The 72,089-nt window shown below is 36.6% G+C and overlaps 1 protein-coding gene across 1 annotated transcript; it reads right to left on the bottom strand.

Annotated features, from left to right (window-relative positions):
- Window positions 1-34,505: 34,505 nt before the first annotated feature.
- Window positions 34,506-64,020, bottom strand: LOC149215460 (pectin acetylesterase 8-like). Its single transcript, XM_089389722.1, has 12 exons — window positions 63,894-64,020; window positions 63,735-63,817; window positions 63,282-63,411; window positions 63,116-63,195; window positions 62,935-63,030; window positions 39,527-39,651; window positions 39,192-39,252; window positions 38,987-39,043; window positions 38,705-38,782; window positions 38,498-38,603; window positions 35,017-35,162; window positions 34,506-34,697 (listed from the first exon to the last, which is right to left on the bottom strand). Exons 1-12 carry the CDS (start codon window positions 64,018-64,020, stop codon window positions 34,506-34,508), a joined length of 1,281 nt encoding a protein of 426 aa, XP_089245848.1.
- Window positions 64,021-72,089: the final 8,069 nt, after the last annotated feature.

Genomic DNA, 72,089 nt, shown 5'->3' with positions numbered 1-72,089 from the left:
CAAGGATGTGCCAATCTATAACAAGCTGGTTAAGGAGAAGTGTTTCAAACATCCAGGCAGACGGAAGAAAGATGCTTCAACTATCAATGTCATAGGACAACTGTCTGACCTTATGCTAGGACAAGTCATCTGCCCAAAGTACCTAGATCCTGGAAGTCCTGTAGTAGATGTTCACATCAATGGCACCATTATCCCCCACACCTTGATTGATCTGGGGGCAGCCATCAATGTGATGACCAGGGACACCATGCTTAAACTCAATCTTCAGGGTTCCTTGAGGAAGACCTCGACAGTACTGCAATTAGCAGATCGCTCCACTGTGACTCCCGAAGGGATCGTGGAGGATGTCTTGGTCTCTATTGACTCTTAGGAGTATCCTGCAGACTTCCTGGTTCTACAACCAAAGGCAAAGCTTACTGGATATCCCCTCATTTTGGGAAGGCCTTGGTTAGCCACTGCAGATGCCTATATCAGTTGTCGTGCCGGAAATATGACCATAAAAAATGGTCCTATGTCCAAGCAACTTGTCCTATACCCTCCTGCCCAACCCTCGTTAGAGCATGACTTACCACTCTGGTTGGAAGAAGGAGAAGAAGACGAGGTGTATTCAGCACCTCTGTGTACCATAGAAACCAATAGAAGAAATCCCCCAACCGAGGATGATTTGATCGAGAACTTGATCCAAAACCCACCTACCAGTGCACTACCCTTAGAAAAATTTTTGGAGGATGCCCAAGCTAGCACTTTAGTGGATCTTTGTACAACCAACCTTGTCACTCCCAGAGTTAAGAATGTGGAGTTCGGCCCTGAGAGAGCATTGAAAATCAGCTCCTCCCTATCTCCTTCTCAGGAAAAGGAGTTGTGCAACCTGTTGGCCAGCCACCTAGATGCTTTTGCTTGGAGCTATAAGGAGATGAAAGGAGTTCATCCTTCGGTCTGTACTCATCATATATACATCAAAGAGGACTGCAAACCGGTTAGGCAACCTTAGAGGAGAATGAATCCAGCCCTTAAGGACATTGTCAAGGAAGAATTGCAAAAATTGTTGGATGCCGGATTCATCTACCCCATCTCAGATAGTGAATGGGTGTCCCCTCTAGTGTTGGTTCCCAAGAAGAATGGGAAGTGGAGGATTTGTGTAGATTACCGTGAGCTGAACAAAGCTACCAAGAAAGACCATTTCCCTCTACCTTTCATAGATCAAGTGTTGGATGGACTGGCAGGAAAGAAGTTCTTCTCTTTCCTGGATGGGTTTAGCGGGTACAATCAAATCCAAATCAGCCCGGAAGACCAAGATAAGACCACCTTCACTTGTCCTTGGGGTACCTTTGCCTACCGAGTCCTTCCCTTTGGGCTATGCAATGCTCCTGCTACTTTTCAGAGAGCTGTCTTGAGCATCTTCTCGGAGTTGGTCCATGATGCAGTGGAAATATACATGGATGACTTTACTCCTTATGGGGCCAACTTCCAGGAAGCATTGTCCAATCTGGGGAAAGTCCTAACCAAATGCATTGAGATGAACCTGTCCCTCAGTCCCGAAAAATGTGAATTCCTGATGACTGAAGGGACCGTGCTAGGCCATACCATCTCTAGCCAAGGATTACAGGTGGATCCTAACAAAATTGCTCTAATCAAGAAGGTTCCACCTCCACAAAAGGTAAGGGATGTTAGGAGTTTTTTGGGATTAGCGGGATACTACAGGAGATTCATTAAGGACTTCAACAAGCTCGCCTCGCCATTGTTTGGCCTGTTGGCGAAGGATGTGGAGTTTAAGTGGACTGACGATTGTCAGAAGAGTTTGAATGAGTTAAAGGATAAGTTGGTGTCAGCACCAATCTTGAGAGGTCCAAACTGGGCCCTACCCTTCCACATCCACACTGATGCCTCGAACAAAGCCATAGGTGCAGCTTTAGGACAAGTTGAGGAAAAACTTCCATATGCCATTTACTTCGTTAGCAAGAACTTGTCCAAAGCAGAGCTGAACTACACTGTAACCGAGAAAGAGTTCTTAGCTATAGTCCATGCACTAAACAAGTTCCGTCATTACATTACCGGGTATCAAACATTTGTACATACTGACCATGCTGCTATTAGATATTTGATGAATAAACCAGATGTAAATGCTCGTATTATTAGATGGTTACTTTTATTGCAGAAGTTTGATTTAACCATTGTTGATAAACCAGGAAGAGAAAATGTTGTTGCTAATTTTTTATCTAGATTGGATTTGTCTGCAGATGAAGATAGGACGGTGGATGACCAGATGCCTGATGAGCATCTATTTGCTATTTCAGTACTCTCTCCATGGTTTGCTGATATAGCAAACTATCTTGTTTTAGCTCAGTTCCCTCCGCACCTATCTTCGAAAGAGAAGAGCAAAATCATCAGAAAAAGCACCTCATTCACTTGGATCGGGGGCAACCTGTTCAAGCTTGGCCCCGATCAGATCTTAAGGCGTTGTGTAAGGGAAGAGGAAGTCTTTGACATCCTCCTCACCTGTCATGATGGGCCTTGTGGAGGACATTTTGCAGCAAAGAGAACTGCCTTCAAGATCCCGCAGGCAGGCTACTATTGGCCCACACTTCATCAAGATGTCAGAAGATATGTCAGCCAATGTGACCAATGCCAGAGAATGGGGAAACAAACCCAAAGGGATGAGATGCCTCTCCAACCTCAAGTGACTCTTAAGCCATTTTAGAAGTGGGGCATGGACTTTGTGGGTCCAATCAATCCCTCTTCGAGGCAGAGGTCCTACATCATTATTTGTACTGACTACTTGACAAAGTGGCTAGAGACTAAAGCAATCAAAGCAGCAACAGAAGAGAAGGTGGTCGAGTTCTTAAGAGAGAACATCTTCTACAAGTTTGGCTACCCAAGAGAGCTGGTGACTGATCAGGGGAGCCAGTTCACATCCAACTTGATTGAAGATCTTCTAGCTCATCACAAGATCAAGCACAGGACTTCCACCCCCTATCACCCTCAAGCAAATGGGCAGGTGGAAGTCACCAATAGAGCACTAGAAGGGATCTTGACCAAAGTGGTGAGCAGAAGCAGAAAAGACTGGGCAGATCGCCTGGTTGAAGCCACATGGGCTTACAACACCACTTGGAAGACCACCACCGGCTTGACACCTTATGAGCTGGTCTATGGGAAGAAAGCTTTGTTGTCCATTGAGTTTGAGTATAACACTTTGAGGATGGCAGCTCAGCTGGACCTAGATCTCAGCCATGCACAGCAAGAAAGGTTATTGCAGCTGAATGGACTGGATGAGCACCGCATGCAAGCCCTTCTGCACTCAGAAGTGGTTCAACTTCAGAGAAAGGTGTGGCATGACCAACATCTCCATGACAAGCAATTCCAGCCGGGAGATTGGGCTTTGTTGTATGACTCCAGATTCAAAGATTTCAAGGGGAAGTTGAGAACCAGATGGCTAGGACCATATGTAGTGGAACAGTGCCATGACAATGGATCTGTCCTCATTCGAACCATTGATGAGGAAGCCATTCCCATGCTTGTCAATGGGCACCGATTGAAGATCTACAGAAGACCTCTCTCAAGACAAGAGTTTATCAGCACTATGGAGAAATCTGTTTTGGTCATAGAGAAGGGTTCTGCCTCCACTTTGGGCATACCCTGAAGAAAAAAGAAAAAAAAAAAGGAAAAAAAAAGAGAAAAAATAAAGATCCTTGGGTGAAAACCTCTCTGAGGCACCCAAGGCAGGCAGTAGGGGTGAAAACCTCACTGAGGCGCTCCTATTGTATTTCAAAAAAAAAAAAGAAGAAAGTTTAAAAAAGATCCTTGAGTGAAAACCTCTTTGAGGCACTCAGGGCAGGTAGCAAGGGTGAAAACCTCTTTGGGGCGCCCCTGCTATCTTTTCAAAAAAAAAAAAAGAAGAAAGAAAGAAAAGAACAATAAGCACAATAAAAGTTTTGCATGCAGATGTTCTATGGAGGAGAAGAAGCCTCTCCACCCCAAGCCAGGGACCTTCATCATGCTATCAAAGGATGTCATCAGCACCTCCTCCAAGGATAACAACATTTTTCAAGGTATGTGCAATTTTTATCATGATTAGGATCTTCTACAGGAAGATACAATTTTCTATAGGAACAGTCAGTCTTCCTACAGGAAGACGCGGATCTTCTACAGGAAAGTGCAAAATTTCTACAGGAAGCCCTGTGTTCTACAGGAAACTTCCTGTAGAAGGTTGTGACGGCCGAAATGTGTTTCAAATGAAGATCTAGCGAATGAGGAGGGGATTGAATGCATGCATGCCACTGATGGCACCCCTGAACATTGCTATTATCTTGCTACACCATCCTCGTCGCCATGCAACCAAGATCCCTACAGCAGCACAACAAAGCAATGAGTTCTCGTAAAAAAATATCTGTCAAAGGAAAAACCAAGCACCGAGAGCCATACCACATCCACGTTATGCATCAAAAGCGCTGGGATCGTGATCGAGAAGCCAGAACCGCCAGCGTGCAGTATGCACCCAAGGAGAAAGGACTGTGACAAGACCCCTCGCGGGGATCCTGTAACAGTTCAACCTGCTCGAGTGAAGCCCGTCCACAGCACCGCCATCTGAGATAACACACGGGCGCATGAACGCAAAATCATCCGCTCCATCGCCAGCATCCTGTAACCACGAGTCTACGGGACTGTGCAGCCACATGCAGCAGGTAGATCCATCGCTTGAAAACTGGAAATCATGTGCAGCCGCGCGCAGGTAAGTGTTCTAATCCTTCTCTCCAGCAAATCGCATGATTATTACTTTGATTTGTTTTGCATGGCATAAAGGTGAATGGTTGAGCAGCCGAAGGCCAGTGACTGGCAGCCATGATAAAAGCAGCACGTAGCACGCACGTGAAGATCCGTCCCGTCAACCGTGAAACGAAGCTTAACCGAAAAGGGCGGCGGCAGATCTGTGGGAATGAATGCGGCAGCAAGGGAATGTGCAGGCGGATGATGGGTGATGTCACCCAACGGTCCGGCGGGGACAGCTCACCCCCCGCGCCACGAGCTGCGCCGATTCAAAATCTAATCGGCTCGATTAAGCGTGTATGTCCATCAACCTCACTTCAAAACTCGAGTCGCTCCACTGATTACCTCTGCATGTTGATACGCCGAGCTCTCGGCTACTTGAACGCTGGTAAAACATCTCTCGACCGTTGGCCAACTATAGCTCCCCCCGAAGTCTGCGCACTGCTCCTACAGGAACAGTTTCTACAGGAACGCAGTCCTACATGAAGCAGTATCTACAGGAAACAATATCTACAGGGAAGCAGTCTCTACAGGAAGGTGAAGTCTTCACGTAAAAAAGGTGGCAGAAAAGAGGTAACCCTGAAACTCCTTCCGCAATTGGTTTTCAAAGGTGGTAAGGTCATTATTCACAGCCTGGTCGTAAAGATATTGGATTGTTGTGCCCATACTATCGCTCCTACAGGATAGAGGTATAATTAGATTGTGGTTTTGTCAATTCATTGCATGCTCTGTCTATAAGACCAAATTCCCTTTGTATTTACCACCTGTGGTCAAAACCACCGTGCTCATCATGCCTGGAGGGTTTATCAGACGAGAGCCCACTGACTCAACCGCATTGAGGAGAAATCAGGCAGTGGTGGAGCTCTTTACACAAGCACAGTGGATGTCTTTTTGTGATAAGTTGTAGGGGTACGATGAGGAAGTGGCCGAGGAATTCTTGCAGGCCCTGAGGCCAAAATCTAAGGTGCTGGCCACAGTCAATTTCAGAGGCCTGAACCTCAAGGTAACCCCGCACTCCATCAGTAGAATCACTGAGCTTCCTATGGGTCTCCCGTGGGACAAAGAAGAACGAAAACAGAGCCAGCAAGTGAAGAAGGAATTCTTCCCACCTGAGGAAGAATTCTCTGAAGATAAGAATGGAGTACGAAGGAATAGCTTGACACCACCTTGGAACGAGGTCAGCTTACAGATAATGAAATATATCACCTGTGAGGGTCGTCACAGCATCGTGTATGCATATCATTTTAGGCTGCTCACCGAATTAAGACACGGGATCAATCTTCCTGTAGAGCAGAAATTAAGCATTCCTTATTTCCTATTGCAATTTTTAATGGAATGTGCTACGAAGCTGAAGGGTGGCGTCCCAGATCAGGTGGCACACCATGGGCTGATCAAGTTGCTTGTAGAGGATGCACTGCACTCCTATAAAGTTCCCCTCTCCTGGGAGTCATTTAGAAATCTAACACGGGATGGGGACATCAAAATGCTGGTCGAAGATAGTGGCTCCTCCAGCAGTGAAGACAAAGAAGCAGGGGCCGAAGAAAAGAAGGAAACTAGCCCAAGTGCCCCGACTACCATGCAGGAGCAGCAGCAGGAGAAGCAGCACGAAGAAAAAGGTGCTGAAGAAAGAGCTGACTCCCCCATCCTGTCAGCGAGGGAATTGAGGTCAAAAAGCAGAAGGGACAAAGGTGGGGCAGGCCATGTCAGCCCAATTACCTCTCCAACACTCACAAGCAAACAAAAAGATAAAACCCCTCCAGCAGAGCAAGCGAAAGACAAGACACCCGTCACTACAGGAAAGGTGAAGCAGGCTTCTACAGGAAGCCCGAAAACAGCTTCTACAGGAAGCCCGACAACAGCTTCTACAGGAAGCCATGAAAAATCAAAATCAAAGAAGCAGAAGGTGGATGTTCTGGCCAGGGAGGCAGCGGCTGTATTAGCTGGCCTCAGTACGCCCCCTAAGCCAAAAGGAAAGAGGAAGAGGGACCCCCCTCTCTACTTCAAAGCACGGAGAAGTGTTCGAATAAAAACAGGGAAGCCACAGCAGTAGTCCAGCAGCCCAATTGTCATTACGGACACCCCTGCTTCTCCCAAAGAAAAATCCCCCTCAAAGGTCACAGTTACCTACGAAAAGGGAAGTCCGAAGAAGAGCACATGGCAAGACCGAGTGGACCTGTTGGACGAAAAAACGAGGCTACAGGAAGCAGAAAATGTCCTACAGGATACCTTGGCTTGACTACAGGAAACCAAACAAAGAGAAGAAGGAGGACCCTCATCACCAAGGGCGGATGAGGCAGAATTACCGGAAGGAACAGCAAGAGAACATATACCCGAACTTAGCCCTTCACCCAATCTGAATTCATATTATACCTTCTTGTAGGCGGGCAAGATCATCCCACAAAAATTTACTGTACCCCTATTCTTTGAATTGGAGAAGGAAAGAGTTCGCTCCCATACATGGATGCAAATTGCCAAATCAAAGGGGGTGGGGGACATAGGCCCTCTACAAGATCAGCTCAGGGAAGTCAGGAGCGAGTTCGCCATGGCCAGACATGTGGCTAGTTGCCAGCAGGCACTCCTACAGGAAGAAAACCGGAAGTTAAGGGTGCAGCTACAAGAACTCCAGGTAGGGGCAGAAAAATCCTCCAAGGGTATCACAAATGAGCAAGAAGGCAAGAAGGAGCTGACCACCAATCTTGAAGAACCAAAGACACTCCTACAGGAAGAAGAACAACAGATAAGAATTGAAGTGCAAGCCTTAAAGGAACAGCTGCAACAAAAGGACACACAATTGGCTTGCATGGCCAGTTGGGCCATGGAGGCCCTGCAGTGCACACATCCTGCAATGTCTTATGGGTTGTACTTAAAGGATCAGTGGCTACAGTTCCAGATAAACACACTAGCACAAAGAGGTATTGAGCAAATCCATAACCCGCAGCAATTTACTGAAATATGCAGTACTAGCTCAGCAGAGGACAAAGCCAAGCTAGCAGAATTCTACATCCACAATATGGTTTTGCCCAATGAAGTCTCTTGGGATCCCAATATCGCCTTGGGCGATCTACAGTTGATGGCGTTTGCTTCGTGGCTGAATCATGAGGATCAGAGAGCCAATGAAGAAAAATCGGTCATGAGCCGAGAAGTGGGTGAGCCACTGTACATTCGGGCAGAACCAGAGGATCCGGTCGCCCTCATCTCAGCCCGCCAGCAGCTATCCAATGATCCCGTAGCTGCCTTGAAATTCATGGACCAGCAAGCCCAAGCAATAGCGCACTTTGAAGACATGGACAGATTATTGGGAGAAACTGCTGCCCAGGCTTGTGCACGTAGGTGGTATGCCTTGGCACATAGTTTGAAGATCCGGGAATACCATACCCCGACCAAAATGAGGGAAGCATTGGCAAGAGTGGACCTTTACAAGAAATCCGTGCAAAGACTTCAGGCCAGATGGATTGGCCTTAAACTCAGCCCTCCATTGCTGCTAGGATTGGTTGAAGGGAGTACAGGAAAGGATGACCAGGCACAATGGGAAAAAGTGGAAAACACAGCAGGGTTTCATATCGACCAAGAAGACATCACCACAGAAGCTTGGGATGTAAGGGGAGCAGTGAAAGCCATGAAGGATGAGGATCCTGACTAAGTTGCTCAAGGATGAGCAAATGGTTCAGCTGGGGGGTGATGATGAGCCCCAATTTTGGTACAATTTGGGCTCATTTTGGCCTATTCTACTTGCTCAAACCATTCATTCTTTACTGTTTATGCATGCATTTCTTAGTTTATTCATGTTGTTTGTAGGAAGAAGGGTAGGCACTTTATCTACATGACTAATGCATTATGATTCCAGGTTTTGGCATTAAAAGGGAGCAAGAGACAACGAAAAAGGAGATAAGGAGACAATGAGGTGGCACTGCTGGTTTTTAGGAGAGGATGTCCACGGTCTTGGGACATTCCTCGTGATGCCCACCAAGAACTCCGAGCTCCAATCCATCTCCCCTCTAAGCTTAAGAAGCAGCCAGCTGTCCTACAGGAACAACAATTATAAACTGCTCTACAGGAACAGAAATTATGTCCATCCTACAGGATCAGCAGTTAAACTCTAGTTGGACAGCCGAGCTCCTAAAATCAAGGACACTTGTTGGATCATCGTTTTTGTATAAGTATGGAGGCCTTAGCCTTAGATAGGTTGTTGAAACTCTCGTATTGCTATTGTAGTTTTGGAGCACAGCTCAGTTTTTGTTCCTTTTGTAAGCCAATTTGGCATGGCATCAGATTATGAATAAAGAAGGTAGTTTGTGATCTAGTTCTGAGTTTCTTAAGGAGACTATAGCTCTCAGGTTAGGGCCCAACCTGAGAGCCATAGATCCCCTCTATTGTAGTGTTGTTTCCATTTCGTTTTCAGCACTTTGAGTTTTCATTTGCACATGCAATTCGAATTACAGGTTGTTAGGTTGGTCTTTTTCATGAGTTGGATAGCATTTGCTTATGGTGAGTTTTTTTACAGTTGTTTAGTGTAGCAGAGGATAGATATAGTCCATTGGAGCTCCAACAAAAAGGGTTGTTAAGGCTCACTGCCATCTCGCTTGAAGATTGGGGTGCAGCCCATAACTAGCCACCAAAAACACGCATTTCTTTACTTGATGATTGCTGCAACCACAGTCATGTTATGTTAGATGCTTCCTTGTCAGTCACACCTGCACTACATTCCTTTACCACAGCTTCATGCACATTCTCCTTCGCGTTTTGGATTGCAGTTCATTGAATTCACAAGCACAATTAGTTTAGGTTAATGCATTCTCGGTTTGGTAACAGTCACAAGCATTCGTTTCACTTGCACTGCCCTCTCTCGACCATTAATTCACTCTCCATCTTGATCACGCATGCACACACATCTTCGACCCCTACTCTGCTCTGTTATCTCTCAAAGTCTTTCACTTCTCACGTAGCTCCATCCTCTAGCCCTTGTTGTTGACCTAGTCCTTTACCTTCCAACCTACTCCCTACACTCACTTCCCATCCTATTCTTCCACTTCTACAGCCATCACCAGCCTCATTCCTACCTTACACATCTCCCCCTACCATTCCATTACTCCTCCATCACTCCAAACACTCACGGTAGGTCATCCTGTAGCCATTTGTAGACATCCTGTAGAAAACAGAGTATCCTGTAGGATCCTTTGCAGGCATCCTGTAGGAGGCCACTCTCTCAGTTGCTGAGCATCTGAATGCGAGGAACCTCTGTGGATGGATGCTAAGGACCCCTAGGGACCTCTCCTAGCCTCCCCAACCTGTCCCACGCTTTCCTTCATTCTCCATCCCATCTGCACAACCAAACCCTAGTTAGCCCAAGATCACAACCATTCCACACACTTAAAGGAAAAATACAAAAACATGTCTTTTATGATGCAAGCAGCTTAGCTCCATGCATTTTCACTTATTAGAGGTAATGACAGCATTGGTAGAAGTTTCCTTCATATTCTTTGCATTATAGGGGTTGGACTAGTTAAATTAGGGTTTCCTAGGTTTACATTCTTTGATTTGCTTTCAGTTCATTTTTGCCAAGTAGATTATTCTCCTTTGAGCTAGCTTTCGTCCATCATTGATAAAGCTTCTTCTGTGAGCCTATAGAAGTTGGCTGAGCCCTAGCGGACTTGAGCCAGCTGACCAAGTGATAGCTGCGACAAGAGCTAGTACTTGTGCATACAACACCATCGCTTCCAAGTTTGTACGAACTACCGGGTTGATAAAATGAGAGACAGGAAGCCCCAGGAGTTGTAGCATTATTGCTACAATACTGGAGCTCACCAGTACTCAAGGTGTAAAGAAGAAATAAATGTAAAATACACTCATACCGATGAGAACACACTTAACATAATATCAATGAATTTTATGGTTAAAGACTTGTGTAATTACATTAGCGTAAGTTTTAGCGTAGGTTCTAGATAGAGCCACATTCCGCCGAGGGGGTCTTATGCCTCCCATCCTACCCTACCTTTTCAGTTTCAAGAAATCTCTTTCTTCCGGAGCATTCTGCGCACTCCAATAATGAGCAGACTTCGGAGGGATCGAATCCCATTACCACACTCCAATAGCACGCAGACTTCAGAGGGATCGAATCCCATTACCTCAGTTCAAGGTAAGAATTCTTTGAATCAAAATTATCCTCCACCTCCTTGTCGGAGCTTGATTCTATTTCTCCTTCCCTGGGTTTTAATGCTCTGAGAATTTACAGGTGTGCTCTGTTTTTTTGATCATTTTGATATATCTCCCTGTATAGGTTTGGTGTATAAATCGGTGACCTTCTTTGCCAATCTGTTTTATATCCTAGGCATTTTGTTCAAGTAAATCCTGTATTTGGTATTTGGTGTGTCAGTCCCTACTGCTTCCTAGTATGCATAGGGTATCCAGGTTTTCTCCTTGTCTTTGTTACATCTTTCAAAGGCTCTTGGATGTACTATCTGTTTCTCTTTATATTGCCTCAATATAATACAATTATGCTTTTTCATTCTGAAAAAAAATAATGTTGTTGGAAGTTGTTCAAAGAAGAAATTTTAAAGAATTTATGCTTGTATTGTGAAAGTTTATTTCTTTTCATGATCGACGTGATTTTGTCCAGCTGATTGTGAATGTAATTTTACAAGCTCTAGGTTTTTTAGTGAGGGTTTATGGTTTTGGTGGTAATTTTGGAGAATAATGTTTATATCCTGTAGAGAATTATGAATGCCTTTGATTTGGCTTTAGCCGATGTTTGTTTTGTGCTCATTTTGTATTTTGCCAAAAAAGAAGCTTGATTGTTAACAACACCCACCTACCTAGGGTTCGAATTAGGGATCTTGGATGAGGATAAATCTAAATGATCAATGAACACCCGCATACCATGGGATTCGAATACACACCCTACGATTCTTTTTTTGAATTTTTCCCAAACTGGAAATTGATTGATAGACAATGACAGCCGCCTAGCGTGGGGTTTGAACCCACTACGCGAGATGATTGTTGTCTGTTAAACTTAGCGATGGTTGTTTAGTATTTTTCCAAAACAGGGGCTTGAGAATAATAAATCTCGATGGTTCTAACAAACAGGAGCTCAGAGAATAAGAAATCCAGAGACAAAAATATTTCATTTCAAAATATGCATTAAATGAACACAACACGCCAAACGCAGGGCTCGAACCCACGACTACAAGATTAGGAACCTTGGGCTTTAACTACTGAGCTAGATGGGTTACTCCTTTTGACTTCCCACTTAAATCAAACTCCAGAATTATTACCTTCAATGAATTTAGGTTAAATTCAACACAAGTAATTTACTATTAATAATTCCATGTTGTGGACATGCTCTTGAATTGCAATAACATCAACTTTCAGTTTGTTCTCGGTTTTGAGTGTCCACATTCTTTTTTTAATTTTCAAAGGATGGGGATGTTTTAATATATATATATATATATAGATATATATAGATATATATATTCAAAAAATATGATGGAAAGATTAACTACGTAGACCATGAAACAATAATTCGGTCACATTTTCGTTGCATTTTAGACCATGAAACAATAATTCAGTTGCATTTGGCTTTTACATTGAAATCAAGGAAATGGAGGCTCAGTGGTAGTGAAGGGAAATATGGAACTAGGAAGAAAGAGAAAATAGGGTTTATTTTATTTTTGCTCGAACCTCTTTTTGTTGTTGATCTCATTTGTTTATCGATAGGGATGATGTAGGTGCTCATGATAGCACTAGTTGAGACATGCCAATGGGGTTGTGGTTTAAGGATGATGACGTTCCCATGCTAGGCTACCCCGAGGATTCACTTCTCTTGGAGGTGCGAATTAGTTGTTAAGGCCAATATTATGATGCAAATTTTGGTTGATTTTGATGAAAGAGCACCCCTTGGTGTGGCAAGTCAGCCAAATGGAATTCATTTGTTGTCATGTAATTGAACTTTTGTTCGTGGTCAGTTGTTTAATTGACCTACGGGTCTTTTACCCCACCCAGTCCCTAACATTTTTGGGCCACTTGTAATGCTTTTTGACCTAAATACAGACTTCAAACAAAATAGTATACAATAGGCACCGCTAGTACGATTGTGGTTGTATACAGTAGTCACCGCTAGTGTGATTACCATAGTATGCAGGAACCACTAGATTTTATGCAATCTCAAATGCTCTTGAAATCTGAAACTGTTGATTTCATGCCTTAAAGAACCAGATTGATGCCACTAAATTTGGATCTGATTGTTAATTGTTGTTTCATTTCTTTCAAAACCTCTTCCAGTTATTATTAATCTCTTATTATTTGACCACTCTACCATTTACCTCTGAAAAAATCAAATTTACTTCTTGAATATCTACAATAGCCCCAAATTGGTGGATCCCTGCCTTAAAATACTTTGCCACCTCATTCAATCTGAAATCATCACATGCCATGTGGATAGAGTAGATAGAGCACAAAAATGCTTCATTGTCATCACCTATTAATGCAACAAAAGGAGACAAAAAATCACTCATTTGTTGGCAGTCTCCACTGTTCAAATCATATGGAACATAAGTCTCAAGGATGGTGAGTAATTTTTCATAATGATGCTTACGATATGTTTATAGGCGTTCATCATTAATAGTAACCGCAAACTTTTCGGGAATGAGATTATATTCCTCCGTGGATTCATTATCTAAGAAGGACTCACTTTCTCTATTCCTATCATTATTTTGTTCCAATTCTTCTGAGGAAATTCTCTGTAGTTCATTATGTAAACCATTATGATAGCAGTATGTGAAACATCATCGAGTTTTTCTAATAATCCCTTGCATTGGATACATGCTGCCTGAAATCTCCAACTTATAGTTTGAAAGCATGACTAGTAGTGACAGGCATAAAAAAAATCTGTTATCACCACTGTCAAGTGAAATTATAAATAGTAGAAGAGAACTTAATTTCTTTAGGTTCCATCCTCCAAAACCATAACACAAGAATGAACTTTACAATCTTGTTGACCTTAACTTTCTTACTTGTTAAACAATTACAATGTTTTTCCCATTTAATGGTAATGGTTTTTAAAAGAAAATGATCATGTTGTCTCACAATTATTTGATAGTAGGCTCTACCTGCAAAATGGAGAGTGTACTTAATAAAGTATGGACTATCTTCAGCCATAAACAATGACTAGGGTCTTTCAAAAAAATTTCTATAACCGACAACCTTTACATTTGTTTCTGTTGTACATTTATACATTGTGTACCGTCCTGTCCAAATGAATTGAAAAATACAAATTGAAACACCTAATACAAATTCCCTTGAAAATAAATCCTTTGGCTTTGAGATGGTCTTCGTTTGATTTTTTTTGTTTGCAGTTAAGATCCACCAGGATCACTAAACAATCCAATTCAGATGTCCATGAATGCAACAATTTATTCCTATAGCATAAGCAATGCTCTAGTGTCATAGTATTATTGTCAATAAAAAATTTTGATTGATATCAACAACGACTTTTGATGACATAGAAACTGGGACCTTATGGGTGCAATTTGTCAACAATTACCACTGATGTAGTTGCTAAAGAGCCAATGATTTTTGACACTTGGATATTTCCATAACCATCAGTTCACGGTTAGGTGTTTTTATAAAAGTAGAAAAAATTAAATCTGGGGATTTTTTGAAAAATATGCTTCAGAGAGCCATTTGAATCTTCCAAAACATGACACTTGTTGAAAAGATGAAAGAGGTTTTTGTAAATCAGCGTGTTCCCGAAAAATTTGTGTTTTATTTTTTCAAAATTCATCACCACCTTCTCTTAAATTGCTCCCAAAGTTAGTCTTTTATGGAAAAAAGTATTAAAAACCGTTTTGTCAATTTGGGCAGATTTGCCTTAAACATTTTTCGTGAAGCTAGGTGAATTGCAAGGTTCCAGAAGCATGTTGGGTCATCTAGGAACACAACCTAGGCTCCTAAGTTTCCATGTGAATGCCCAAAGTATCCAAACTAAAGGCACTACCAAATCAAAAGGTAATGCTCACTCTAGAAAAACTATCAAATCAGTGAGGGCTCAAGAAAAAACTTGTATGTCCTAACAGATCCTTCAATATCTGGTGCTCACATATGAAGTATTGTTTATGCACAACAGTGGTGAATTAAATCTAGATGTCCAATTGGATAGTTAATATGAATTAAATCTAGATGTCCAATTGGATAGTTAATATGAATTAAATCTAGATGGAATTCATGTTTGTGAGATAGCTAATATGAAGATATTGTAACTCTCTATTCCGAATAATGGAAGATTGCATATGCTATAGGTAGTATGACAACATTTGCCACTTTGCCTCATTTGGTAACATTGAAAAGAAGAGGAAGTTTGGTGTAGTAGCCATAGTAGAGTAATGAATGACACTTTAAACAGTTGAAAAAAAATACTTGTGTGCCAGACGTTGATGAGTCAAGTAAAATTTTTATTTCTTGTCTAGTTAATCCAGTCTAGTTAATGCTTTTCAATGTTTCACCTGGCTTCTAACAGGTTGAATTACAGGACCCAGATGAAAATATTAGGGCCAAGTTGGTAAGACAGGTTGCAGCAAAGACAAATGATTTAACAGGTGTTAGAACTACCACATCTATTGTACTTGCGCAAGGTTTAATAGCTTAAGGTGTAAAGGTAATTTATTTGTCCCTATTACTGGCTTAAGTATTTATTCATTTTTATTCTGTCTACAAGTTTGGTTCTTCTTGAATCCCCTTTACTAGGGAAAACATAACTCTTTTTTCTTTGGGCCACCTAGATGAGCATAGATCTGAAAGTGGTGAAGCGGGTATTTAAGGGGGCAGGTTTCCAGGACAATAACAACTAAGAAAGCCAACTATTTGAAGCCCCTGTCACTCAAACCCATCATATCCTTCTGCTAAAATAGTCTCCAGAAGCATTCAGGCATAAAGTACACACCCAAATGATGACTTGCAGCATATCTATTTTCATTCTACTGACATGGCATTTTTGGGATTTCAAAGTGTGTTATTTGTTTCTCACTAGCCCTCTATTACTCTTTGCATAATCTTATTTATAGACATGGGATTTGGGCTTATTTAAATTCATGGGTGTGAGGTGATTGTTGATATATCTGAGGTTTGATTTGTAGGTTAACTAGGTGGGTTGAGGGATAAAAGGAGATGGCAATGAGACGGTGGGTATTGGGCATCTAAGCTGGGTTGGATTCTTGGTTTTTAGACAATCATGGGAGAATCAAGTGCAGAAGCACCTACTATCACGCCCAAAATTGATATAGCCGTTGGTACCATTGTGTGGGTGAGAAGGAGAAATGGGTCCTGGTGGCCTGGAAGGATTCTAGGTGTAGAGGAGCTATCTGCAACTCACTTGATGTCTCCCAGATCAGGAACGCATGTTAAACTTCTTGGTAGGGATGATGCCAGCGTGTGAGTATCCTCTTCTTCACCCTAATCATCTTGCATTTTTCTTACCTTACAAAGAAGCTATCATTGTCGCATATCCATCTCTAATTCCAATTTTCAGAAGTGGAACTTTAGTTAGATTCCATGTATTTAAAATATAACTTTTGTCCAAAGGTGATGATTCTTACAAGGTTCTATCCTTGTTTTCAGCAATTCATTATTTTGTCTTGGTATAGCTTAAAAAGATTTTTAATGGATCAATATTCATCATGTTGCGTAGTTTCATAACATGTTTCTGATTACTGTCATCATGTGACATGGGAAATAATGCACATAAACCAAAATAAACAAAGAAATAGTTACACCCTCATCTGGGATGTATGACATTGATAAATAATTCTTTTCACAGTGTTGTGCTTCATTTAATAAAAAAACAGTACAAAATGGTACCTCATATTTTGGAAATATTTTTGTATGCAAATCTCACACTACGCTTCCTGTTGTACTCTTTATTTAAATAGTTTTCTGCAGCTCTCACCAACATGGGGAAGGCAATTATTAAAGTAATTTTTGTTGAGTGGTGTATTTTTTTCTTGTTGGAAATAATGTAAGCCAATTTCTTCCTTATCTTTGTATATTTGTGTGTTATTTTCCTTCACGACTAGCTCATGGCTGGCTGATGATTTTTTGGAGTATCCCTCTTAGTTTGCCTGGAATTATTTTCTAGTTGTTCCTACACTAGATTCAAATATATCCACGAAGTGTCTAATAAGATCTACAATTGAAAATCAAGAAGATGTTGGTCATTTTGGAATATTGACATTTTCATGTTGAATGATATGGAAACTATAATATGAAAGTACTTTGACTAGAACTTGGAATAGCATATTAGAAATGAAAAGTATACGAGAAGTTTCCTCTTCAGCCTAAGATGCTGACATATATTAATGAGAAAAATATATGTTGGCATAAAGGAGTTTCTACATGAGCTCTTAATCCATATTCATTTCCTTTTTGATGAGGATGCAGAATTTGCTGGCAATCCCTAGCTTTGTACATGATAATAAGTTGATGATCACAAAGATCTTGGGATCATGAGTAGCTCATTCATAACTGATATAATCAGCTGAGAGTACCCCGCTGAAAATAGTAGCAGCGATCAAGTCAATACATAGTAGAATATCCTGCTATCACGTGAAGGAAAGAATCTGAAATAGAATAGATGCACATTTCATGAATCTTGCCTATAAGTATCTTCTAACAGGGTTTTGCGAATTCAAAATTCTAGATGATTACTATTTCAGTTTAACAACTTCTTTGTCAGTTTGTCATGCTAAGATGTCTTTACATAAAGTATCAATCCTATGGATCTGACTTTGGGTCAATCCTAGTGCAGCTTTTCCTAGGATCCAGGTTTGTAACCACAGACAATGGTTCTATTTTACTGTAGATTTGATTACAATATTTTTTTTTATAATAATGTATTAAAAGAAAAGAGGGAGTGTTGTGGCTATATTCGTACAACCCAATACAACATTTTTGTATGCCACTCTTCATCCTATCCTTGGGTTAGGATTGGGATGATGGGTTGAACTAGCTTTCATTCTTGATTTCTTATGCTTAATAGTGCACAGGCTTTTGAACTCCTTAACAAATTGCTTGCAAATTAAAATACTCTGGAAAAACATAGTACATATATGCATTTTCCTATGAACCCAAGGTGTTTCCATATTTTGCTAGCAGGGATTGAGATCCCCTAGCTTTATTTTTGTCCGCTTCTTTTTCCCGCAACACCTTCTCCAACTTTTGTCCTCTTGTAAGTGGTGGAGACTCGGAGAGTTGGATGGGTCTGCTTCTAATGTTTTTGGCTGTCAGTAATTGATATAGGAAATATCTGCCTGGCTAATCCAAGCCTAGATGCAAAGAATATGAAGCGTTGAAGCCCATGTTTTGAAGACCCATAGAAAAATTGCATTTTAAGCTGATTTCTTAGTTTGTTTTTCCATGAAATCATGTGCGCGCAAAATGGCAGGCCTTGCAATGGTTGCACCCAATCAAAAAGCACAGCAAGGAAACAATAATAGGAAGGCGTTAGGAGACATTGGCAATGTGGGGGGAGCTTGGAACCTGAAATGCAATATCAACAAAGATGTGGTGATGGAGTATGTTGTTTTATGTTATTTATTATCCTTTAGATGTATAAATTGAATCAATCTGCTGTTCGGTTTTTGTTTCTTTCTATTTGGTGGCCTCTGCTTCTAATGTCATGTCCTACACTATTGGATTGACCATTGCTTGAGGAGGTCTAGAGTAAACTTGGTTGTCAATGCCAGCAAGGGAGCCAATCCCAGCACTAAGGTAAGTTTAATGAGAGTCAATTAAGAAAGCTGAATTATTGATTTTTTGTAAAGAACTGGGTCTACCATTTATAAAGGACAATCTCCTGGGGCAACCAGGAAAAACCTCTGTGTTTAGCCACCTGCTTTTTCGATCTTGCTGCCTAGTATTCTGTCTTTTCTGGGCATGTTTAATTTCTTGCTCTTTGTTTTCATTTCACGGGACTCATTATGTTCTCTATTTTCTATGAGCCCAAGCATGGAATATCACTCTTTAATTTTCCCATTTTGATTCCAGTAATTCCAAGCAGATGATATTGTTGTTAAGGTAGGAGCCAAAGCAGAGGCAAAGGCAGTCTAGGGAAACAAATAGAGGCAGATTGTCAGAAGGAAGGCTGAGAATGACATTGCTAGAAAGAAGATAATGTAGTTTCTATCAGTGATAGCGTAGACTAAAGTGCACAAGATGGGGGACTACAAGCATCTAGCCAACTCAAAGCAATGAAACCCATAGCACAATCACAGACTGCAGTGCTAACAGCTCGAAGTGAGGTCTGTCTTATTGATTAAGTTTATTAGCTTTCTGATACTTTTCTTGTTTTATGTACTGGCTCAAATCCAAATATATATCAGCCAAAGGTACCCACATCCACGCCAAATTACTAAGAGGTTTTATAACTGTAAGATTGATTTCTATTTATCTAGTATGTAGTTTGGATAAAAATGATTAATAATTTTGATGGGGATATTTCAGGACGCTCAAGAGGTTCTCCCTACCATTGATGATGGAGACCTCGGAAACCAATTAGCAGTTGCTGAATATGTTGGAGACATATACAAGTCCTATCAGAAGATTGAGGTATGTTTCTCTATCAACGACTGGAGATTTGTGTGAATGTGAAGGTAAATTTTTAATTTTCATTTAGTAATCATTGGCAGTCCCGTATGTCCAAAACATGAGCTGTGTACCTCTAGATTATATGAAAAGGCAGGATGAAATCAATGAGACAATGAGGGCAACCTTGATTGATTCGTTGATACAGGTACAAATTAGTTCCTATCCTAACTTCGTTTGTTGCCAATGTTGGATCTAGAAGAACTTTATGTGGGAAATTTCTTAGGCTTTACCTCGAAATATTAAATTTTGCAGGTGCATCACAAATGTGAATTAATGCCAGAAACATTGTATCTCACTGTAAACATTATGGATAGATACATTTCTATTTATATTGCTAGGAAGTGGGAATTACAATTAGTGGGTATCACTGCGATGTTTATAGCTTGCAAAATTTCAAGATGCCTGCACTCCTCACGTAGGATGACTTACTGACATCCATAAGCATGACTGTAAGGAAACCTTTTGCATATATCTAATTGATAGAATACTTGGTTGGCTGTTGAATATTGACATAAGAAGAACCAATTCATATTTGGTTATAGGTCAATGAATTGATCTGCATCTCAGGATACCAATACACATCCAAAATGATAGTAGTCATGGTAATTATCTCTAGCTGATATCTTTCTATTTCATTTAATTACAATAGATTTTAAAGATTCAGTGTGAGTGATACATTGATAATGATACTTGGCAGGACCATACAATATTAAATCGATTGGAATTCAATCTTACCGTTCCCACTCCATGTGTATTCCTTGTCAGGTTTCTCAAGGCAACTGGTCCTGACAGAGTGGTAAAGTGATGAAATCCACTATTTCTTTGTATTGTCAGAACAATCTTCTGATGTATTGATCAAATTGAATTTCAAAATGCTTCTGGAAAATTTAGATTTTGGTTTAAATGTCTTTTATTCATTGTATTTCCTAATAATCCTCTCCTTTACTATTAAAAATTAAATGTATTATCGCATGGTTCAGATAGAAAATCTATAATTTTACTTGGTTGAGCTGTGTTTGCTTCATTACAAAATTATCAAATACAGTCCATCAATCCTTGCTGCTGCTGCTGCCGCTGCCTACACTGTTCAATGCACTTTGAAGAAGGATCCATGTTGGAGTAAAACACTTGCTCTTCACACAGGCTACTCAAAAGAAGATCTCAAGTAAGTCTTCTAGTTCTCAAGACACCATGCTTTTAATGAGTTTAACCTTCCAAAGGATACTTACCGCTAAATATCTTAGGAATTTCCATGAATTATGAAATCTGTAGATTATATATCCAAAACCTAGTGGACCTGCTACAACACTAATTTACTGGCAACCTGTCTGAAATTGTATCTAATTCTACATATGGGAAAGATTGACAAATGTGCACATCAAGCTGTCTGGGGTTTGTGCACATTTAGTTAACCCTGTACGTTGTTAAGGAATAACATTTGATTTACTTGTTCCAGGGAATGTGCAAACTTCATGGTTGACTTTCACTTAAGTGCAGGAAGAAATTAGTTGAGATATGTTCATGAGAAGTATTCAGATCCATGTCATGGCTATGTTGCTTTTTTATGCCTTGCCAACTTACCCAATGATGACAGTTGCACCACTAGCAATGACACTATCATTTGTATTAGTGATAACATCGACTCAAGTGCACAAGAAGGGGAATTAGAAAGACCTAGGCAACTAAAAGCCAGGAAATGCACTGCACCATCATTGACTACAATGCTAACATCTCAAAGTGAGGTCTGCGTCACTCTCTTATACTTTTCTTGTTCTTGTTCAACAAATATATACAAACCAAAGACTGCAATGCTAACATCTCAAAGTGAGGTCTGTGTCACTCTCCTATATTTTTCTTGTTCTTGTTCAACAAATATACACAAACCAAAGAGTATCCATGTCCACTCCAAATTACTAGCAAGTTTTATAACCTTAAGATAGCGTTGTCTTTAGTCATGTTGTAATTTGGATGAAAATGATTAGTTATCTTGAGAGCCTCAAGTTAGTGTTGTGTTTATTTATGATGTAAGTCGGCTGAAAATGATTAATAATCTTCATGAATGTATTTCAGGATGCATTCAGGGATTCCCATCAGGTGCTTCCTAGCATTGATGATGGAAACATTGAAAACCAATTGGCAGTTGTTGAATACGTTGAAGATATATACAAATTCTACAGGACAATTGAGGTATGTTTCTCTGTCAATGATTGCAGTTTCTTGTTAGGGTGAAGGTAAAGTTTTATTTTCCTTAACTAAAATTTGGCATTAATGTATGCCCAGGACGTGAGTTGCGTACCTCCAGATTAAATGAGAAACCAGGTTAAAATCAATCAAAATATGAGGGCAGCCGTGATTGATTGGTTGGTGGAGGTACAACTTTGTTCCTATGCTAGTTCCAACTTCCATTTGCTGTCAAACTTAGATCTAAAAGAGATTTATATGGTTTATCTCTTAGGCCTGACATCAAAATCTTAAAATTTTCAGGTGCATCTAGAATTGGAATTAATGCCAGAGACGTTGTATCTCACTATGAACATCATTGATAGATACCTTTCTATTCAGAGTATTGCAAGGAAGAATTTGTCATTACTTGATATCGCTACAATGTTTATAGCTAGCAAATATTAAGAAGTCTATCCTCCATAGGTAGGATGACTTGCTAACATATCTAAGAAAGGATGTGTATATATCTAATTAAAAGAACACTTTGTTGGCTGTATAAAAGTACATACACCAGCAATATCTACTCGTACAAAAGATTACGCTTTATGTTGGAATCAGCACAAAAATTATATTATAATAGGTAACACAATATTGGTAAGATCTTGTTTATACTTGGCTATAGGTCAATGACTTCATCCACATCTTCCCAAATGAATGCATGTCAGAACAGATAGTGGCCATGGTAATTAGCTCTAACTGATAATTCTTTGTTATTGATTGCAACATAGTCTCCAAACATTCAGATTGACTGATCAATTGATAATAACTCTTCGCAGGAGTCTACGATATTAAACCAACTGAACTTCAAGCTTACATTTCCCACTCGGCCATATGTATTCCTCCTTAGGTTTCTAAAGGCAGCTGATTCCAAAAAAGTGGTAAAGTTTTGAATGACACCACTTTTTATATTGTTGAAAGCAGCCTGTGTGGCATTGATCAAATCTACTTTCGAAAATGCCTCATAAAATCTAGCATTCATGTTTTAAATTACTTTTCCTTATTGTATTCCTAATAATACCCTGTTGTATCGACAAGTCGTACTATCTATTATTCAAATGGAAAATCTAGCATTCTTCTTGGTTGAACTGTGTTTGCTTCAGTACATAATGAGCAAGTACAATCCATAAAATTTGTGTTAAGGGCTTTAAACACTTATCTGCTATGGAAGGCTTGTTTGTTGATGTGCTTTTTGAAATATTCAATGTATTTTTTAAGTTGTTTGTGCAAGCGTTTTCCATAACAATAGTGAAGGCTTGTTTGGATCTCAAAATATTGTGCATAGGTGATGCTTTTCCCTCCTCTAGTTAGTTCATTCTTGTTTATTGTGTGTTTTTACAAACATTTTGCAGTATGGTCCATTTTTTATTTTTTTTGATAATATATCCCATGTATTTGATACCTGTAGACCTTTAATCCATAAAAAACAGCCCAAAAATCTCAGAAATAGACACCTATAAATATAAACTAGTCATCAAATTTCAAGGAATATTTTTTCATGGGGCTGAAATCCTATTAAAATTTGGAACAAAATGCATATTTTCATATTTATGAGATGTATACTTTGTTTATTGAACTAGATTTGTATGCGTTCATATTGAAATCTTGTTACTATGTTTTAAATTGCGAGAAGCTTGATGGCTAAATGTTGTTTTCTTTATGATCCTTAGTTACCATTTGTGAAGTGTTTTAAGTAACTGGTTACGGCTAATCTTATGCTAGATCATTTATCGAAGGTTATAAATGTAGGATCTGATTACAGCCGGTGTGATAACTTGCCAGGTACCAAAGGGACTGTCACATGCTTTGCATCATACTTGGTGTGCACCTCAATTTTCAATTCCATTATGGCATTAGCTGGGAATATGAATGTAAGACTTAAATTCTAAATACTGGACAGCGAGACATTATGTTTACTTTATCAGCATTTTGTATCTCAAAATGTAGTTTGTCATCATTGTTTTATATATCTCACGATATAAGTTTTCATTATTTTGTTTTATACTTTGCAGTACTATGATGTTTGGAAGGAGTCCAATGGTGGCCTGTGTTATGATTTTTCAAATATGGAGAATTACTTAAACCAAGGTTCCGTTAAGGATGCCCTGGGGGTTGGCAGCCGAAAATTTGTGTCCTGTAGCCCCTTGGTTTATGAAGCTATGCTTACTGACTAGATGCAGAAGATGGAAGTTGGCATTCCAACACTCTTGGAGGATGGTGTTAAGTTGCTAGTTTATGCAGGAGAATATGATCTCACTTGCAATTGGTTAGGTAATGATACTATGTACATATAACATATTGTTTTTGTTTTGGACAATGAATTTATGATTTAGGTGTTAAGTCTGTTATTAACTTATTTGTTGCTTTGTTTTTCAGGCTTGTGAGTTTAATATTCAAAATTGAAAAGTTAATTGTTCAAATTATGTGTCTTTCAAGCAATTCAAGATGGGTGAATTCCATGGATTGGTCTGGAAGTGAGAATTTCAAGAAGGCACCTACAAAATCCCTCCTTGTAGACGATAAGGAAGCAAGTTTAATAACCAGTTATGGACCATTCAATTTTCTCAAGGTAAAAGGCACTCGATGATCATCTTTGATTTCATTGTACAAGTAGATAATTTCTTCCTTACGAAATCTTCTATTTTGCTGCACCAAGTTCATGATGCAGGTCATATGGTCCCAATGGATGTATTGTGTGGAAGATTCCTGCTTATTATCTTACAAATCTGTTCCAGGTGAGAACGATACGGGCCAGCAGACATTCAAAATGATTTTATTTATTTATTTTTAAATAATTTTTTATATCGTCTCTAGAGAGACAATAGTTTGAATTATGGACATTTATTTTTTTTTAAATAATTTTTTATATTGTCTCTAGAGAGACAATAGTTTGAATTATGGAATTGTCTCTAAAAAGACAAAAATTTAATTGTCTCTAAAGAGACACAAATGAAATTGTCTATAGAAAGACAAATCAAATTGTCTTTATAGAGACAATAATAATATGTGTTCTATATTTTCTTTATAGAGACAAATTTTTGAGACATTATATTTTGAGACACCCGCTTAGAGACAATATTTGATACAATGCTTAAGTTTCTTTTTGTCTTAAGTTAAGACAATTGACTCAAATATTGTCTTAAATATTGTCTTAAAACCCCCCCTACATGTAGTAGTGAAGAAATCTAGATTGATTAGCAAAATTTTAGATGTGAGATAAGATTAAATTAAATAAAAATATATAATATTTTGAATGTTTCATGTTTTTTTGATGTTTCGGAAGGAGTTAAATGAGTTATTATTTTTTTGGGTATATAGTGTTGATAATATAATATATGGTATTGGTCCATTATATTAGCTTAGCCATTGTAACTTGTAACAAATCTTATTTATAAGCTAGGGATCTTCTATTAAAGAAAAAAAATTGTGTGAGTGTGCTAGAAGTAAGTGGATGTATGCATTTTTATTTGGTGATTAAAGATAGTGTATTGCCATAAATTTTATTTTTACTTCTTTTTTAGTTTTCAATTTATTTCTTTTTGTTTTTTTCCCATTGTTGGTTTTGCACGTAAATCTATTGTATTGTGGTGTATTTTATACTTACTTTTTATTTATATTTAAGTTTATTTATGTCTTTTGTTGTTTTGTTGTTAACAATAGTATCAAATGTTCTTGTTTCTATTGGTGTAACCTACGTTTGTTAAGCAATATGAAGACCATTGTCATGACTTCATAAAGTGATGTTTAACTTACTCTTTTAGTAGACAAAGAATGCTCATATCTTTCTAACAACATGATTGATTGGTTACTTGACTCTCTGACATCTCACAACGTAACTCCATGCAAAAATAATTTTGCTCCCTGTGAGATCAGTGATTATGGTAGAGTACATTTGGGAAACAATCACTTATGTAATGTTATTGTAGTGGGATATGTCTAGATCAAGATCAAGGATGGACATAATATATTTCTAAAACAGGTTAGACATATTACAGAGTTGCGTATGAACTTAATCTTTATGGGACAATTAGATGATGAATATTTTCTCCAAGCATTGGTAAAATTGGTTGGAAAATCACTAAAGGGTCATTGGTTACGGGGTAGAGGATTCAAGATAGGAACATTGTACTCATTGAGAGAAATAATAGAAATATCAAATATGTTTGTTGTTGCAAAATAAGATAACTCAATGGATTTATCGCATAGGTGCCTAGATAACATGAGTGAAAAGGGCTTAAAAAATCTTGTTGGCAAAAATTTTCTCCGAGGTCTGAAATCCTATGAACTTGAACTTTGTGAACATTTATTATATGGTATGCAATGAAGAGTGTCATTTATGAGAGATGAACATGAAAGGCAAATACTTCTATTAGAATTGATACAATTTTATGTGTTTGGGATACTCAATATGAAGCCTTTAGGAGGAGCTTCATATATTGTCAAATGTGTAGATGATGCATCTAAGAAGGCTTGGGCTTACCCCATGAAAATAAAAAGGTGAGGTGTTTGAAATATTTCAAAAATTTCGCATTGTTACTGAAAGAGAGGCTAACAAATTGCTTAAGTCTTTTAGGATAAATTAGGTGGAGAGGATTTCTTCAATGCATTCAGGGATTTTTCTAATATGTTCTACACAGAACATGATAAGGTTAACCCTAATACTGCTTAATATAATAGTAATGTAGAAAGGATGAACCACACTATCATCAAGAAGTGGATGAGTATGTTGTCAAACTCTAGATTGGAAAAACATTTTTAGATAGAAGTAATGAGGACAACTTGTTCCTTCATGAATCTGTCACCTAATATAACCCTGGATGGTGGCATTCCTAAAGAATTTTGGAATGGTAAGAAGGTAAAGAATTATCATCTGAAAGTTTTTGGATCCGTGGAATTTATGCATATTTCCAACTAAGAAAGAACCAAGTTAGATGATAAATCAATGGAATGTGCTTTTATGGGATTATGCAGATGGTGAGTTTGATTGTCGTTTATGGGATCCAGTTAAACACAAAATTGTTATAAATAATTAAGTTATATTAAATGAGTCATAGATGTATAAAAGGACTACAAGTGATATGGAGGTCATGAAAATTGTTGACAGGATTGCAAAATAACAAGAAAATATCCCATGATTGCAAGAAATTGGCAAACAAATTCAAGAACCTCATGGACAAAAATAAGAAGAAACATTGCATCAACTATTACAAGAGATCCAACCAGGAAAAAACCACCACATTTGGTTCATCGGTCTATTAGGCCTCAGAAGCCCTCACAAAGGTATCCAACCTCAAATTATATTTATATTTTGTTTTTTTTTTTTTTTCTATATAATACTACCTAGGCACCCATGGGGGATTTGAACTAGTGACCTATCGGAAGGAGTGCCTTAACAATACAACCATTCACCATCAATCCAAAACCCCATGGGCATATTTATATTTTGTTAACTGGTGATGGTGGAATACATTGTTTTCAAGAAGCTTGTAATATGGAGAGTAGCAAAGAGTGGAAGAAAGAAATGGAATCCATGTTGGAAAACAAAACTCGGTTGTTAGTAATGCTTCCAAAAAAATAGAAATTTCATACATAAAAAATGGGTATATCTGATCAAACATGAAGGTGAAAGAAAGAAGGACAGATAAAAAGAAAGGTCAGTAGCGAATGGATTTGCCCAAAAATAAGGTGTTGGTGTTATCGAATTTTTTTACATGTTGTTAAGTTTTCATCCTTAAGCGTCATTCTTGGTCTTCGTGTTGCTCTAGATTTGGAATGTCAACACTTAGATGCAAAGACAACCTTTCTTCATGGAGAATTAAAGGAAGAGATTCATATGGAGAAAATGGAAGGATTCAAGGTAAGAGGTAAAGAGATCCTAGTTTGCAATTTGAAGAATAGCCTCCATGGGTTGAAATGGACACCTCCCCAATGGTACGACGAATTGGATACATTTATGTTGGAGTGTGGTTTTAAAGGACTAGGGGCTAATAACTATGTCTACATTAGGAGGTATGACCAAGAAAAGTATATTATACTATTTTGTATGTGGATATCATGTTAATTGTTGGGCATGATAAAAACATGATTAGTAGGCTAAAGAAGGATTTGGGAAGTCAATTTGCAATGAAGGATTTGGGTCCAGCACAAGTAATATTGGGCATGAGGATCGTGTGTGACAGAAAGAAGAAAATTTTGTGTCTATCACAAGAAAAATATATTGAAAAAGTATTAAATAGGCTCAACATGAAGGATGCAAAATAACCATACCACTTCAGACTTAGTGTTGATTTGAGCACTTGTGGTGACAGGAAGAAAGAGGAAATGAGTAAAATTCCTTATGCTTTAACAATTGGTAGTTTGATGTATGCCATGGTATGTGCCCATATAGATATTGCTCATGCAATGAGATTAGTAAGTAGATTCCTTGCAAATCTAGACAAATAACATTCCGAAGACGTAAAATGGATTTTAAGATATCATAAGGGTACTAGCCATTATTTTTATGAATTGGTAATAATAATAATGCTCCGCTTGAAGGTTATATAGATATAAATATGGGCGATGACGTGGACATCATAAAAATTACCATTGGCTATTTACATAATTTTGCAGGCGTCATAGTGTCTAAAGTGTCTAAACAATAGAAAGTAGTCACCCTCTCCACAACAGAGGCAAAATACATAGTTGATGTGGAATTCTGTAAAGAGATGTTGTGGATGCAACAATTCTTAAGGGAGTTGAGAATAAAACAAGAAAAATATGTGTTGTAGTATGATAGTCGGAGCCCTATTCATTTATTGAAAAAAACCCATCATATCATTTTAAGAAAAGAATATTGATATGAGATGACATTGGATTCATGAAGTCCTAGATGATGGAGTGCAGTTTCAGAAAATATACACTAAAGATAATCAACGTGATATGTTAAGAAAGATTTTACTAAGGGATAAGGAGGAGTTTTGCAAAACTTTGACTTGGGAATGTAAATTTGATGAAATGCATCTTGAGACAGGATTAGTAGCAAGGAAATAAAAACACTAGTAAAAATATCTCGCCAAGCTTTTGTTTGGTGTTAAGTGGGAGATTGTTAGATATGAGACCAAATCAAATCAAATTGAAGTATATACTAATTTAACTTCTTCACGCTTCTAGGATATCATAGAACAAGTAAAATGAACTACCATTATTTGGGCACATGGTGTTGATAATCTATGGTATTGGCCCATGGTATTAGCTCATGGTATTGTAACAAAACCTATTTATAGGTTAGGAATCATCTAAGGTAAAATGGGTGTGTGCACATCATAAGTGAGTGGAGGTATGTATTTTCATTTACATTAAATAAATCTCTAATCCTTTCCTTGTGGTTTTTCCCATTGCTAGCCCATGGATTTTCCCATTTCTAGGTTTTCCATGTGAATCTGGTGTATTGTGGTAAATTTTATGTTTACTCTTTATTTATTTTTAAATTTGTTTCTCTCATTTATTGTTTTGTTATTAATAAAAAAATATTTTTCATTACTATTCAAGAGATTTTCCTCGGTTGTTTGATTGTAGTTGATGGACAAAGCCTAAGAATAGAAGAAGTCACCGAGACAATAATAGGCCATCTTTGTGGGCAACTCATTGTCATAACTAGAAAAAAAAGTCACCGAGACAATAATAGGCCATCTTTGTGGACAACTCATTGTCATAACTAGAAAAAATGGTTACCTAGGGTGAGGAAAGGAGACTTGCGACCTAGAAGATAATAGGCCATCTTCATGCACAACTCTTGTCATAACTAGAAAAAATGGTTAACTAGGGTGAGAAGAGGAGACTCGTTTGGTCATTTTTTTTTATTAGACATACAATTGGACATTTTTTCAAACCTTAACTCTCCTTAGCGATGAAAATTCAACTCAACCAAACCTATTAAGTAAAGGCCCCTTAGAAAACGATGTCAAGACTATTTTTACTTGGTCAATGTTAAAGAGCTAATTCTATTTTTACTTGGACACTGTTAAAGAGCTAACTCTAGCTTCCTCTATTCATCCTGAACCAATGGCTCTCAACGGGATTGATGGTAGACTCATAACTCCTTAGCGATGCAAATTCAACTCAAACCTGATGCCAAACCTATTAAGAAAAGGCTCCTTAGAAAACAATGTCAAGACTATTTTTACTTGGTCAATGTTAAAGAGCTAACTTTATTTTTACTTGGTCAATGTTAAAGAGTTAACTCTTACTTCCTCTATTCATCCTGAACCAATGGCTCTCAACTGGCTCAATGGTAGACTCATAAGTTTCAGTGTGTTGATTTGTCAACCACTATTATACCTTCCTTTTAGCTCATTCTGTCTGTTTTTCTTTTCTTTGACACAGTGAATCCATTAAGTCATTCAAATGATGATATAAAATAGTGGATGTTTAAATTGTAAAAACTGAAACTTAAAAAAAAATGACTCGTGGTAAAGGTGAGAAAGAAAAATAATTTATATAAAGTCGTAGATACTTGATCCATCGATTCAATTGAACCTACCTATTCACAACCAACTATTTGCAACCATTAATCTAAATATCTACACATCCCATTTGTAATACATATTTTCTTTTACCCGTTAAACTGCAACCCTCAATACCAACAAAAGAATGAAACATATAATTAACAAAACAAAGTAATTTTTATTAATAATAATACCGCATCAGATCCTGCTCAATAAATATAAGGCGGCACATTACATCGTGCTGAATGGATATAAGAAAACAGAACACCTCCCGCTGATTTCTTAAATACCAAAACAATTAAAATTTTAATTAATATTAGATTCTCACGTACCACTTTGATGCGATGATGTAGAACTGCATTAATCTCGTGTTGGTTATGGATAAATATAAGATACGGCATCATGTCGTGCATAACATGATTTCATAATGGAGTGCAGGCTACCCATTATCCAAGTGACCAATGGGTCAGAGGTGGAAAGGAGTAAAATTGAAGAGCACTCAGTAATAACATCAAACCGAATCCTACATTAATTGACAATTTAGTTTTATACTCTCCCGTAAAGTACATATTATCTTTAACTATTGTTTTTATTAAATATCTAGATGAGAAATATGTGTTGTCAATCTGGTCTTTATCAGCGAGAAAGAACCTTTTTAATATTTTCCCCTTCTCATGGAGACCACCACGGTAACGCTTTTCCTTATCTCTGCATTCTACGGAATTAATCGTTGCCACGCCTTTGTTTCATCTCCACTCATTCTTCGAAGTCTTCGAAAATAGCTAGACGCTTTTCCTTATCTCTGCATTCTACGGAATTAATCGTTGCCACGCCTTTGTTTCATCTCCACTCATTCTTGAGATTTGATGTATAAATATGTATGCACCCCATAACTAACATACACCTCACACGGATTTTGCGATTTGAAAGAGGTAGACGGACAATATGGCTCTTCTCTTTATTTCATTAATGCTTCTCTGCATCGCTGCCTCTCTGCCTGCACCCACGTCTATGACGAACCCATATTCTCATCCTCATCCTCATCCTCCTCCTGATTCTGAACGCATGGTGGAGGAAGATGAATTCATGGTAGAATCATCAATGTCAATGGATGCCCACGAGCAAAGGGACGTTGCTGCCCTCTTGTCATTCAAAAGCAATGAGAGGCTGCTGAGAGATGATGAGAGACTACCTTCCAATCCTCCTTCGTATCCATATGATGAGAGACTACCTTCCAATGCTCCTTCGAATATCCCTTCTTCTTCATTAATATGGAGATGTGCATGAAGGTCAATTCCGACGACTCTGTTTGTGTGTGGCCTGCAGCGAATGCCATACCATGAGGAGCAGATATTGTGGGAGTTGTGGGCCGTCCAGTTGGAGAGCTTTCCGAAGGGATCAGATGTGATGCAGCTTTTGAATGACAAGAGGGCAGCAACGTCCCTTTGCTCGTGGGCATCCATTGACATTGATGATTCTACCATGAATTCATCTTCCTCCACCATGCGTTCAGAATCAGGAGGAGGATGAGGATGAGAATATGGGTTCGTCATAGACGTGGGTGCAGGCAGAGAGGCAGCGATGCAGAGAAGCATTAATGAAATAAAGAGAAGAGCCATATTGTCCGTCTACCTCTTTCAAATCGCAAAATCCGTGTGAGGTGTATGTTAGTTATGGGGTGCATACATATTTATACATCAAATCTCAAGAATGAGTGGAGATGAAACAAAGGCGTGGCAACGATTAATTCCGTAGAATGCAGAGATAAGGAAAAGCGTCTAGCTATTTTCGAAGACTTCGAAGAATGAGTGGAGATGAAACAAAGGCGTGGCAGCTATTAATTCCGTAGAATCCAGAGATACGGAAAAGCGTTAACGTGGTGGTCTCCATGAGAAGGGGAAAATATTAAAAAGGTTCTTTCTCGCTGATAAAGACCAGATTGACAACACAACACATATTTCTCATCTAGATATTTAATAAAAACAATAGTTAAAGATAATATGTACTTTACGGGAGAGTATAAAACTAAATTGTCAATTAATGTAGGATTCGGTTTCACAGTGTTTTCCCTGACGAGATCCTAAGATTGTCGCTAACGAGGGAAATTCGTTTCACTATTGAAATATTTTCGGTATCAATGCCAACATCAAAATCTCCGTACTAAATGAACTAAATGAGTACACTAGACATGATAGAGATAAAATTGCAGTTAAAAGAAATGTGGGACAATGGATACATCAGACCGAGTGTCACCCACCCTTGGGAGCACCTATATATTTTTTGTGAAGGGGAAGATGAAACATTGAGGTTATGTACTGATTATAGATAGCCCAATAGAGCCAAAACAAAAAAGCATATATCATTTTCCAAGGATTAATGATTTGTAATCTTCTCGAAGATTGATTTGAGGTCTTTGTACCATAAGGTGTGCATCAAAGATGAAGATATTCATAAAACAACATTTAGAAGCAGGTATGGGCAATATAAATTTGTAGCTGCCCCATTTGGGTTCATTTATGCGTTTGATGAACAATGTTTTAAGTCTATACTTGGACAAGTTCATGTTGGTTTTCATGGATGATATATTGGTTTATTCCAAAACCAAGGAGGAGCATGAAGACCAATTAGCAACAATATTGCAACTACCAAGAGAGCACAAGCTTAAAAAAAAATCAACTCATAATGTATTTGAAGTTACCAACATTAAAACAAAATTATAAAAATTAACTTAGGTTCATAGGACATTTTTTTTCATTAACCAATTTAACTAAAAAGGCTGAAAGTGCATAATTACTTTTGAAATAAATGCCAATCTTTTATTTGTAACAAATACTGAATATTTCTTGGAGATTTAATTATTGATAAGTAAATTAAAATTCAAAGCCACATTTCAAATAGTCATGCCTATATGCATAAATATAAATAATTCTACTAGTTATTTCTTGATATTACACTTTAGTATGAAAAAGATGTGGTAAAAATATTTCACTACCAGTCTCAACAATATAATAAAGAATTTTGATATCATAGAAAGTAACATAAATTTATACCAAAAATATAAAGTAGTTAAGAATAAAAAAATCTTGTATTTTCAATTTTGGTTGTGAGAAACAACGTTTTAAAAATATTTCAATACACCAATTAAAAACTATTTGTATATTCATGTTAACAAATTTATTTTGATATCAACTTCCTAAAAAAAAAATTATATATTTTAATGTTAAGCATAATAAAATGAAAATAAAAAAATTTGTTACTTTCCTAATAAAAGTAATAAGAGGAAGATGTGTAATTCGTTCAATACTTATATAAAATTAATATATGTAATTTTAAAATAAAAATATTCAATTTAAGCTATAAATAAAATATTCCAATGTGCAGCTATAAATAATATTAACATATATTTGAAAATATGTTAATAATTAAAAAACATTTTGATTCTGAAAATCTGGTTCACAAATAAAATATTTGTCATGATTTTTTTAGAGAAGAAAAAAAAACTATTGAAAAAAAAAATTAATGGTTAAAATATTTCAAATATTCTCATTATTCTACATTTTGATCATTTTCCATGTATATTTTTTTTGGCTATTTTTGTTTAAAATCTAACCAATATCAATTAGAATTGCAAATTTAAATTGTATAGTTACCTAATTCAAGGGGTTAAATCCATTTATACATTCAAAATACAATTTAAACAATGAAAAATTTATATATAACCCGTGTAGATTATTTTAGCCACTAATATATTAAATACCAAGAAAAATCAAATTTTATAAGGTGCAAATATTTTTTCACTTTTTAATTGTAAAAAAATTTCACTTTGAAGAATTATACCATCTTAGCCACATTTAATATAAACCTATAAAAGCTATAAAAATAAAATGACAACTTAAATTATAAAAATTACCCTCCAATATATATCAAGTTTTTAAATTTACACATTATTTTTTTATTTTTCCTCTTTCCTTAAAATATACATATTTTCATCCATATGAAAACTATTTTAAAAACTCATCATCAAAACAGTAAAGCAATTGCCAATAAAAACATTTTAATTATAATATCTATATACTTATAATTTACGGCATCACTATCAAACAAATTACTTTAAAAATTGTATTAACATCCCTATAAAACTAATTAACAACATGGCCATCAAACTTTCTTCAAATTACTATAACATTTTTATTATATATACATATATCCTCTTGATGAAATCAACTACGGTTATAAGTTCCGATTGGGATTTAAATCAACCACTTACCACATAAAAGCTTCTGGAATTCAAGTTTTGAAGTGCTTATTGTTCTCTCACCGCAATCTGGATTTCCCCACAACAATTTTTTATTTAAATAAAATAGTTTCATAAACATGATTTTTATTTTATATTAACTTAAAATGAATATTTCAAATAAACATTTTTTCCTTTCTCCACGAAGTAGAACCACAAATGTGGGGACCCTCTGAAGCAATATACTTGACAACACTGCGATTACCAATCACCAACGAAGTAAAACGATAAGGGTGGGGACGGTCTGATGCAATATACTTAACAATAGTGCCATCGAAATACCAATCACCAACCGCTTCTGCAATGGTCTGTTATAAGATAAAAACGTAAAGAGGTTTAAATGGTTTAGAGATTGTGAGAGTGTTTAATTTCTTTCCCAATGGTAGAAATGGATCTATTAAAAAAAATTGCATTAAATTTGATAGATGTCATTTAAATTTTCTTAAGGTTTTGACTAAATATTTTAAAATATACCAAACATTTTATTATTTTTTAATTACTTTTGTGACTAAATTGTATCTTATTTAGACTCCCTAAACAAATATATTTGTACATCAACTTGAATTTAGAAAGTTTGAACATAACTTATTTAGAATATTATCTGGAAAAAGACAAATCATGACATACCTTCGAATTCAATTTTGGAGAATTCGCTGAGTGCCACAGAGCTTGTACGTTTGTTTGACAGTGTGAATAACATGAATCGATAAACAACCCTCCATCGCATGAGTCAAACACAAGTGTTAATGCATTGATCATTTTGTCCACGTATCCTGTGATTGGTAATAGTGTGTTATTGCACTGAAAATAACATTGGTTAATCTTGGTATTGAGAACAATATTGAAAAATATATGAATCATTTCTTCACAAATTTGGGTTTTGTTAGGTCACTATACTATTAGTGTAATATCTTATTTTTATTAGTTTGATCTTTTATTGTATTATTGTGTTTATATAGTCCCATTTTATTATTATGCCCCATAGAAACCCATTAGTGTTATTGTTGTGCCCCTATGATATTATTGTTATATAGGCTATGATTGTATTGGGACCCCTTAGACTCCTATGTATAGAATTGAAGCATTGTAATTTGTATCATCAAAGAATTGTTCATTTGTGTAATGTAAAAGAGGTTTCTCTCTCAAAGTGGGGGATTCTTAAGTCGTTGATTTATCTTTTGTATCTTTTTGGGAACTTTGGATTCTAGGGTTTCGTTACTCCAAACAAGCCATGGAATTTTCACTATAATGTTTTTTTGACGAAGTTTCATAAGCTAAAAAAACCCATTTGAGCCAAAATCATTTTGAACATCGGGTCTGAATTTCAGATATTGTTTCACTATATTTTCAGAGAAATGATCTAAGGAACTTAGTGTTTTTGCAAGCTCTAGAATTCGATCTCAAACAAGTCATTGTAGAATTTTCACTATAATCTGTTTTCTACAAACATTCAATATCTGAACTTAAAACCCATTTGAGTTGAAATCTTGGTGAAGCTTGGGCCCAAATTTCAAATCTTGTTTCACTATATTTTCGAAGATACGGTCCACGACATTTAGGCTTTTTGCAGATTCTCGAATTACATTCTAAATAAGTGATCTTGGGAAAACGGTCCTAACGATATCTCTAAGCATCAGATTGAATTTTCGTAAGAAGATATAAAAAGAGGACAGATTTTAATTTTTTATATATTTTCTTTAGGTCAAAAGGTCGAAACAGGGACACATGGCAGGTCGTACAAGTTCGCTCTACTGAACAAGTCTATAATAAAGGCATCATAGTAGATTTGTCATAACTCTTTTTTGAAGAATTCAATATTGATCAGACTGGTGGGGTTAGAAATAGGACTTAGAGGGCTACCACAGGCAAAAATTTCATAACTTGATGATCTGAAAATACATAGTTACAGTGGTTTAATGTCGAGCTCCTAAAAGCAATAAAAATAATGACTCGAATCAAGAAAATAAAAACACCTAATAAGAAAAATTGGATGGATGATTTGAAGAATGTGATCGAAGATAAGATAGATACATTTATATTTTCCATGGAAACTAATATTCATGGTATGGAAGTAGATTCGAAAAAAGACATGGAATATTTAAAAAAGCAAATGAAAAGTTTGAAAGAAGGTGGAACAAAGCTGCTACAACAAAGGACTCCTAATGACGGAAAGGTAGTAGAGGAAACTCCAAAGATCAATATGAGGAAGTTTGATGGCAAGAATCCCATAACATGGATACTACAGATGGAGAAATATTTTGATCTACATGATGTGCAAATATTATAAAAAGTAAGTATTGCATCTTTATATTTAGAACTGAATCAATTTTTATGGTATAAAGAGATTTGTTCTCGTAAACCATTTGTCACTTGGTCAATTTTCACAAAGGAAATAGTAGCACATTATGAGGATACAATGAGAAACAACTTCTTTAGCTAATTGGTAAATATCAAACAAAAGGGTTCAATGGGAGATCACATTGAGAACTTCCAAAATTTGAATATAAGTGTAAATGATATTCCATAGAAGCAGAGAATTGATGTCTTCATAGGGACTTTAAAGGATAACATTCAACATGAAGTTCGTTCTTTGGAACCTGATTCATTGGAAAAAGAATTCAAACTGGAAAGAAAAATTGAAAGCAAAATTATGGCAACAAGAAATCCTACTACTTGCAATTATAAATATTGAAGTGTTTTTGCTCCTAACCTTCCACAACCTACAAGGTTGACACCAAAACAATTGGAATAAAAGGAAAAAAATGAACTTTGTTACAGTTTTGATAGAAAATACAGTAAATGTCATAAGTGTGATGTCATAAGTGTGATGAGAAGAAATTATTTTACATTGATTGTGAAAAGGAGGAACAAAAGGATAAAGAAACGTCAAAATAAGAGGATATACACCCGGGACCAACCCTAGAGAAAGAAGAAATTAATCAGACCATATCTTTTAATGCATTAGCAAGAATTACCACTCCTCAAACTCTCAAGATAGAATGACATCTCAAGAAGAAAAAGGAACTCTCAAGATAGAATGACATCTCAAGAAGAAAAAGGATAGCCCCACTTTCGCACAGAATCGAAAACCAACATCATAGTGAAATAATTTTTGATATAAGCGACTATATTTTTACAAATACAACCATACAAACAAATGTCCCTCAAGCAAGCTAAGAATGATAATAAATTATCACAAACAATGTGCTGCAAAAGATTGGTACTGCCATACAAATTGTAGCTTCTTGCATCTTCCCAAGTGCCCCCAATTTTACACATTTCATGCTTAAAGAAGGTTATAGGTGACAAGCTCCGAGTTCAAACAATATTGGAAGAATAAAAAATCATATTGGAACCTAAAGTAGTCACGAAAACAAGAAATCGACAACTACGGAATCAATAAATTTTAGAGTATCTCATCAAGTGGAAGGACTTACCTGCTCAAGATTCCACATGGGAGGATGCGAATTTTATATAGAAGCATCCATAACTACTCAAGAGTTGAGGACAACACATTTTGAAGGAGAAGGGCATGTTAGGGCCTTATACTACTACATTAACCCCTTATTGTTATTAATGTGACCCCCTTATTTTATTATTTTGCGCATAAAGTTCCCATGTTTTTATTATTATGCTCCATAGAAGCACACTATTGTTATTGTTGCGCCCCTATAATATTATTGTTATGCAGACTCTGATTGTATTGGGACCCCTTAGACTCTTATATATTGAAAGGAAGTATTGTCATTTGTATCATCGAAGAATTGTTGATTTCTGTAATGTAAAGGAGGTTTCCCTCTCGAAGAAATTGATTTTTAAGTCATTGATCTATCTTTTCTAACTTTTTGTGAGTTAGTTTCATAATAATTTTCTTGGCAAAACATCTCCTATATAATTATTGCACAAAGATTTCACAATAATTCAATTGTAATCCAAATATAATCACAGAAAACTGAATTCGAAAATAAAAAATTAATTATTACACAAAGATTTCACACTAATTCAATTGTAATCCAAATATAATCACAGAAACCTGAATTCGAAAAAAAAAAAAAAAATACAATGTGTTACTAAAGAAAAGCTTCGAATATTTATGCACAAAAGTAACCTTTCGTTATTTTCAATTGCCACGGAGTGCAAGTCGTGATATTCGCCTTGCACTCGTCCCAAATACCGTTGGGATCCGCTGAAGTAGGCACCCAAATATTTGCAACCTGTAGAAAACAAATTGACAGCCATAGAAGATATGATATCGCATTCAATTATTCTATGTTGTTCAATAAACAGTGAAAAAGTCTCCAGAGATTTTATCTACCTGTGTTGTATCATATGCAGGGTTTACAACAAAAAGTGGTGGTTTGATCAACTGTAAAAGATATTGCGGAAAGAAACACTGCCATTATGTAAAATCAATGTTGGTAAAAACTCTTATAGATTAGATAATTGCCATTATAGGTAGAGGTTTCTCTGTGGGATGTTATTAGTTAAGTTTTACTAATAAGTTAAGGAAGTAATCTCTTTCTGTGGATTTTTTGAGATATTTAAAAAGAAAAAAAATAGAATTTAAAATGAAAATAATTGATTAACGTCATATTACCAGACTTCCCGGATCCATTTTTGATGTACAAGCAGCTGGTAAGTTTTTTAAAGAACCCTGAAATACAATATCATATTCAATAAAACCATGAGAATGGAAAACAGGTTTCATGGAATTGCAGGTATAAAAAATAGAGATGAAGAAAACAAATACAAAATGTTAATTAGATTAGGATATGTAAGTAGAAAAGAGTCGAGGCATATACATGAAACGTGACGATTTCATTATAGAAAAGTCTAAATAGATTTCGACCAGCTACGTTGTCTCTGTGATCATGCAACAATATGTAATCGAATTATAAAAATTTGCAATAAACTTTGTATTAAATATCCATGCATATAATAGAAAATATGCATGCAGGTTGTAGATTAGAGTAGAGAACGACAATATTAAACTTTTGTAATTTTCGATTATTAAATCTCATTGTTCTTTGTATAAAAATATAAATAATTCCCTTCAAATAAACGATATTTTAACATAATGTAAATGAATAATAAATAATAAGTATATTATTTGAAATAAATGTCAGAGAAAACATACAAATCCATGAAAAATCCAGCATCGGCCATGCATTTGACATTAACACTCTTTGGAAGAAGATCCCCAAATTCGTTGCAGTGAATATACGTTGCGAGGCCACCTGCTGAGCAGCCAGTGAATAGGACCTGCCATATGAAACTTTATTACATTTTACCATTTCAATAAGGTTATAAAAGAGCAATCTTCAATTTGTTATGCTCCTAAATAATGGATTTAATTCGAAGGGAATACCAGTTTAGCAAGGAGAGGAAACACATTATGATAATCTTTTTTTTACTCTATATATACGTAGGCTTGAAAGTTTTTTCAGTAATTTGGATGGGATAAATTACACAACTTAAATTTGTAATTCTTATAAATTTGTATTTAGATTTTAAGGTTATTTGAAATTTTTTAACTATAACATTTTTTAAAAATTAATTATTTTATATAATATATGTATAGTTGAATGAAATATTTTATTTAATATGGACATTGAAATATTTTATGTATTAATGACATTGTGTATATTAAAATGCTTTTCTAATAGTGAGTTATTTTTAGATACACATCAGTTTTACTTAACTTTGCATTATAAGTGTATTGATTTTATTATTATTCATTATTCAAATGCCACATATCAAATTTGTAATAAGAATTAGATGAATTACACATCTCCCATTTCTTATGAGATAAGAGAATTATTTTACTTTTAATTATTTCATTTAAACATTAAAATATTTTACTATGTCAAAACACCCAAGTATGTTATTTCACATATACATAGCAATATTTGATTAATATACAAGTATGTTATCTCACATATACATAGCAATATTTTAATAATGACTTAGATATTAAATGTGAAATGTGTATATTCATTTCTAGTTTTTATTTTATTATAGTATGTTGGAAACAATGTTTAATACTGAGATGGGAGGTTATGGGTGGGGATGGTGAATCAATATTAAGGTTAATTTTTACTTTTATGCTAATTTGTATTTTCATTTTAGGCTTGGAAATCATTCATGTGAGTCATTATCATCATATCATATGACTACAATACAAATAAAAACATGAACACACATACCATGAGATACACATAAGACACACTAGTTTAACGTGGAAACCCTTTCTGGAGAAAAACTACCAAATCTTTGTTTGTATTATGATGTTAAATATGAGCTCCTACTCTATTTACATTTATCTTTTTGAGAACCCCCTCATAGAAAACACCAACTCCCTTCAATTTTTTGCTAGCACTCACTAGTAGGAAGCACCATCTCCCTTATTATGCAAATACATGATCACCTTACCATCAACCACCAACTTCATGGATTTATGCAAGCACCCACTTGCAAGAGGCACTGACCTCCAAGGTCTCCATAGACACCTACTAGATGGAAGGTCCAACTCACTATTTTGTAGGCTCTAACCCACACTAAATAAAGAAATACCTACTCGTTGTTATGACACCCACTTGGCTTGATTTTAAGTCTTTGTTCTCCTCATCAACCTTCACTTCACTCATCCCACATAGATATATGTCTTATGCTCACTCTGCTCTCCCTGCAACACGATACATAAGATTTAACATTCTTCATTCAATATGCATAACTAGCATCTCTCGGCCTTTGATGTTACATAACATCTCTCATCCTCTCTCAACAACTCTCATACACACAAAGCTCTCTACACAGCTCTCCAATAATGTTTCATTCCGCCACCATTCACAATTTCCATCCATGGTTTTGTTCCTCTATAACACAGAGAACAATGCAATATGCCAACTCATCACATAGTCTCAGTGTACATTGGTATGGATCATTTTTCTTGGGATAGGAAATTTTGTTCAATCTCATAACTGCATTGCTTTCAAGGCACACAACTTCTCTACATCAACAATTTGAGTATTGGTGGAACTTACTCAACCATCATGCAGAGTCATGGTCTCCAATACTTCTTTGTAAGGCACATAAGACTCGAGAAGAATAATGCAATGCACAATTAGAATTCATAAATTCATGAAGGTTAAACTTGTTGCTTCCCTACCTTTCCATCCATCGATATGCCCCTCTTATTTGCAAAAATAAATGGTTTCAACTATTGTTGAGTTCTTTTATAAGACCAACAACATGATATAGATATTATTGAGAGCATTTCCAACCAGTAACCTGAATTTCAAATAAATTCCTTGTTTAATTATGTGAGTGTCTTGGTTTTCACAGTTAGACTTATTTTTATCTTTACTACTTTATTTATTTATTTTTCTATACAATCCAAATCTACTTGAAATATAAAACATCTATTCAAATGTAGGAATATTTATGTTGAATTCATGAGCATAACATAATTATAAATATACTCATATTCAAAATTGGAAGATATGATTTAATGATTACCAAAATAGAAGGGGTGGCAAGAGCGGAAGGGGTAATCATTTCCTCAGTTAAAAAGAAAAAATAATGTTTTCTTGCGGATTAGGAACTACCACTAAGAATAGAGTGGAACAATCGACATTATCGATGTGGATGAACCTGGAAATTTATAAAAGTATCAACGAGGTTAAGGTAATTGGGGATTCTTGTCTAGTTATCAATCAACTATTTAAGCTCTAATCTTAGCGCATTTTCTCTCATGATCTATGGTCATGAATCAAGTTATTTATTACATGCATTAATAAGGTGGAGGAATTTACATATTTTAAGGGGACAAATCTTCTTGGATGATAACCAAGCCAACAAGATTATGGTTACAAGAAGGAGTTATAAAGAGGGTCGCCCCCTCCCATCACCCCATTCCATAATGAGTCCAATAAGCATGCATTCTAAATTATCTATTGGAAAGAATGGAGTTTTGTGGGGTTTCTTAGTCCTCGTAAAAATCATAAACATGTTCTCACATTCTATCATTACAATTTATTCTTTAAATGGGAATATTTAGAATAAATTTTTATTAGTAATATGAATAATAATGGAAAAAGGATCCATACTAAAAGAATACTATATTCATAAACTTGGGAAGTCCTTCCATCATGATCTAGACAATGAAAAATTTAAACGATTTACTATTGCATAATGATAATGAAAATTTCCACCCAACAATTATGTGTTTTATCCATATAGATAAAGGAATATCAAGAAAAATTGAGTCATCATGAAACATAATCATTGCCACAGAATTATTTTTTATATGAATGATAATATGATCACTACAAATACATATATTATCATATTATGGAATGGATCAATTAATCTATCTTAAATTATTGATTAGGAGATTTGAATACAATAGACTAACATGGATTATTGAGGGTTTCCTAAAATGGGAAGTATGGTAGAAAATGTCCCTTTGTCTTTCTGAGGGGGATTGAATGATTACCTTATTTATTATCTATTTATTTATGAAATATTGAAATTCTTGTACCCAAACAAAAGGAATTCATTAGGAAGTTTGTATTCCCTAATTTTGTTAACTAGAACGAAGATGTCTCATAGGAATGATGGCCGAGGAATTCAAGGAATAGCATTGAAATCATTATGTAGGATTCTACTTATTTAGGATTCAAATCCCTCTCTTTTTCTATCTTTGCACTACTATTTTCTTCTCACCCATTCTTTTTTCAATCTATTGAATCCCAATAAGACAATTTCCTAATTTCGATATCAATCTCCCTCTACTGAAAAATAATGAACATTAGTTCATAGTATTGGAAGGGTAAATACTATTTTAAAAAGAAATAAAACAAAAGTATCATGGATAACATGTAACATGGGAAAGGATTATAAAATTTATCCTTTAAGAAGGGGGAAAAGAACGTATAAGAACATAATTTCTTGATGTCCAACAACTAACCCCTCCTTTTGATTCATTCTTGAATCAAAGATTGAATAAAATAATACTCTTTGATCAACAATTAATTAATCTTCAAACTGATCCATTTACTATCTGTTATGTGATTGTTCATTCCTTTATATTTTACAATGTAAATAATTAAAATTAAAATGTTTTGGAAATTTGTCTCTCTGGAATAGATCTATATTATTATTAATGATTGATGGCAATCTTTGTTAATCTCTTATAGTAATCACTTCTTGAGGTTTTCAAGGGTAATTTGATATATCTATCATATGCTCGTTGACCCAAATATGTCCATGATTAACTAGTTGTCTAGCTCCATGAATGGTGAAAACCATACCTAAATGAAAAAAATATTTGCTTGAAATAGGACTTGACCCTTTGATCCTTTATTTCTTCTAGAAATATGAACATATTTAAGAAATTATCACTCCATTAGTCTGTAATGAAAAACAATTTCTATTTTTTTTCGAGCTGGATACAATATTGATAGGTTTTCCTCAAATAATATAAGTTAATAGAATGCTTTTGGTTTTTGGGTATTTTATGTTGACACCTAATTTTTGGGATTAGGTAAACTGATGTAAATATTGTAGATAGTAAAAATAAAAGGAAGTTGGAAGACGAAAAGGCATTGGGAGATGAAACCCAATAGTCTCCTCTCCTTGTATATATTCATATTCCCCCTTAATGAAAATCAATTCAAATTCTTAGAGTTACTCCTGGCTTGTCATGGTATCAAAGTTGTTAAACACACACAAGGCAGAAAGAGTATGAGAGATAAAACATGAGAGTACGTTTTTTCTTAACAAGTGATATACATTTATAGTACATGGTGTGACCATTGGGTTCCACATCCCAAGGTCTCTTGGAATTTCTTAGTCTATTCCTCTTCCACACTAACACATAGAGGATTAGGTGTCCAACATTCCTCCCCTTCATCCAAAGGGTTATGTACGAGTCCAAGAAGAGAATTGTAATACAAAATGTGCAAAAAATGCATGGCAGCACTAGGCTGAATGTGCTCTCTGAAATGTTGGTATAAAGGGTGGTGGTTTAAGGATGACCACCAACACTAGAACGCTTAGTGCAGTTCCTGAAACTCTTCCAATTCTAGCATGAAGCTCAAGTCTTCTGCTAGAGGAAGTGTTCATGATGTTTTGAATAGGGAGACCTTCAACCATGAAAGGGAGGTCTCACCCCGCATAAAAGGGAGAAATTCAATGTGAAAAGGGAAGTCTCAACCTGTGATGGTTTAAGGATGACCAACAACTCTGGAATGCTTAATGCAATTCCTGGAACTCTTCCAAGTCTGGCAAGAAGATGAAGTCTTCTGCTAGAGGAAGTGTCCCCAATTCTATTCCTGGAATTCTTCCAAAGTTGGTAAGAAGCTGAAGTCTTTTGCTAGAGGAAGTGTCCCAGATTACCAATTGAAGGCATGCTTAGGGGCATCTTTGTCTCTAGCTACAACTCTAAAACTGGTGTGCAGGTTGTGGCTCAAGTTCGCTTGATGTGACTTTGAAGCTTGTAGATGACCATCATTTCCCCCCTGTCAGATACAAGGTGAGACGATGGAGAAAAATCAACTGCAATACTGTTCAATACTCTAAAACAAGTTCTAACATGTGACTGGAATATCTTCTTGGCTGTTGATGCCCATTGTCAAGAAGTGATCCATCCAAGTTGAATCTTTTTTCTTGCAGGAGGTTTGTTTCTAAAGCATCTGTTTGAAGAATGATTGGTTTTATGACAATGCTTACATGGATGAAGATCAAAACAGTGATATTTCAGATGGCTCACTCGGTCACAGTGTTGGCATTTCACAATCTATTGGTGTTGCTATTGTTGTGGAGGGGGGGCAGAATCTAGAACAGCTGAAGGTGAATTGTCATGAAGTAATCCAGCACTCTGAAACTGGATGGGATTTGAGTAATCTGGAATATGAAAGGCGTCCTTGTCATATCCAAGACTATTTTTATGCTTTTTGTGGACAAGTTGTTCCCAAGGTCTGATGATGGGCTTGGGAAGTGCAAACTGAACTTCTCCATCTGCATGTACAACTGTTGCTTTATTGGGCATTGGATCTGAATCAATTGTAACATTATTGTCTTGTTGTTTATGGGAGTTTGTTTCGTTGTTCTGAACAGAAACAGGTTCAGAATGATGACTCCATTGCTGTAATTATGCTTGTTCTAGTTGAGATTCAAGTTGCAAAAAATCAATTTGATATTTTGCATATTGTAGACATGTCTAAATTTCAAAGAGAGAGTCTTTGTTGATTTTGACTATGTTTTCGACACTAGAATGTATTAATGTGTTCAGTAACTCTAATACGCCATAAATTCTTCCCATTTTATCAACAAATCAAACTCTGTTAAATACACTTATTTTAACTTATTTTCAAATATATTAGAAGTTGCTCCAATTTTGATTTGCACCAGGTTTTGGCTGAATGGTGAAATCATACAACTTTTCGAATAAGGGGATAACTTCTATATACTTTAATACTCTACGTGAACTTCAACACTGGACACAAAAACCATAATGAGTTTTAAATACAATGCCACAACTGGAGCATTAACAACTGCAAACTTGCTTGGATCCTACAAATACTCCTTCCCTTTCTTGGCCAGTGGAAAAGGATAGTCAAGTTCAATAGCAACTGCTGTCACACTAGAAATACCATGTTAAAAAAAAGAAGCTTTCAATAGTCTCCAATCTCCAAATTAATTCAAATATCGAAAATCCCACATGCTATAACTCTTGGTCATGATGATCGAGATTTTATGGAGAAACTGTTGCGTTATTCACTATTTCACTTTATATAGATCTCTCAAAATAGATATGGCATGGGTTCAAAAAAATGAACTTCAGATGAATGATATTGTACAGTTCAGCCGACAAGTCTCTTGATTATTCTTTCAATCAAGGCCATTTTATTCTATATATTTTACATGAAATCCATCCCACGATTATTAAGGGATAAATCCTTAACCAGAAAATTAATCTTCATCCTTCCATGTGCACTACAATGGCTATTACAAACCATTCCAAACAAACTACAGATACAAAACTATAACGTCTACCTTCGTCTTTCAGTGATACAGTGATCAATGTATCTTTTAGAACTGTGTGAGTTATATATCTTGAAAATATGAGAACTGGATAAATATATTGAAGAAACCAACCATATTTAAGATGATGAGAATTCGATATAACATTCTATAATAACTTCCAATACATCAATCTGCTAAAGCTCAATCAAGTATTCCATTCGCTAACAACAATGTTGGTATGCACTGGGAGCATCTAATGACAATTGTCTTTGCTATTAAAATCTGGGAAGGTGAAAAGGAATGAAGCATATTTCTGGTGATTATGGGGGAGACATTTGTCCCAAACTGCCTCCTTGATATTCTAAGCTTGGCCTTCATGATGATGGGTTGCGAGGGTAGTATTAATGATAGGACAATGATAATGGTTCCTTAGCGAGTATTCACAATCTTCCTTTTTTTTTTAATCCATAGTGATTCAACTTATGACCAGAGGAAAAACACAACATATATAAACATAATATTATACCAATATTTAAACGTACACGATGATAGGACCAATGCGTACTAGAAATTTAATGCACCAGTTTCTACATTGATTCTTCAACCGATTCAAACTTTTCAATGCACCATATTGCAATGTAACGCCTCAATGTAGTAGAAATATGACCAAAATTAATGCCTTTTTAATGCTTGATGTAGAGCAGTAATACACAAACAGGATGCTTCTCCCTCCATTGCATTCGACCAATACACTCCAAAGAGTCCAAGCTCACAGCACCAAGAGTCATGACATGGTTAAGATTTCCACCATATAGTCAATGCACAGTGTTTTCAACGCTTCAAAAACCAGTTCTTAGAGTGAACATTCAACGCAATTCCACGTGTTTTGAATGCAAAAAATATTAACATGGAATTTTAGATCCTCGCTTTTGTTCAACAACTTAACATGGAGCCCTTAGAGACAAGTCTCAAAATATCAACATAAAATAGGTTGATATTTTTCTTTTTACTGGACTATGTATGCAACCATTCAACCTTTTTTAAAAAACCAATGCAACATCGATTTGGATTTACATACCATGATCAGTCTCCATATATAATGTATGGCATGATCTCAAATAATGCAAAACAACATGCAAATGAAGGTTCAATGCACCACTCACCAGTCTCCAATCATGCAAACGCAGTACAACATAATCAACGCATATATATATGCCAATCATCTCAACGTTAGGCAACGTTCATTTCTTCACCTCATTCAGTATTCCAACACATAATAATATGCATAATTTAGGCTAACGTTCACCATGACAACGATTTCGACCAACATATTCAATGCAAAGTCCTTCAGTCTTCCAGCACTAAGAAAATGAGTAACAATGTTCAGTCACAATCTAGCATTCACGCTAACATTTTTTTTAACCAATGTATGAGTTTCTCATGGACATCAAGACTCAGCTTTTTAAAAAGAGTTCAACACAAAGACACACAACACATCTTTATATAGCAAGCACCAACTATTCCTTAACTATGTCGCTCTGATACCAATGTGACAGTTGCAAGGAATCCGACTATGGATTCAGATACTGCTTTTGTCGACCATTATGTAACTTCAACCTCCATGAGTCTTGTGCAAAAGAACCTAGCATAATCAATGGAGCTCCCGGTGATCATCCACACCCACTTCAATTACATCGATATGATTTCCAGCAAAACTAGTTACTATATGACTGCGAGCTTTGTGGCAAGAAACTAGCAGGATTTGTTAAAACTGACAAGGAATTCTAGAGGAATGAGGAAACTTCTGGGACCACAGTTACATTTGTTTTACTTGATGGATGGCGAAACAAAATGCTTTGATGCCAAGGTATGAGGGGTATATGGACGCAGAGTGAAGGGGCATTTACACACAAGCGTAAGAGCAGCCTTCACAAGCATTTAGACAGTAGACAGTGGTATATAACTGAACACTGAGGGAGCCATTCATTCATGCGGAGAGAATCACCATTGTTTAGAGTCAAAAATTTGTGCTGGCAGAAGGTAGATGTGTCAGGAGTGCAGGTGCATTTTTATTTATTTATTTGAGACAATGGATAAAGAACCCAACACAAATCTAGCTAAGAGAGGTCAGCTAGAGAGTTTGCAACATGCACACAATAGTGACAGTTTTATCCACAGGAACGCAGAACTAACATGCACAGAGAGGCCACAACTAGTGGCTCAAATTTGAGCAAGGCAGAAATTCTCCTGCAGCTCTGATACCATGTTAAACACACACATGGCAGAAAGAGTATGAAAGATAAAACACGAGAGTATGTTTTTTATTAACAAATGATAAACATTTATAGTACATAGTGTGACTGTTGGGTACCACATCCCAAGGTCTCTTGGAATTTCTTCATCTATTATGCTTCCACACTAACCCATAGAGGATTAGGTGCCCAATAAAAGAAAACCCCCATTTTTAGCATTTTTTCCCAATAACTCCTATATTGTCGATCATATGCCTTTTTATCTATCCATGTGTGTTTAGTGCATTGAAGGCTGTAATGCACTCTATGTGGAAGTTGTATGTTTCATTTGTAGGAGAGAGTTTATGCATGCTTTTGAGTAGACACATAACTCTATTGAATAGTTAAATTTATAGTGCATTGTATTGGATACCAAAAAATTGTGCTATGAAAGCTAGCATTGAGTTCTAGAGCGATTATTTTTTTATGTGTTGAAGGGGTCGTATTCCTGCTGCATTGAGGAATTGTATTGCAAGCTGTTGTATCGAAAAGCTTAAATTGGTTGAATAATGGTGCATAAACTCTCAAAGGTCATGATTGGTGTTGTAATACATATGGTGCAGTGAGCGTGGAACAATTTGCATTATATACACTATGATTGAAGCGCTGAACAGGTATGTATGCTCTTCTGGATTGATTAAATGTTGTGCATGAATGTTTACTTTGAGCACTGGACAAAAGCTAGTCAAATGGTGCATTAAATTCCATGTGTGGTGGCTCTGTCATGACTAAGTTAATTCCTATGTTGCAAGAAACTTCTGACTTGGATGAAGTATATACATGGGCATTCACCTTTTACATTGCAACGGCTATCGTTTCTTACTCTAATCTTCTGAACACCGTGTAATTTGATGTGCAATGCTTGGGTTGTCGAATTGTTTGTTGAAGTGCATATGTTATTCGTTCAATACCTTTTGAAAACCTCTGTTGAAGTTTTTATATCATTGGGTCATATAAAGTGATATGGTATGAAGTGCATATGGTATATTATGAAGTGCATATGGTATATTAAGTTGTGAAGTGTGTATGGTATAATATGAAGTGAGTATGTTGAGTTAATAATTATTTATTTATTGGAATAATAATGTTTACGAATTTCTTGTAGTATGGGATGTACCATTGACTCCCTTTTATATGGTAATGAAGTAGTATGGAGGCATATTTGAGAGACTACATCTTTAATTGATTTTATTTTAAGACATCCAGTCAGATTTTTTGAAAATACATCAAGTTTTTTTTGCAACCATTGTAATTATTTGGGCATAGATAAGATCATATGATGCATTCACTTATATTTGTAGTTGAATCAATTCTCTCAGATAAAGAGAACTACCATGAGTGGTCCAGGAAGATAAAAAATACCCTTATTTTCAATGAGTTGTGGAAGGGGATTTGTGAAGGAGAAAGACACAATGCACCCGAAAACTCCACTTTAGATAAGGATATTACCATTTTTGAAAACAAGAACAATAAGGCATATGCCTTGATTGCATCCTTCATAAATGAAGAGGTGAGCCAACATATTTTGGCATATTCAAATGACTTTGAATGCTTAAAGAAGTTGAAGGAATTGTATGACTCGCACTCTGAAATTGAAGTTGTTCGGTTGATGATTAAGTTGTTCAATCTTGAATTGAAAAATGATGACCCTCTTGCCTTAACATTAGAAGTAAGATATATTATGAATGACATAAAATCCACTGGTGTTGAAATAGATATTCCTCTCATATATTTTGTCAAGGCACTATATCCCACCTATTCACATTATCTTGAGTCATTGCAAGAAAGTGGAAAACTTAAGTATATTACCTTTGAATCCCTTGAGAATAAGTTTGTGGAAAGAAAGAAGGATTTTGGGAAGTAGAAAACTCCTCAGCCTTATGAAGAAGTTGTTTGCCTTGCAGAAAAAGAGAAGCATCATGCACAAGATTCTTCTAGAGGAAGAGGTGACCAAAGAGGAAGAGGAAGGAATAATTTTAGATGTAGGGGTGACAGACATTTCCAAGGAGAAATGTTTGATATTCATTTCATACGATGCAATAGAGATGGACATGATGATTCCAACTGTAAGCTTCCTTGGGACTAAATCAAGTAGGAATGAAATGAAGAAAAGGGTAAAACACTTGGTAAAGGGAAAGGAAAAGAAGTTGAGTCCTCTTAATATGTTTTGGTACATTGCAACATTGGAGTAACTCAAGACTTATTCAATGCTTCACCTGCTTCATGGAAAGATGCTCAATTTATTTATTCAGGAGCAACTTGCCACATGACTTTCAAAAGATATTTTTTTGGAGAATTCACTCACAATGTTGATGGATTAGTATACTTTGCACACAAGTCAAAACTCAAGCGATTAGGTCTTGGTGGAATCAAGCTCAAACTGCTTGGACTTTTAGATTTTCTTCTACAAGATGTTCTATACCTACCAGAGTTGAGGAGAAACTTGTTGTCTTTGGTCCACATCCACCAGCAAGGACACTCAGTTCACATATTTGATGGCAAGGTTGAGGTGAAGAAAGCATCAGATCACTCACTTGTAATGACTTGGATAGAGGAAGAAAGACTTCTGAAGCTACAAGGAACCTCTACTCGTGCACATAAATTTTCATACTTTTCTCACTATGATGAACGTACATTTCCATCAATTCTTTTATGGCATGCTACATTTGGACACTTGAACTATGACAACCTTCATAAATTGAATAAAAATGGTGTCATTTATTTACCTCAAATTCATATGAAACTTAAGCAATTTGATAATTGTATCTTAGGAAAGCACAATAAACAACCTTTTCATGATTCTCATTCCAGAGAATATATAAATATTGAACTCATTCATTCTGATTTATGTGGCTCAATGCTTGTTCCTTTTGAAAATTGTAATAAATATAAGATGAACTTTATTGATGAATACAACATAATGTGTTGGCTTTATTTATTGAAGAACAAATCTGAAACATTGGAAAAATTCAATAACTTTCATGCATGGATTGAAAATGATGCACAATATCATATTGGCTCTATTCGTACTCATAATGGAAAAGAATACACTTAAAATCAATTTAAAAACTATCTTCGCCAACATGGGATCAACATCAAACTATCACTACTTATAACCCCCAATAGAATAGAGTAGCTGAAAGAATGAACAATACAATCTTAAATATGGTACGTTCGATGATGTTTTTCAAGAATTTTAAGTTGGTGTTTTGGGCTGATGCAAATCTATGTGTTGTGTATATAAAGAAGAGGTGTCTATCTCATGCTATAAAAAACAATACTCCCTATGAAATGTGGTATGGACATATTCCTTCAATGAGGCATCTCAGGGTTTTTGGTTCCGCCTATTATGCCTTGATAACTAAGGAACAAAGAAACAAACTCGGTGCAAGGCATCGAAAATGTATCTTCTTAGGGTAATCAACAACCTCCAAAGGATACAATCTCTATGTTGAAGTGAATAAGAAGTTTATAATATCTAGAGATGTGATCTTTCTTGAATCTTCCAAGACTAACATTTTTTTTCAAAAACAACTTGATCTAATTCGTAATTCCCTCAAAACTATTCGTAATTCCCTCCGATCGGTTAAAGATCCCGTTAACCCCAAGGACATGAAGGGTGTCTACTTGATCCTTTGTTCTTGTGGGACCCCCTACATCGGGGAAACAGGGCGCTCCATCCATCAGAGGATTAGCGAACATGCAGCTAACCTAAGACATGGGAGAACCAAGTCTTCAGCGCTAGAAGAGCATGTGGATAAGACCAAGCATCACGTTTGTATTGAGGAGGCTAAGGTTGTTGCCAAGGTTGCCCAGTTCCATCATCGGAAACTCAGGGAAGCTATTGAGATTGAAAGAAGGCCTAACAATCTCAACAGAGATGACGGCTGGAAGATCAGTAGATGTTGGATCCCTGCCCTTTCATCTTAGTCCCCCCCCCCTCTTTCATCTGTTTCACTTTCATCATTCCCCTGGAGCCTTCCTATCTCCTAGGGTTTATCCTTTTTGGCTCTGGACTCTTTCCAGTCCGTCTCCTGTTTATTTTGTGTCGCTCCTTTTTTCCCTGGGTGATATTGGTATCTATTATCTTAGCTAATATTTATTTATTTATTTATTATAATTATTTATTTATCTTTTTATATATATATATATATATATATATATATATATATATATATATATATATATATATATATATATATATTAATTAATTATTTATTTATCTATTAATGAATATATAATATTATTATTATTATTTATTTATTTATTTGATTAGTTCTTAGTAACTAATTTTTTATATATATTATTATTATTTTATATATATTATATACTTTAATTTATTAATTTTATTTATCTATTAAGGAATATATATTATTATTATTATTATCCATTTTATTATTGTTTTGTAACTAATTTTTATATATTGTTATTATTGGTAATTTATTTATTTATTAACGAATTTTTATTAGTTATTTTCTTATTATTATTTACTTTATTATTTCTTTCATAACTAATTTATATATATTATTATTATTATTTGTTTTTTACATAGATTTTTATCTATTTATTTATTTATCTAACTAATATATATTATTATTATTTATTTATTTGCTGATTTTTATTATTACTATTTATTTTATTTAATTATATTTACCTTATTTATAAATAAGTTGGGTCTTCAATGTAACTAATTCCCATTTAGTAAAAAATTTTAATTATTAAATTATACATTTTAACGAATTATTAATGTAAACCCCTTCTTAAATTATTTCAGTTATATAATTATATTTTTTATATAGGTATGGTCATTACTATCTTCCTTAAAATAATCATTTTGACTTTTTGACTGTCCCTAAGTCAAAGCTAGCCGTTAATCTAGATAGCTGTTGGAGGCCCTGCTCTGACTATTTAACACGCAAAGCTGGATCTGTTTTCTTCAACTTGTCCTGACGATGAGCCACACTTGCTGGCTCGAAACGCGTCGACAAAGGTCTTTCTATATGTGATTTACGCCGAAGCTCTTCTTCTAACGATTATGGATCACAGAAGTCTCAATTCAACAACAACTTGATCTCTTGGATATATTCGACATGCAAAGTCTTTTCAAGAGTTTGATAATGAGATTCCACATATTGAAGGGGGGATCCATCCACTGACGACACTTTGAGTGATGTGATTGATAAAATTGAGAGATTAAATCTTGATTCAACCCCATCTCAATCAACTAAGCAACCGGGCCATCTCGGAAAGGTCCTCCAAAATGATTGACAAGGGCACTTGAAGGTTTTCATCTTGGTGTGGTTAGGAAAAGGGGAACAAGATGCTTTGTTAGAAAAAATGGAGGCGATGTAGACAGTCTTGACTCACCTATTGATATGGATGTTTCTTATATTTGTGAACTGAACTTGTCTACATATTTTGAACAAACTTCTTTCATAGAAGTCACTTCTCATTATGAATGGAAATAAGTGATGCATGAAGAATATGATGCTTTGATCAAGAATGGCAATTGGAAGCTGGTTGATCCTCTATTGGGAACCAAACTAATAGGCTACAAGTTGGTCTTCAAGAACAAGTATAAAGAAAATGGCTCACTCGACAAGCATAAAGCTAATCTTGTGGCAAAAGTTTTTGCACAAAAGGAAGGGGTTGACTATGAGAAGATTTTTTCCCCCACAGAAAAACAAGCTACCATCTAGACACTCTTTTCCTTGGTAGCTCAGAATGGTTGGAAAGTCCAAAAAATGGATGTAAAAAATGATTTCGTGAATGGAGATCTAAAATAGAATGTTTTTATGTCCCAAACAAAAGGATTTGTTATGAAGGGTCAGGAACACAAAGTAGGCAATCTTGTAAAATCCTTGTATGGCCCAAGCACCACATTCCTAGTATAAAAAGTTAACTTAGCATCTTTTGAAACTCAATTTCAAACATTATGATCTTGATGATGCAACTTTGTTTGTCAAGAAAGTTGGAAAAACAATTGTATATCTTTTTCTTTATGTAGATGATCTTATGATGAGAGGGTAAAGAGAGAGCTACATTGTATCCATAAAGAAAGAACTGAGGAAATGTTTTGAAATGGAAGATTTTGGCCATGTTCACTAATATCTTGGTATTGAAGTAAATCAACATCTGAATTTTATATTCCTCTTTCAGAAGAAGTACATTGGATATGTGTTTAACATGTTTTGCATGGTTGAGTGTAAACCCTTAATTACTCCAATGGGGAAAAACTTAAAGCTCATATCCACTGAAGGAAAATAGTTTGAGGATGCAACAAAGTATAGACAGCTTGTAGGAAGTCTCAACTACCTAAATACTACCAAACCATACATTTCATTTGATGTTGGAATCCTCTCTAGGTTTATGAAAAAACACTGTGAGGATCACTAGTCTACTGCAAAAATAGTTCTAAAGCACTTGAAGGGAACTCAAGACTTTGGACTCAAGCATACTTCGGTGGATGATTTCATCTTGATTGGATACTCTGATTAAGATTTAGATGGAGGTAAAGAAGCTGGAGTATTAGGCCACTATACTACTAGTGTAACCCTTATTGTTATTAGTACAACCCCCTTATTATATTTTTGTACCCATGCAGTCCCCATATTGTTACTATTGTGCCCCATAGAAGCCCACTATTGGTATTATAGTGCCCTTACATTATTATTTTTATGTCGGCTCTGATTATATTATGACTCCTTAGACTCCTATATATAAAAAGGAGGTATTTTCATCCGTAACATCCAAGAATTATTCATTTGGGTAATGTAAAGGAGTTTTCCCCCTCAAAGAGGCTGAATTCTAAGGCGTTCAACTATTTTTTCTATCTTTTTGTGAGCTGGTTTCATAACATTTGGTATCACAGCTATGGATTCTAGGGTTTCGCTACTCCAAACAGGTCATCGTGGGATTTTCGCTATAACTATTTCGCTACCAAGTTTCAAAAGCTAAGAAAAAAACCCATTTGAGATGAAATGGGTTTCAACCTTGGCTCTGAATTTTAGATCTTGTCTCACTATATTTTCGAAGATATAGTCTAAGGAAGTTAGGGTTTTTGCATACCCCCAATTACATTCCAAACAGGTGACCTAGGAAAATCGTCATAACTTTCTCTCTGAGGATCAAACTGAAATTTTTTAAGAAGTTGTAGAAATAGGATGAACTTTAGTTTCTAGTGTACATTTTTTAGATCCAAAGGTTGAAACAGTAACACGTGTCACGTCGTACAAGTTCGATCAACTGAACTAGTCTATAATTAGGTCATTGTGGGAGATTTGGAATAACTCTTCCTTGGAGAATCCAACTTGGAACAGACTGGTGGCATTGGAAAGAGGACACAAAGGGCTACTGCAGGTTTTCATTTTAGAACTGGAAGATCTGAAATTATAATGTTACAGTAGTTTCAAGATTGAGCTCCTAAAATCAAGAAAAAGCGAGATGAGGAAGTTTGATGGCAATGATCTGGTAAATTGACTACTACAGATGGAGAAATATTTTTATCTACATGGTGTACCACTATTATAAAAGGTATGTATTGCATCTAATTATTTAGAACCGAATAAATTTTTATGGTATAAAGGGCTTTGTTCTCATAAACCACTTGTCACGTGGTCAATTTTCACGGAGGAAATGATAGCACATTATGAGGATACAAAGATAAACTCCTTCTTTAGCCAATTGATAAATCTCAAACAAAAGGGTTCAATGAAAGAGCACATTGAAGACTTTCAAAAATTGAATAGAAGGGTAAATTATATTCCAAATAAGTAAAGGATTGGGAACCTAATTCATTGGAGGAGGCATTCGAGTTGGCAAGAAAAATTGAAAGCGAAATTATGAAAACAAGGAATCCCAACACTCATGACTATAATTATGGAAGTGTTTCTTCTCCTAACCTTCCACAACCTACAAGGCTTACACCACAACAATTGGAAGAAAAAAGAGAAAAAGGGCTTTGTTACAATTGTGATAGAAATGCACTAAAGGTCGTAAGTGTGCTGAGAAGAAATTATTTTATATAGAGTATAAAGAGGAGGAAGAAAAGGGTCAAGAAACATCACAAGAAGAGGATATACGCCAGGAACCAACCCCAGAGAATGAATAAATTAATCCAACCATATCTTGTAAAACATTGGCAAGAATTACCACTCAAACTCTGATGATAGAAGGACGTATCAAGAAGAAAAAGGTTCAAGAAGTGAAATATCACATCGACAAAGAAGAAACGAATCCAACCATATCTTGTAATGCATTGGCCGGAATTACTACTCCTCAAACTATCAAGATAGAAGGACATATCAATAAGAAAAATGTCGAAGAAGTGAAAGATCACATCGAACATCAAGAAATGAATCCGACCATATCTTGTAAAGCATTGGAAGAAATTACCACTCCTCAAACTCTCAAGATAGAAGGAAATATCAAGAAGAAAATGGTTCAAGCAGTGAAAGATCACATCAAGCATCAACAACAAGTTCTCCAACTTTTAAAGGATAATGCCACTTTGGTGTAGAATCAAATGAAAAAACAGGTAGATCAACATCGCAGTGAAAAATGTTTTGATGTAGGTGATTGGGTATTTTTAAGGTTACATCTCAAGCAAGCTATTTATGAGAAGGAAATGTTGGCAATACTACATGCACTTAAGAAATGGTGACCTTACCCAATGAGAAGACACTTCAAGGCAATGATGGATCATGATAGTCTTAAATACATTTTAGAACAATTATTATCATTAGAAGAACATAAAAAATGGTTCACAAATATGTTAGTTTATGACTTTGACATCATCTACAGAAAAGGGAAGAATTTTTTTGATGCAGATGCACTCTCAAGAAAGGATGAGGATGTGGAAGCATTGTTTTGTGCTATTTCTATTATCCAACCAAATTGGATAAATGAAGCAAGGGATGAATGGAAGAAGGACGAAGAAGTCTGGTCACTCATTCAAAAGTTGCAGAAGATCCTAATTCAAACAATATTGACAGAACTTGAAGAGGAAGGAAAAATCATATTGGAACCTAGAGCAGTCACAAAAACAAGAACTTGACAGCTACGAAACTGACCAATTTCAGAGTACCTCCTCAAGTGGAACAACTTACCCACTGAAGATTCCATGGGGGAAGACAAGAATATTCTACAGAATCATCAAGAACTACTCACGCATTGAGACAACACTTTTTGAAGGAGAGGGGCATGTTAGGCCATTATACTACTAGTGTAACCCCTTATTGTTATTAGTGCAACCCCCTTATTATATTGTTGTACCCATGTAGTCTCCATATTGTTACTATTGTTTCCCATAGAAGCCCACTATTGTTATTATTGTGCCCTTACATTATTATTGTTATGTCAACTCTTATTATATTATGACTCTTTAGACTCCTATATATAGAAAGGAGGTCTTGTCATTTGTAACATCCAAGAATTATTCATTTGTGTAATGTAAAGGAGGTTTCCCCCTCGAAGAGGCTAAATTCTAAGGCGTTCAACTATCTTTTCTATCTTTTTGTGAGCTGGTTTCATAACATGGAGAATTTAATTCAGGCTATGCTATGAGTCTTGGATCAGGAGTTGTCTCCTTAACGTCATGCAAACAATCAGTTCCAACAGATCCTATAATTGTATCAGAATATGTGGCAGTCGTTGAAGCAATGAAGGAAATTGTGTGTCTCAAGAAAATTATAGAAGATTTATAGGAGAAACAAACACACTTAACTCCACTTTTGATTGATAACACTTCTGCAATAAAGTTGGCCAAGAACCCAAAGTTCCATGATCGAATGAAGCACATCAATACAAAATACCATATGATTTGACATCATGTTAAGGCCAAAACAATCCACCCACAACATTGTTCCACAAATGAGTAGATTGCAGACATCTTCACCAAAGCGCTTAGAAGGGAAAAGTTTGAAAGATTCAGAATGATGTTTAGCTCACCAACATCCCTTCAGATTAATGGGGGAATGTTGACACCTAATATTTTGGATTAGGTAAATTGATGTAAATATTGTAAATTGTAAAAATAAAAGGAAGTTGGAAGACGAAGAAACATTGGGAGATGAAACCTAATAGTATCTCTCTCCTTGTATATATTCATATTCTCCCTTAGTGAAAATAAATTCAAATTCATGGAGTTACTCCTAGCATGATATTTTACTATTGAGCTTTGTTAATATTTTCAGATGACATATTATTTTTAAATGAGATCCCTAATAATCAGACATAGAAGCTCCTTATTTAATTAAAAAATAGTTATGAGAAGAAGTAATAATAGTAAAACCCATATGCCACTGATCGGGGTGTGAGTTGTCAGATAGAGCCATTAAGGGATAGAGCCATTAAGGCAGTGATTATGATAGGGACACAAGGAAATGTTTCCGTTTCCCACCACACGCTTGAAGCAAAGGGTGTGGTGGCCTTCGATATGCTTAAGACAACATGAAGGCAGGAAGGTGACAAACGTATTTGGAAAATTTTACTAGCTATGGTGAAGGATGGAAGGCCATGGTTTGAAAGAGCAGAGGTACTAAAGGCGAGACTAGAGTAGAGGCTTCGGAAGGGATGGGGGCTCCATCAAATCCAAACATTGGCTACCAGGTATGTAAACTAGTTTTTCGTCCACTACCCCATGATTCCCTATGTCTGGTTTGATAATTGGGGTATTGGGGGCACTGGGTTTGTGGGCAAAAGTAATTCTAGCTGGGAGATATGCATGTTGTCAGGTGTTTGCTGGAATAATCCCAGCTCCATGGGTTCCTCCCTAGTATCAATCTATTATGGGATTTAACTTTCTCGTGTGGAGCTTATCGGGCTTCATGGGGCAGATGGATGTCTGGGAGAATACCTTTGTCTTGTCTGCATGGCAATCTTGGGGGTTAGGGGCTAGGATGCTATCAATGTCTATGTTTTGATGAAACATTTTTTCTTGGTTTTCTTCATAGGTGTTGAGGTTAATTGGTAGGGCTGGCTCGTGAGGGTCAATGACAAGTACCCGAGGAAAGCTAGTAGTGGGGAGGTTGTCGCGGGTAGGGGTCTTCTAAAGTCTAGGAATTGGCATGAATTAAGCGCTAGCCATGTCGGCCTTGGCTGGTTGAGGGGAAGTTGAGAGGCAAGAAGAGTTTGGGTTGGGTGCCTATTGCGGCCCGGGGGTCAGATTTTGCACTACATTGCTAGTTAGTGCAAGGCTAAAACTATGATGAGTCAGCGGGGATGGGGAATGGTCATACAACGGTGGGTAAGGGAGGTGCGAAACTTAGAACCCATCAGCTTGGCTACCATGTTATAGGATATATAGTTGGTCCACTGTTGGCACCTCGATCCCAAGGCCAAGACCAAAACATTTGTAAAGAAATGGGCATGTCGGGGCATCTACTGTGGAAAAGTTACTAGGGTGCAAGTCATGGTCATGTTGGGTGGGGGATCCTGCATTTCTTGTTCCCATATCAGGTCCACTGAACGGTAATCATTCTCAGACGTGAAGAGTACAGAGGCTAGTTATGGGCCATCCTCAAGACTTGACCGACAGGTATCGTGACAGGGCAACAATGGGTAGACCGGGTTAAGGTAAGGGCCAAGGAAAGAGGCCACAGGAGATCGAGGCTAAGGCTGAACCAAGCACCTTGGGTAAATGCCGAGGTAGAAAACCAGTGGCCAACTTGATAAATGAAGCGGCTGCTGCATACAAGGAAGGCACCAAGGAGGAGATCAAGTGGTTGATAGCAAAATGGGAGGAAGACATAAACTGACAAGTGAGCGTGGATGAACCCGATCTGGAAGACTGGAAGCTCCTGGTTCTAGATTCAGGCAACACTAGAGGAAGAGCGACTCAATTTAAATAGACCCTACATCTTTATTGGCTGATGAAATGCCTCCTTGGAAAGGCCATGGAGAAAATTTGGATGTCTGCCATCTAGGATTTCCCAAATTACAAACAAGAGTTTCAGAAGCTACAATTTCAATTGCAGAAATAGGATGGTCGCCTTAGCCGCATGGAGAGACACTTCCCCTTCCTGTTTTTACAAAGAGAGTTGCCAGGCTCCAGTGCTAAAGATCTGACCCTAGTCGCTTCGGCCTCCACCGAGAACGATGGATAGAATGCTAGCTTTTAGTTATTTTCTATTAGTTTTCATGCGCATAGCTTTTTATTTCCAATTTATAGTCATATTTATATATAGGAAAAAATAATATGGATCTGGACATGACAATAAAACTTATCTAACTTGGATAGATAGACTCGATATTTTGGGTCAGTGTATGGCTTATCATGTGGTTAGGTGGTCAACATCCTTGGTTTCTCGATGGGCAAGTTGATACCACCTAACCTCACTCTATGTGCTTGTAACTTGCTTATTTTATAATGAAAAAGAAGGATCTACCAATCTTAACAAAAAGAAATAGTATAACCCATATGAATAATATTGGAATTCTTTTATATGGAAAACAAAGATCTTTCTTCAATTTGTTATAGATCCTAATAACACCAATCATTTCATTCATTCCATTCCTAGTTGTGAGTAAGTGACATGGCATGATAGAACCAACAAATGATTGTAAGAGTATTCTCCATTCCATCTTCATCCTATGGATTATGGGAATGAGAGGAACAAAAAGGAGCAAGCTATCAAGATAAAATCAATGACTATCACATTACAAGTGTGATGCCCTAACCTCTAAGGTAATTATGCTCAATGGAATATAACTCCTCATTTCATTAGTATGAGATCCATAGGTTCTTTTGGAATCCTAACTTTTATAGTGTGAATCAAATTTAATGACATAATTTAATTTACAATTACAATGGAACATTGCTTGCCTACATGTAGATTCCTTCGAGGGAAAGAAAAGGGAAGTAAGGGTCAATTGATATGGATTGTTTTATTCACTCTTCCAAATCAACTAGGGGAGGATAATAACATTGCATTTCAAATGGAGAAATAATATAATGATTCCTAATCATATTAAATGGGGATAGGTGTAAAGATGACAAGAGAAGGGAATTAAAGGTGGAAATTTCTCCATACCAATATTGAAAAAATAACCATTGAAAAACATTAATGGATATCACATAATAGGATTACATCAAGATATGTTCTCATTCTTTGAGAACGGTATATGTCAGAATCAGTAGATGCTACAAGCCGATCGAATTGAACCTTGGGATGGAGATGTACAAAGCCATATCTTACAAAGCAAGGGAACCCTAGGATATTTTCAATGGGTATTCTTGAGCCTAATCCGTTTCATGGAGGCAATGTTTCTTCTCCTAAAATAGAAAGGGGATAGGTGAAAAGAATCAATGAAAACTATTCTAAGGAATGAATCTAATTTGGTCCAATACTATATTTATAGAACACTCTATTTACACCTCAAAAGTTGGAATTTTATATAACTTAAGATGAAGCTGGCAATTGAAGCTTGAAATGTTCCAAGAATTTTATTCATACTATAGATGCCAATGAGATGAAATACTAATTTGACATTAAGTAATCCAATTATAAATGTATCCATTATAGATAGATAATTGAATCAATTTTTGGAATAAATGGTTAGACGTGGATATAGATAAAGCCAATTCTACGTGTTAATGTCAACAACAATGCAAATTACACTAGTGGGAAAAATCATTGGCTTTATAAATTTTGAGGGTTAAATCCCTCTATCCCCATATAGGATCATTCCCAAATAAAACAATTTATTTTTCCCAATTATATTAGTTCTTAGAACTTGAATTGTTTCAAACATTTTATTCCTCCCAATAAACTGAAATATTGATTTGACATTAAATAATCTAATTATAAAAGCATTCACTATATATAGAGAACTAAATCAATTTTTAGAATAAATAATTGGAGGTCAATAAAGATAGAGCACAGTTCTAGGTGTTAATATCAACCACAATACAAATTGCAATATAAAAATACATACATATACCTATATGTATTATATAGAAACAACCTGATCAATATATTAATTCATGAATTTAATTAACAAAATAGCACATATTAAATCAAAGACTATTTCAATTAATTTAAATAAATTTAAATACTATAATTAATGTATAATTTTTTTTTTTTTTTTATTAGATAAATAAATAACCCTTAAAATATATTCTTTACAATATTTTTAAAATAATAAATATTCTCTAACCATCAGATTCAGAATGGCTGGGCATTTAAATATATACTTCAAGAAATATTGACTTTTGAAAACGTACCTGTTCTGCTTTATCCATTCCCTGAGCCAAAAGATCTTCCATTACAGCTTTCCATATCCTTTGTCCTCTCGAATAAAAGTTCGATACCCTGAAATACTGTTCATTAGATACAGAAGTTTCCATTGGTATAGGATTATGAGAATTAAAATTCCTATTCGCCTATGTATTGATATTAACATACCGGCTCTAGAACTTCCACATCTCCGGTGAATGAAGACCCATCACAGTATCTCACCATAACGCGGTTCCATCCATAGAAATCTGCTCAACAGTTTTCTCTGCTTTCAATAAATCCTTTAAAAAGCCAATGGATCATCACATTTCTTTAGAGTATAGCCTTGACATACCTGGATTTTGTGTTTGAACATCACTTAAAATTCCTGTAAATGCTATTGATTCCCCCATGTACAGAGATGAACCCAATGCAGAGTGAGAGCGGTTCAAGCAGGATGCTGTGTCGTTACACCATCCTCCACCCTGCGTAATAATTTGCACTAGATAAGACTTCAATTCCATCAAGGTAGATGGGTCTTAAAAGTTATAAACACATTATTTTTTAATATCTTGAATATGCAATAAGATGTTATTTTTTAATATCTTGAATCTGCAATCGATATAAAGATGTTAAAGATGTTAGATAATATCTGGAATCTGCCATAAATATAAAATGTTTTTTTTTTTAAATAAAAATAATCACTATAACAAAAAAATCACCCTAACACAAAAAAATATTAATATTAAATCTAAAAAACAACCTTGGTAAATAAATAAATATAAAAATAACTAGACAAATTACTAACCTGCATGAAAACAAGCCAGCTATTTACTCCAGATCCAAACCCTCGGTCTAAATGGTATCCTGGTGGCCTTCCATCTAAACAAACTGCAATAAGCAATGGCCTTATTAGTTCTCGTCAGGAATCAACTTAAAATTTTGAGACACACACAAATACACTTACCAGCTCCTTTGGCTACAGCGTCGTGCAACACAGTGATGTTTACATAGAGTGTCAAATTGGACGAATCAGCAAGTGACAACTCATTTCTTATCACAGATTCCCCACTATGGAGTATGTCTGCATCCATTATTCGTGCCATTCTCAAGACAAATACTACAAAGAAAAAATATTTGACAGATCCCCGCGACTTAACCATATTGGATAGCGAATTATGCCTAAACATACCAAATATGATCAAACAGCGATGCAGGAAACTTCAGTCAGTGATTCTTAAATGCTTAAACCAGCATGATTTTAGTTTTTTTTTCAATTAATATTATTGTATGGAGGGTGTAGAATGATAGGTGAGTCACTAACTTTTAGTTTGTGGAGTTTTCGTGTTTGATTTTAGCTTTTGGAGTTTTGGTGTTTGAAATTGATTTGCAAATAGTCTTTATTTGTTTTAAATTTTTTCTAAGCATCACTGGTGAATATACATAGATATATACTTATAGTGTAAAAAAATATAAATAATATAAAAACCAGTCCCATCACTAACTCTAATTTCTGAAATTAATATTTAGAATTCATTTACAATTAATCTCACCCAATACCCTTTAAAATTATATTATTTGTTACAGTCTTGAATTAGCCTCTGTATTTTTTTATTTTTTTTTATCACAGTATTCTTCGCCGAGAATAATATTCGAATAGTCTCTGTATTATTTATATTTTTGATAACCCTTTAAAATTATATTATTTGTTACAGTCATGAATTAGCCTCTGTATTTATTTTTATTTTTATCATAGTATTCTTCGCCGAGAATAATATTCGAATAGTCTCTGTATTATTTATATTTTTGATATCGGCGTATTCTTCTCCGAGAATAATATCGGAATAGTCTCTGTATTATTTATATTTTTTATATCAGCGTATTATTCCCCGGGAATAATATTGTAACAGTCTCTGTATTAATTATTTGTTTGATGTCAGCGTATCCTTCTACGAGAATAATTATCATAGTATTCTTGGCCGAGAATAATATTCGAATAGTCTCTGTATTATTTATATTTTTGATATCGCGTATTCTTCTCCGAGAATAATATCGGAATAGTCTCTGTATTATTTATATTTTTTATATCAGCGTATTATTCCCCGGGAATAATATTGTAATAGTCTCTGTATTAATTATTTGTTTGATATCAACGTATCCTTCTACGAGAATAACATTGTTAATATTGGAGCAGGTTTGAAATTTCCACGAAAGTTATTTGTTTGTCTTGTCCGCCATTTAGATTCATGAGCCGCAACTTTTGTCTTGCAGGCAACATTTCAAATTCAGCGATATGGGTGAAAGATGTTTATTTTGTTTGGGGATTTGCTATGAATTTTTTTATCTTAAAAAAAATTCTGACTTTAAATCCTGCAATAACATTAGTGAACCATGGTGAGAATAGATTACAAGGAGCCAATTAAATATAGCGTAAAAATAGTGTTTGAGAAATCTAGGTTGATGAGCAAAAATGGAGCATAAAGAGTTAATAATTAAAACTGGTTCAAAATCTATGTTTTGGAAATTTAGTTGGATAAATAGAAGTGTTAAATGCCACAGAAAAATCAATTCAAAGTTTTATGATGTTTTAAAAGAAGTTAACATTTTTTTTTGGTGTATGGTGTTGCTCCACGTGGATATTGGTTGCCACCTGCGTAGTCCACTTGGACCTCCACCATTGCTTCTTTCAATTTTTCAGTTTCTTTAATTGTAGCACAATTTATTATTTTTAGTAGTTTTTCGGGTTCTAAAATTTCTTGTGTAAAATTGAAAGCAACATGGGTCCATGGATTGATGTTGCTCTTCTCAAAGTTGTAGTTCTTGAATAGATCTATTTAACGAGATATTGTGCACATCAAACAGAGATCATATGCCAAAGTTATGACTCCGAGAAGTTGTTGTACCAATTTACCCAAACGGGGTCCATAGTTTAGCATTTCATCTTTTAGGGTTAGGTTTTTGGATGTTTAGATATTTCCGTTGTTTCTCAACAATAAATAGGCCTTCGAGCCTCATTGTCATACAGTTCAGAGGCATGTAGCCACCACATCTCTTCTCAGAGATGAGCTACCATCGCCCTAGCTAGTTTATTTCCATTTCTGTTTGTAAACATATTTCACTATTTTACATTAATGAAATGAAGTATTATTTCCGCTGCATCTTTGTGTATATGGTTATCTCTATATTTTGTTACATCACTATTTAAATCCATGTCAGTGGTATGAAAGCAGTTTGTTTTTTTCTCTGTTTTTCTTTGCATGTTCCCAACGAGGTCAGGATATAAAGAGTTAGGGCTTGAACTGGTCGAACATTTGCAGGACCAACCTCGCAAATTGCGATGACCTCCCATAGCGGATGAAAAGAAAGAAAAGGGGGCAGGAGATCCTATCAAAATATTACTCGAAGAAGTCTTTAAGCGACAATGGAATGCGATGATGGACAACTTTGCCCAGATCCTTCAGCGGCTACCCCGGGGCGACGTATCGGCTTCCAACAGTTACTTTGGAAACACCACGCCACTTAAGGTACAAGTTAAGTTTGAAATCCCCATATTCGAGGGTCAGATAGACACAGATGTCGTTGATAAATGGTTAGATTTGCTAGAGGGTTATTTTTCTGTTCATGATTTTTCCAGCCGTGAAAAGATTATTTTCACTCTTCTCAAAGCAGCCCCCCATGTCAAGGACTGATGAGAAACCTACTGCGAGCATAAGGATGAAAGTATAACCTCACTATTTTCGGCTGCAACCACTTGGAATTCATTCCAGGATGCCATCAAGGAGTAGTACTACCCTGTCGGAAGCTATGAGGATCAATACATAAAGTGGAGCACACTGCGACAAAGAAGGGACCAAGATGTGCTACCGTTCACCAATATTTTCCATACCCTTCGCACAAAGTTGGGTATCAAGGATTTGGAGCAGCATTTGGTACTCAAATACCGTGGCTGCCTGCACAAGTACATCCAGAAAGAAATAGAATTCCTGAACATCTCCTCACTCAACACTGCATACTGATATGCCGTCAGGGTCGAACAAAAGTTTAAATAGAAGAAGCGAGACTTTGGATCCGTGAATCTGAAGCAAGGGAAGGGTGCCCTCAAACCGTAGAACAAATCACAAAGCTAAGGCGGGGCGGCCCAAGACAACCCGCCAAAGTTGTAAAGAAAATAACAGTGCCACAAAGCAAAAAAAGGACACGAGAAAGTAGTGTGAGTTCCATAAGAGCTCCACTCACAACACAAGTGAGTGTCGGGCCAAACAGTCACTGGTGGCTAAGCAAAATGTTTCAGAATTGGATGCAGGCTCCCACTTTGAGTCAGAACCCGACAACGGAAATGACAAAGGGAAGCAGATTATCGATGCAGAGCCCAACGCCACCATTGCCACTACAAAGATCCAGAATGAGGAACCCGAAGATCTAAAGGAGGAGGAGCGTCTCTTCCACTCAAAGATGTGGGTAAAGGGCTCCCTGCTACAGTTCATTGTCGACAGCAGAAGCCAAAAGAACCTCATTTTAGCAAAGGTCGTGAAGCGGCTGGGCTTACCGACCACAGCACATTCACAATCGTACACCATCGGGTTGCTTCACCAAAGACGGGATCTTCACGTGAGCCAATAGTGTTGCCTTCCATACAACATCAAGCCCTTCAAGGATGAGGTATTGTGTGACATTGCTCCCCTTGAAGTTTGTGATGTATTACTAGGACAACCATACTTGTGGAAGCGACATGTTGTGTATGAATCAAGGCCTTGTGATGTTATTGTTACTTTTGGAACTAAGTTGTACACGATACCAGAGGTAGCACCGCCTATCACCATCTCTTTGATTACTGCAAAACAATGCAGTAAGCTCATTTCCAAAACCGGGAAATTTGTTTTCCTGATGATACACCCTCAAGGAAAGAAGAAGATGGTGGCCACGACCTCCAGACAGAGCTCCTTCGCACGACAACTACAGATGGACAAGGTCATGGAGAAGTACAAGGACATCTTCACCTCCCCTATAGGGGTTCCTCTGCACTGTCAGATCAAGCACTCCATCGATCTGACGCCAGGTGCGCCGCTGCCCAATGGACCAATCTATCAACGCTCTGTTATGGAAAATGATGAAATCAAGAGGTAGATTCAAGAGCTGTTGCAGAAAGGTCACATCCGTCTAAGTTCATCGTCCTATGGGAGCCCGATTATGTTGATACAGAAAAAGGATGGGACTTAGAGACTCTGTATTGACTATCAGGCGTTGAAAAATATCACTGTCCGTAAAAGGTACCTGATCCCACGGATTGATGACCTCTTGGACCAACTGAAGGGGGAAGAATATTTCAGAAAAATCAATTTGAAGTCAGGATATCACCAGGTACCAGTCACACCCTCTGATATGTGGAAGACTGCCTTCAAAGCCAAAGAGGGTCTGTTCGAATGGTTGTGATGCCTTTCGGATTGACGAATGCTCCTGCAACCTTCATGAGGCTAATGGATGACATCTTGCGGCCATTCACCAACTCATTTGTAGTGGTATACTTGGATGACATCCTGATCTTCAAAAAGAGTTGGGAAGAGCACCTCCACCACATCCGACAGGTTCTCCAAATATTGCGGCAACACAAGTTATGTGCCAATTTGGAGAAATGCACTTTTGGAATGACCCAGGTTCACTATCTGGGATACATTATTGATGAACAAGGGGTGCATGTGGATCCATCCAAGATCCAAGTCATTTGAGAATGGCCATCTCCAACCACTCTAACCATTCGTGTTGGGATTTTCTCATATCACTTGGCCCTTGAGTCAAGTCACCAAGGGAGGAGCGAAAGAAAAATTCTTTTGGTATGAATCTCAACAGAGGGCATTCAAAAAGTTGAAAGATCGCATCTGCATGACACCCGTGCTCGCATTACCAGACTTGCAACAACCATTTAAAGTCGAGGCAGATGCCTCTGACTATGCTATTGGGGCAGTCCTTACTCAACAAGACCATCCAGTGGCATATCACAGTGAGACACTTTCAAACACAGTCTGAAAGTATCCCACTTATGACAAAGAGATGTATTCCATTGTGCAGGCCTACCCATAATGGAAGCATTACATTTTGGGGAAGGAAACGGTCATCCACACAGACCACCAACCCCTACAGTTCATACAGACCCAAGTGAAATTGCAGAATGATCGTCATCAGAAGTGGTCCACATACCTGCAACAGTTCCATTTAAATATAAAGTATAAGAAGGGTAGCACCAATAATGTTTCAGATTGCCTTAGTCGACCACCGATCATGGCGTTAACCACTGTGCTCAACTCTTGTGGGCACGAGACTTCTGATTGGCCACTTCTCTACAAAAGTGACCCAGAATTCGGCCACACATACTAGACACACTTGGAGGGTCAGCATGTCCCAGATTTTCACCTCCAGGATGCCCTATTATGCCACCTGGGTCACCCTTTTGTTCCTTCAAGCGAGCTTGCCAAGATGATTTGGAAAACACACTACAGTCGAGCTACTGGACATTTTTGGGTTGAGAAAATGGTGGCAGTACTGCAAAAGTATTTCTATTGGCCGAATCTTCAACATGATGTCAGGAAGTACATCAAATCATGCACTGCTTGCGCCATTGCCAAACTGATCATCAAGAAGAAAGGCCTCTATACCCCACTGCCTACCCCTAGTCAAACTTGGGAATCCATCTCCATGGATTACATGTCAGGTCTTCCTTCCAGTAAGCATGGAAACGGCTGTGTTTTTGTGGTCATTGATAGGTTCTGGAAGATGGCCATTGTTAGGGTCCCACCCTAACCCCCTTATTTATGTAATGGGATCACGTCATAGTCAAGATTCAGTAAAGCCCATATTAATAATTGTAAGTGGTTAACCCGCAATTAATAACGGGACCACAGTTAGTTGCAAATGGGTTGTAGTATTAGATAGATGGTATTAATAAAACCCACGGTATTGATCCGTGGTATTGCATGTATGAGTCATATATAAAGGATAGAGACTCCCTGCGAGGAGTATCGTGTCTTATTTTGTAATTGAGCCCTGCTCTATCGGAGGTTGCCCCCTCGAAGAGGCAAGTGAACATTACTCTCTGAATAATAAAATCATTGTTGTTCTATCTTCTGGGTATCTTCTCTTTGCATATTCTGTATTTGGGTATCGTTTTGTAGGTTAAGAGCATAAAAAGTGGTGTCAGAGCACTTTCCAGGGCTGGTGGGATCTCCATTTCTTAGCAATTTTTTTTTTTTTGGCTTGAGACGTGTTCCGGCGTCTTTAAACCATGGGATCTGTCGTTGAGTGCATAAACCTATGGATTTGGGGAGGCATGCACATAGGAAATATAAGAAGTGGTCACGTCTATTGGACTCCCTTGTAACCCCTGTGGGTACCCCTTCGAGTAGTAGCGCATTAGACAGAACTGCGCACGGACTGTCTTCCACGTACCCTCTGGATATATCGGAAGCCCCCTAGGCTCCATTGAAACCTCACGATAGATAAACCATCGGCCGTCTTGTGGCTACACTACACCGAGAATAGCACTCGGAGAGATTACTCGCCCATACGATAGGGTAGTCAGGTTGTACGGCTAAGGGTACGGTCGATCCTCCTTATTTAGATCCCTAAAACATTGGGCCGAGTACTACTGCCAGACCCTTATGTATATTGCGATCTGTAGCACCTGACACTCCTCAAGGCCATAGTTCCCTTTTCTATCAGGGGATCACACATCATCTCTTCCAGATCTGCTTGTGCAAAGGGATGCAGCAGCAACAGACATCAGTCCCGCAGTTTCGAGTTCGCAAATCAACCATTTCTATCTATTAGATCCATCAGATCAGCAGCAACAGTCTGTTCCGCTGCCCAGAGCTATCCGATTCGCCATTCAGATATCTCAGATCCACCAGATCGGAATCGTTCTGAAGGGTTCCTATACCGAGGTATAATTTTTGCAGGACTTTTGGCCGCAGTGACATTTTGAGGAATTGTCAACTATAGTATTGATAAGGAAGGAGTAAAACTCCGTTAGGAGTTTTCAAAAAAAAAAAAAAGTCTGAGATCTTCCGGGGCACTTATTGGTGATCTAACCCATTAGAATCAGGACGACGAGCTGAGCATAGTGGTACCATTCAATTCTTAGTGAAAATTTTTTAGGTGGTCCCAACTTTCAAAAAAATTAGGTTGGTGTATGGTAGAAACTAGAGCTCAAGTGATGGCCAATGAAAGGATGGACAAACTTGAAGAATCCATGCAAACCGTCCACGTTCAGCTTAACCGACTAAGTAGCCTGGTCGAGCGCATGATCTAGAAGGGCAAGGAGCAAGCCCATGAGGAGGTGTATAATGGCAATGGACACAATGAAGGTGAGTCTACCCACTCTCCTCACGTCTGGCACACCCACCAACGACCCCGTCAGCGGCCTCCCAAGTTGGATATGCATAAATTTGATGGTTCTCACCCGTCGGCATGGATAGCCCAAATGGAGCAGTATTTCAATCTGAATCACATCTTATATGATGAGACTCAGCTTATGGTGGGGAGCATGTACTTGGATAATGAAAGGTGGCAATGGTGGGAATGAGATCAATGTTGCAATGGACCTTTTAGGACTTGGAACAAATTCACAAAATCTCTTCAAGATCGCTTTGACCAGGAATCTTCTTTTTTGGGTCGTCTTACTAAGCTTCGACAGACTGGTATAGTGGATTAATATATTACAGCTTTTGAAGCCTTAGCCTTCCGCACTTGGGGTCTCTCATATGTGTTCTACACGGAATGTTTTATCAGCGGTCTTAGAGAAGCTATCAAAGCCCAAGTCCTACTGCACCATCCTCCCACATGGACGGAGGCTTGCAATGTAGCTCGTAACGTGGAATGCGCATTAGCATCCCAATACAGTCGCCCAAATTTCTCCGCTAAAGGTTGCCCCCCACAAGCTCACAACATGACTCAAACACTTAAGGTCCAAAAGGTGTCACCTGCGGAAATGGCCGAAAGAAGAAAGCAAGGCCTATGTTACTACTGTGATGAAAAATACTCCCCAGGTCATAAATGCACGGAGCCCAATTTTTTTCAAATTGATTCCACTGACTACAGCTCAATGGAAGAAGATCCACTGCAGGAGGAACATGAGCCGCTAGAAGAAGACAACCAAAAGGACAATGTCTCTGAC

Source organism: Pinus tabuliformis, chromosome 1_1, assembly GCF_031772625.1.
Source record: "Pinus tabuliformis cultivar Carrire ecotype Pingquan chromosome 1_1, CPIR1, whole genome shotgun sequence".
Lineage (NCBI taxonomy): Eukaryota > Viridiplantae > Streptophyta > Pinopsida > Pinales > Pinaceae > Pinus > Pinus tabuliformis.
Note: the sequence above shows the minus strand (reverse complement) of the source record. Positions and strands in the feature narration are given on the sequence as shown.

Excerpts from the sequence above, each read along its gene's own strand:
- LOC149215460 (XM_089389722.1), bottom strand. The coding sequence starts at position 64,020 with ATGGATGCAGACATACTCCATAGTGGGGAATCTGTGATAAGAAATGAG. Across the intron at positions 63,196-63,281 it reads TGTTCAAACACAAAATCCAG|ATTTCTATGGATGGAACCGC; the intron begins GTATGTCAAGGC and ends ACTGTTGAGCAG. Across the intron at positions 39,044-39,191 it reads ATGAAATCGTCACGTTTCAT|GGTTCTTTAAAAAACTTACC; the intron begins GTATATGCCTCG and ends ATTGTATTTCAG.